We start from the raw sequence: 72,089 nt of genomic DNA, 5'->3' as shown, positions 1-72,089 counted from the left end.
AAACTCAGCTGAGTAAACAGTCTGTACTATTTGTCCAGTAAGACGGGGGCAGTGGAACACCACTCTCTGTTCTCTCCCCAAGCTCTCTAGCTGTTAATACTGTGTGGAGTCAAATATTGGTAATGCCATGGTCCCAGTAGCCAAGCCCATTCCACTGACTATGCCAGTGGTTCCCAAACCTATCCTGGGAGCTTCCCAGGCAGTTGTTTTCAGGATATACACAATGAATATTCATGAAAGAGCTCTACTTGCCCCCAAAGAAAGGTTTGGGAGCCACTGGCCTATGCAGTTAAGATAGTGTCTCTGGAGTAGGTTGCAGCTTCATAATAATGACAACTTAAGGCTATGCTTTTTAAAATTTTGCATTTATACATTTCAGATTATAAGTATATACCGCTTAACAGAAAATACAACACTCAGGACCGTTTACTAAGCCGCGTTATAGACACACAAACCTTTTAGCGTGCGACACCCATAGGTTGGTAAACAGGGCCCTGAGTGTTGAAGTCTCACCAGCCATTTTCAAGGAGTGGCAGCGGGCAGGAAAGAATGGAGTTCTTTCCTGATCCTAAGAGGCCACTAGACCACCAGTATGCGCTACGGTAGGATTGTTACCTACATAATTCCCGCTTCCAATCTTCAGTTACAAAAAATGTCATGCTAGACAGCCAAGCCCCCTCCCTACCCATCTTCAAATCCTTGCTCAAAGCCCACCTCTTCGGCTCCTAACCTTAGACTGCCCCAATTTGACTGCCACTACTTGATTGTCTGTACATTTATCCATTAGATTGTAAGCTCTTCGAGCAGGGACTGTCCATGTTATATTGTACAGCGCTGCGTAACCCTAGTAGCGCTTTAGAAATGTCAAATAGTAGTAGTAGTGGGGGGGGGGGGGGGGGGAAGGCCAGCCCATCTGTCTGTCCTTCCGTCAACCACCAGCCCAGAAACCCGGACAAACAGGTTGACTGGAATAAAACATCCGGACCCCCGACAGTCCCCTGAAAAGGAGGACATGTCTAGGAAAATCCAGACATATGGTAACCCTACAGGAGGATCATAACAAAGTATGAGCAGTAACTTTGAGAGACTGAGTATTCAATTGTTCTGTGCTTAAATGCATTATTCTTTGAGTATAATTATGTTTACATTTTTGACCTTTTTGAATTGATTTCATGCATAAGAAGACATTTTAGTAGTTTTTGGAACATCGCTTTAGCATTTGATGATTGCTATGAGATCAATGGATCTCTTTATTTGACACTGAGCATGCATCGCGTTCTTTAATAGTAATCGTCGATGAGAAAGGATTCTACCAATCTGGCTGTAAGTTAGATAAGTTCTCTATCCAAATGAATAAACTATTGCTTAATATAATGTAGTATGGTTTATAGTTTTAATTAAGGTTTCTTGCAGTGCTCCTTTATCAGAGCTAAGTGCTTGCTAAAGGTTTATTTTGAAAACGCGGCAAATGTGGCACTTCAGTTTAATATTAATCTGATAGCTGTCTCTCCGAATTAGTTATATGAATGATGCACTGAATGGCACATTGTACTTTTAAGGAGTATAGGCATGGCTTTTTTGGTACTTTTTTTTTTAAGATAATGGATTTTATGGATGAAAATCCAGGCTTTTGGATCTCATGAACACTCAGTGATCTGGCTATAAGCAAGACACGTGTTTTATCCAAATGAATGAACTGGGTTTTTTTCCCCAAATGTGTAGTATTTTTAATAGTCTTAATTATCTTGCAGCATTTGGTTGCCAGTTTATTTGGAAACAGCAGCAAATGTGGTGTTTTCATTTTATTACATGGGTATTTTACTTGATAAAGTTTTATTCTGATATATTTTAAAAGAGTGCAGGTATGATTATTGTTTTTGAGTGCTTATCTTTTGACATTAAGCTGAAATCATCTCTGTTAGAAACACTTTTGAACCCTACCAGTGTTTGATGAGTTTTATTTCCTTATTGCTTTTTTGTTTTTATAGTTAGCAAGTCAATTCAATTTTCTATACCTTTTTTTAAAGTTTTATTTATTGTATGAAGAGTTCCTTGCTTATTCATAATTTGAACATGTTAGTTTGCTTTTTAATGCTTAGTTATCAATATATATATATATATTTGTTGCTCCTTATGTTGAACACTCAGGACCCTGTTTACTATGGTGCACTAGCATTTTTAGCGCACACTAAACACCACCCATATATTTCTATAGGTGTGTCCAGCGTTAGCACATGCTAAAAATGCTAGCACATATATAGCACAGCTTAGTAAACAAGGAGGGGCATAATTGAAAGGGATGCCCAAGTTTTGTTCAGGACATTGTCGCAAAACATCCCGATGGGGGTGGGGGGGGGGGGGGGGGGGGCGGGGAAACCCATATTATTGAAACAAGAGGGACGTTCATCTTTCGCTTCAATAATACAGTCGGGGATGCCCAACTCTTGAAATTTAGGTTGTCCTTAGAGATGGTCGTCCCTAGACTTGGTAGTTTCTGATTTTCGGCGATAATGGAAACCAAGGACACTCATCTCAGAAATGACCAAATGCAAGCCCTTTGATCGTGAGAGGAGCCAGCATCTGTAGCGCACTGGGCCCCCTCACATGCCAGAACACCAACCGTGTACCCTAGGGGGGCACTGCAGTGGACTTCATAAAATGCTCCCAGGAACATAGCTCCCTTACCTTGTCTGCTGAGCCCCCCCAACCCCCCCCCTAAAACCCACTACCCACAACTGTACACCACTACCATAGACCTTATGGGTGAAGGGGGGGGGGGCACCTAGATGTGGATACAGTGGGTTTGTGGTGGGTTTTGGAGTGCTCCCTGTTTCCTCTACAAACGTAACAGGTAGGGAGGGGGATGGGCCTGGGTCCACCTGCCTGAAGTGCACTGCACCCATTAAAACTGCTCCAGGGACCTGCATACTGCTGTGACGGAGCAGAGTATATCTGAGGCTGGCAAAAAATATTTTTAAATATTAGTTTTTGAGGGTGGGAGGGGGTTAGTGACCACTGGGGGAGTAAGGGAAGGTCATCCCCGATTCTTTCTGGTGGTCATCTGGTCATTTCAGCCACCTTTTTATGCCTTGGTCGTAAGAAAAACAGGACCAGGTAAAGTCGTCCAAGTGCTCGTCAGGGACGCCCTTTTTTTTCCATTATGGGTCGAGGACGTCCATGTATTAGGCATGCCCAAGTCCAGCCTTCGCTACGCCCCCTTGAACTTTGGCAGGACCTGCGGCGGAAAGCAGTTGGGGACGTCCAAAATTAGCTTTTGATTATACCGATTTGGACAACCCTGGGAGGACGCCCATCTTCCAACGTGTCGAAAGATGGGCGTCCTCTTTTGAAAATGAGCCTGAAGGTGCTCAATGTAATAATGGTTGGCACCAGCTCTAGGGTTTTATAAATGTTTATGATTTGAAACTGTGAATTTATTTGTGGCTCTAAATAAGATGGTATTAAGTCAAAGAAATATGAAATACATTTTTTTTGTTCTTGTGGCTAACCCAGGAGTTATATTTCATTTGCAATTGTTATGATTGATATTCATCTTTTGTGGCTAGTACTTTTTCATTGTGATTTATTTCTTAAAACTCTGCTTTATTAGTTTACCCCATTGTTTGTTATATTGATTCCTTGACAGTATTGTTTGATTTTGCTTGTTTACAGGATGATTTTTTTCTGCTGAAGTAATTTTAAAAAATGTTGTATTGAAGAATCTGATGGTAATTCTTTCTTTTGTCTTATCTATTCTTCCATAGTTATCATGTAACTTTTTATATTGGTAACTGTTTTGTATATTAACATCAGGGGCAGACTGACCATTCAGGCAAGCGGGGGGGGGGGGGGGGGGGGGGGGGGGGGTAGGGCAGGAAAGAAAACACTTTCATGCCTGCTGCTATTTTGCCCGGCGTCGCCATGATTTACAAATGTCTGCTGAGACTCCCTGTGGCAGTCTTGTGAGACCGTCAAGACCTGCATGACTACCCTGGGAAGTCATAGCTGCCATTTTGAAAACACAGCTGCACTGGGCAGAATAGCAGTAGTGGGCAAGAAAGAGTAGGGTTGTTTCTTGCCCTCAAAGGAGCCACTAGACCACCAGGGCCCTTCAAGGTAGGCCCAGGAAGGGCCCACTAAAGCTCAGGGAACTGTGGCGTATGGGAGGGGCAACAGCTGGGGGTCCTAGATGACTGTCACTCTACCTGATTGACATAGTTATAGACCTCTGCTACAAGCAATATTGCTGAAACTTGACCAAATCGAGTCCTTCTGCAGTAGTTTTGTTTGTACTCTCAGCTGTTTCTTGGACCAGCTTTGCTGTTTTGTATTGCTTCATTACAATCCCATAGGTGTGAGAGGCAGAACAGAAGACCATAACTGTTCAACAAAAAGGGATTGTCGGGAACAAAGCTCAGTGGGTCATATAGAGCCGTATTCTTTATTTCTCTAAGACAAAAGAGTTTAACCCATGATTTTAACACTCTGCTATGTGGCTAGTGCTCTGTTAGACCAAGCAACACTTATATAAAGAAATGTCCTATAACCAAGCAACACTTATATAAAGAAATGTCCTGTAACCATTTTGTCATTTTAAAAAGATAAAAATGTTGGTTTGCTTACCTGTAACTCTTTTTCCAGTCAATAAAAACAGTTGAGAGATGAGAGATGAAATGGTAACTGGTCTTTGGCAGGAAGGAGGTGGTCAGTGGGGCCTGCCTACATGTCTTGAATGGTTGTGATAGAGCAGAGGTTTTACAGACCCAGTCAGTCATGGGCAATGATCAAAAGCCCCACCCTGTTCCAAACAGCGCTCTAAAAGGAGCACTGGACCATCGTGGAGCTTTACTGCCCTTATGATCAGAGATAATTGCATGCAAATTTAAGCACGCAATTCTCTCCGATAATGGGGTAGAAGTACAGGAGCATTGTACCTGAGCGCATCCTCCCACACTTGTTTGACAGGTCTGGGCTGTCAAACACAGGCTGAAGGCCCATGGGACCACCAGACCCCAACTACCCCCACCCCGAGCCAAGCAAAACAGGGGCTAGAGGTCCGGTGGACATCCGGTCCCTCTGACCCCCCCCCCCCCCCCCCAACTCTCCTCTTCCATCGGCACTGCCTCAAAAATGGCATGAAGTTTCTCCATTATATGGATGCGCTGGGCAGGGTGCAACCATGTTTGAGGCAGCACCAATGGAAGAGGAGGGAGGCCACTTCCCTCCTCCAACTGAAGGTAGGTGGAGAAGAGGCGCTAGGCCACCAGGTTGGGGGGGGGGGGGGGAGATTGAACCACTAGGCCACCAGGGACATCTGAGGGATGCTGGGGGGGGGGGGGGGGGGGGGGGGGGTTGGACACGCACCAGACCTTCAGGTTCCCGTCGTTTGGGGGGGTGGGGGTGGGAGGGTCAGGGTTCCTACAGGGGGCGGCTGAATTAGGGGGAATGGGGGCCTGCTACCATGCAAATGCATGCTGGACAGGGCTCACTATTCCTCCCCAGTGCTCTGCAAACGCTACCGCCAGCTCTGGCGTAGGGTTTGCTGCAACCAGCGAGCCAATCTTTGGCACGCTGGTCGATGAGCATTGGAGATGAATAGGTTTAGCATACATTTGCATGCTACTTGAGCTAACAGCCCTGTCTTGCATGCATTTGCATGCTAGTTGCATTCAGAGCCCATGAGCGTGTTGATTCATGCACTCAAGGTCTCTGATCATGGAGCAGTAGAAAACGCAGGCGCTAACAGCCTCCAACACCTGCGTTTGCTTCTGATCATCGCCCCATCAGGGTTTTCAGGATATCCCCATTTTGATTTCAGTGGGGACATCCTGTAAACTCTAGGCTAGGTGTGACCCGAGGACTGAGTTGAAAGGCTAGGGGGAGGGGCTACAATTCAAAGTTTTCATCAGATATAATGCTAGTGTTTTCCACATTCTTTCAAAACTAAAAAAAAAAAAATTAAGAGAGATTAAAGTAGTATGAAATCTGTCTGTGCTGTAATGAACAAATTAGGGGCTTTGAGACAAAAGTAGAAAATGCATTTTTTTTTTGTTTCACATAAAAAGTGTGTGTGTGTGTGTGTGGGGGGGGGGGGGGGGGGGCAAAACTTACTTTTACATTATTTTGGTTTATGGTCTACCTACGTGTACAGTCACACATCAGACAGCCAAAGAGAAGAGAGGAGGAGGGATTCACACACTAATATGGGAGGGGGGGGGGGGGGAAGAGCTAGCTCGCTGTTTTTATTTTTCATCAAGAAATCTGCTATGACACTTTGAATGAAGGGCTGCAGGTAGCCTTTTTTGTTAACAGCAGCTTGCTATACTGCACAGCCCCACAGAGAAGGGGAGTATCTGTACCAGTTTCACATCAGGGAACCTGGTACATAGCCTTGAAAGAGCAGATATTAGTTCAGTATTTATTTAAACACAAGCTTGTTCAGTTCATTTTTATTTAACAGTTCAGTTCAATTTATGCAACTTCATACAGTGAGAAAAAAAAAATAATCTCTAAAATCAGCATGATAAAGCATATGCTTGCTGCTCTTGACTTTTTCTGAAAGGAAGGTGATACACGCACAGGTTTTGCAGTATATTGCCGGAAGGGCAGGACCAGAGGGAGAGCTGAGACAGAAGGGAAGGCGGGGGAAGCGCCGTGCCTGCTCTACTTTCACTGCTGCCGGCGTCCACCGAGGTAAGAACTTTTAAAATTACAGCCAGCACACAGGAGGGTGAGGGGCAGGTGCAGGACTGCGTGAAGAGGGCAGCCAACGCAGGTCAGGCTGCTACTGAGGGAGGGAGGCGCAGGGGTCTGGCACTCCGAAGATGGGGGGGGGCATGGAACGCGGGGGGGGGGGGGGGGGGGGGCAATTCTCCGTCAATTGAGTCCTCACCTCCAACGTTCTTTTGGTGGCTGGTGCTGATTTCGCTTTCCTCTCATTGATCCGCCCTCTGACATCACGTTCCAATGCGAAGGCAGACCAATGGAAATTGTGTTATGAACCCAGGCATGCAGATGTAGAACGTTGGAGGTGCAAATTATATAGGATTACTACTTTACCTATGAAAAATTATTCCGTTATTCTACATCTCTGTGTACATTCATATGCTGCACAAGCTGGCATGTTTGAAAATATAAGATTAAATAAAAATGCTACTAACAATAAACAACAACAAGGTGGATACAGCAGCTCATAGTTTTGCTTGCTTTGTTTTGAGTGTACGCAATATGACAGCTGCGCGGGGAAGGGGAAACAGTCTAACCTCAGTTGCTTCAACTTTGAGAACAGGAGACGGCATACAGTCAATCAATTAAACATCCTTGATCCACTACATGCCACCACCTTGGAAAAGGGGTGTGCCTGGGCCGTTATGTCGTCACCAAAATATGCAGGGTTTAGGGTGGAGTTATGTAAAAGTTGGTGGGTCTGTCATATCCAGTGACCCCCATCAAAAAAAGAGGTGGGAGGGGTGTGACTTGGGCAGAGACCGAGCAGAGCTAAGGTGTATCCTGGATTCTGACTGGCTCACTTGACCAGAAGTGTGCATAGTCACCTGTCAAAAATATGCAAGTTAGGTAAATATGTAACTTATATTACTCCTGTGTTTTGACTATAAGTAGAAATCTATAGACAATATATGGTAAAAAGAGTGCAAAACCTACCTTTTCCTATACAATATATGGAGTTTTATATTTTAAAAATTCTATAGTACACCCATGTGTTTACATTGTTTATTGCCTTAGAGAGTTGTTTACTAAAGCTTAGCTTGAGTTATCTGCACTTACATTTTAAACCAGCCAACATACTAATTTAGGAACAGAGAAAAATGTAGCCAGAAAAAACAAACAAACAAAAAAAACACACAGCCATGGCCTATCCAGTTTGCCCATCCATGCCAGCTACTTTCTCTATCACTCCTTCAGAGATCCTATGTTCTCCTTCCGAGCTCTCTTTGACTTCACCATTTTCATCTCCACCACTTCCACAAGAGGCAGTTGAATGAATTTACCACCCTTTCCAGGAAGGGGTATTTCCTCAGGTTAATTCCTTCCACGAAGGACTATTTCCTCAGGTAATTCCTAGTCTATCCCCTTTCACCTTCATACCATAGACCCTAGCTTCAGAGCTTCCTTTCAATTGAGAGACTCTCCTCTTGATGCATTTAAATACCTACTTGGCATAAACGCACATCTCCCCTCTTCCGCCTTTCTGCCAAAGTATACATATTGAGATTTTTAAGACTGTATCCAGATGCTGTATGATGACCAGTGACCGTTTTAGTAGCTGCTCTCTGTACTAATTCCATCCTGTTTGTATCATTTTGAAGGTATGATCTCCAGTACTGTACATAATATTCTAAATGAGGTTTCACCAGAGTCTTATACAGAGGGATCACCTCCTTTTCCTACTGGCCATTACTCTCATTATGCACCCAAGTATTCTTCTAGCTTGCAACATCACCTTTTCTATCTGTTTGGCCACCGTAAGATCATCTATGAATCACACCCCCAAGTCCTGCACAAAAAAGTTCATCCTCCTTTCCCTTGGGTTTTTGCAGCCCAAATGTGTGACCCAGCATTTTTGTGGGGGGGGGGGGGGGGGGGGTCATTAAGCTGCCAAATTTGAGACCATTGCTCTAGCTTCACCAAGTCCTTCCCTTCACTCAACCTGTAATTAAACTCTGGCATTCTTTGCCAGAGAATATAGTAAAAACAATTAGCCTAGCAGGCTTAAAAAAAAAAAAAAAAAAAAAAAAGTAAAAAGCTTTGGATAACTTTCTAAAAGAGAAGTCCATAAGCCATTAAGATGGACTTGAGGAAAATCCACTGCTTATAAGCAGCACAAAATCTATGTTACTGTTCCCATGTACTTGTAACCTAGATACTGGGCTTGATGGATCTTCGGTCTGTCCCACTATGGCAACACTTATCCCACTATGGCAACACTTATGCTCCTCATGATATCCACACTATTAGGGGTATCTACCCTATTGCAGATTTTGGTATCATCTGCAAAGAGGCAAACCTTACCAGACAGCCCTTAAGCAATATTGCTTACAAAAATATTAGAGAACTGGCCCAAGAACTGAACATTGCGGCACACCACTGGTAACATCCTTTACATCAGAATGAGCTTAAATTTACCACTACCCTATCGTCTTCCACTCAACCAGTTCCAAATCCAGACTCGTACCGAGAGCACTCTTATTAGTCATCTACACAGAACCATGTTAAAGGCTTTGCTAAAATCTAAATATACCACATCTAGCACTCTCCCTTGATCCAACTCTCAGTCAAAGAGATATTCCATTTGACGACACAACCTGCCTCTAATGCGATCATGTAGCCTCAGGTCCTGTAATCCATTGGATTCCAAAAATTTTACAATTCTCAGTTTTAAAACCTGTTTCCACTAGTTTACTTACCACAGAAGCAAGAGTTACCCACCCATAGTTCGCAACCTCTTTATTTCTATTTTCGTGAAGAGGGACCACCATCTGCTCTTCTTCAGTCCTCCAGGATCACTTCCAACTTTAGAAGCATTGCAAAGATCAGACAGCAGGAGCCGCTAAAACTTAAGTTCCTTCAGTACCCTCTGATGTATGCCATCTGGCCCCATTGCTTTGTCCACCTTTAGCTTAGCTGGCTCCTCAGGACCACAGTCCTCTGAAAAAATCAATCATTCAAGGACTACCACCTCTCCATTCCTACCTCTCCATTCCTATTTATGTGTCTTCTGCAGTCTTGCTCCCGGCCCTTCAGCTGTGAACACAGAACAGAAATATTTGTTAAGCAATTCCGCCTTATCTTTATCAGCTTCTACATATTCTTTCCCTTCAGAGGCTCAAAATGCCACTTTTGTACTTCCTCTTATCATTAACGTATCTAAAAAAAACATCTTGTCCTCCATTTTACTGTATTGGCTGTTTTTTTTCTTCCATTTGCATCTTTGCTTTCCTTGTTACTTTACCAGCTTCTCTTAGCTTTTCCAGATATTGTCACCCATCTTCTTCTTTCTGGATATCTTGTAATTTATAAAGGCTAACCTCTTTTTTTTTTTTCTCCTTACCTTTTCAACTACTACTTTTGAGAGCCAAAGCCTCCTCCTTTTCCTCTTACTTTTATTTACTTTCCTTACAAAAAAGGTTTGTTGCTTTTACAGTAGCTACTTTCAGCTTTGCGCACTGCTTTCCACCTTCCTCCAGATGTTCCTATCCAGACAATTCCTTGAGGTAATTCATCTTAAGAAAAAATTAGTTTTTGAAGTCTAGAACCTTCACTTTTGAATGAACCTTCTTCTCCACACCTTTATTAATATTAAAGCATGCCACATGATGACCTACTATAACATCAGAAACACTCTCCCCATTACTAAGTCCTGCTTGGGTTCCATTTCCCAACTGCTGGAATAGTTCCTCCTATAGAGGATCCAGGATCTCCCTGCTTCTAAAAAGACCCTGCAAAAGGGATACCCAAATCAACATCTGGCATATTAAAAATCACCTATTAGAAGTACATCTCCTTTCACAGCTATTTTTGAATGTCTTCAATTATTTTATACCTATGGGCTACAGTGTGCTGAATGCCAATGTTCATTAGCATGCGCTAAGAGTGCCCCTAAAGGTGGCACTAGCTCCTCTCCTCATGGGATTGGCACCCCCACAACAGGCCTAACACCCAATTTGAACTTGGGTGCCAACCCAAGGAGCCTGCACTCTTTGCTAAGTCCTACCCATACCTCCCCTCCAAATCCCCTTGAAACTTACCTCCTCAGGAATCAGCACAACATTGTCATCTGGGGACCCAGTGCTCCACCACTGCTTATTCCTGGATAAGCTTGGTGTGGGGGGGGGGGGGGGGGGGGGACTTTTGCAAGAAGGTGTGGGCTCCCAAGTGTTGGCAGCCCAATTCAGACCCTGCCAAGTAACAGAGCTGCACTTACCACCTCTTTTTCAGGAGGTGATAACTACCAGAAGCACAGCTGAAATTCTAACAGCTAGAGGGCAGTACCACCCATGTATTAGCCGTCAGCTAGCCACACCTCCTCCACCTGCCCCTGCCATACTTTGTAGTGCACACACTGAGGCAGTTATTGTTTCACACTAAAGCGATATTTGGTGCTTTTTTTCAGTAACTGCTGCAAAATACAGATACATTGATTCCTGAGGCTGGCATTTTATTGCTGAAACACTGTTCTGTGTCCAGTCTACATGTATTTTGATGTCTGTTGAATAAAATTGCTGAAATCAACCTTTGGACTATTGTTTTTTTGGTTGGCCCGGTCTACATCCCTTCCTTGCTAGTTTGGTTTCACCATTCCTGTGCTAGGCAGCTAACATGATTTTTTTTAACCACAGCAATTGTCTTTTTAATGCAGAAATGGTAGCATAGGTCTTCCAATACTGGTACCACCTACTGTGAAGCAAACCCCACATTGGCTGCTTAACAGCGCAATAAAAAAAAAAAAGGGTCCCTTTAAAAAGTCCACTTTTGTATAGTATGAGCAAATGGAAGAACATGACTGTACATGCTTTGCTGTCGACTCTTGTTGCAACCATGTGCACAAACTAAACTTTAGTTTTTCAGAAAATATGCCACTACAACCTGGTTTTAATAATTCAGTTTTATACTGGCAAATACATTACAGTCAGGCTGAAGCTGCTATTTAGGTGATACAATCTAGTGTAAATGTAAGAAGATTGTAACCGCTGCCAGATGTGTTTTACCACACCAGATTTTTAAAAAAGCTCTTAGTTAAAATTTGGAACAAGTGAATAGCAAACAGTTTGAGACCAAAAGGATGGTAACTCCTTACATAATATAGAACATGTATTTTAATATGAAATATTCCAATATCACAATCCATAACCATTACATTAACATTCAAACTATTGATAAATATGGTCATTAGATTCTGATTTCCAAACTGGAATAAATGGACACAGACTTGGTACGTTATGATTTGGCAAGGCATGGAAACAATACTTCAGTTCCTCTTTCCTCATATCCATCTTCTTCTATGGCCCTCAAGATACATGTGCAAGCAATTTAAAGAGAATAATGGGTTGAGACCATCTGCCAGCAGGTGGAGACAGAGAACCGAGTTGTGCCTCATAAGATCCTGTGCTTAGCAATCAAGCCAGTATTCAATAAGAAAGAAGTGAAAGAACGACTTACAGAGAAAAAAACTCCAGCCTCTAGAACTATAAAATAAAGAGCAAAAGAACAAACACCCAAAATTACATAGAACCCGGAAAAAACAAAACCATCACAGAAGGGCGGACTCTGGACTGATCCTTTGGGACTAAAGGAAAGAACATAATCAGATATTTAACTCATTTTTCCTTCCATTACATCCCAAGGATCAAGCCATACCAATGGATGTACAAAAGCAGTCCTTAAGAGGGGAAGGGCTGATATCCCTGCAGCGAGAACTATGGCTCCGAAGGAAGCATCTGCTCAAGCAGACACATCCAAACGACAATGCTTAATAATGGAATGAGAAGACCACACTGCTGACTTGACAGATCTACGCCAATGAAACTGCCCTAGACTCTGCCAAAGAAGTGTCCAAAGACCTGGTAGAACAAGCTTTGATGTGCATGGGAGCAGATCTACCTCTCAGAACATAAGCCAAAGAAATAGCCTCCTTAAGTCTGAGCCACTGTCGCTTTGGAGGCCATTCAATGGCCAAGGCTGTACCAGTGCATCCATTCCTAGGGAGTCTCTCCCTGAAGTGGCTGTAGAATCTATGTACTTGAACATCGTTTTTGGATGCCATGAGATCTAGAACCAGAAGGCTCCACTGCATGGAAATGAGGTAAAATGCAGTCTTGACAGTTGCCATTTCTCGGGGTCCGGAGACATTCTGCTGAGGAAATTTGCTTGCGAGTTCTGCGTCGGTGACCCCGCTATGTGAGATGCTGAAATCAGAACTTCTGGAGATGGGAGTACTGACAGCCAAAGTAGGAAAAAGCAGAATGTCCACAGAAGTAAAGCTAAAGCGTGCAGTAACTGGTAGCAGAAAGCTTACCCCCGCAGCATACACAAGACTTAATAGACTCAGGCAGAGAATATACTCACAGAAATAGCCAGCCAGTCTCATGACCTCCAAGGCACTGAATCTCCACAATCTTCCCATAGCACAAGTGCTTGAAAAGAACCGCAGTGGTTTTTTTGTTTTTTTTTTTAAATAGAGGCAGGAGAAAAAGAGAAGGGAAGACAGAGAAACAGGTGGAAAGTGGCAATGGGGGAGCAGGGAGGTGCCTAGACCACTAGATTTACACCCGAGGCACAAGATATTCTCAACCCCAAACTCAACTGAACCTGCAAGCAGGACAGGAGTTGCTATCCCACCTGCTGGAGATAATACTGGCTTGGTTAAGTGCAGGAGCTTATGAGGCACAACTCAAGAGTTCTCCATCTCCACTTGCTGGCAGATGGTCACAACCCATTTGTCTGGAATGATCCTTAGAACTTATGGAACTTAATTTTAAAACAAGATATACAATATAAAAACCATGAGCAGACGGCCAAAACCTCTACAAGTGGCCTGTCTTTTAGCCATTCACAAGGGCTCTCCTACATAATAAAGGCCATCTACTAAGATGTCACATTCAGCATAGGAAGATCTTTTGTGCTAGACATATGGCAGTGATTGGCTGCTGCTTTTTTTTTCTTCTCATCCCTAATGAACCAGGCTAATACCCCAAAACATGCAAATATATTCTTTATCCTCTCTGTGACCTACTGGTTACTTTTTTTTTTCCTTTCTTTCTTGAACAATTAAAGTTTTCTTCCTTCCCATGTAAGCTGTAGTTTCTTTTTAACTTTTGAAATCCTAAATTTGCATACCTAGTCTTTTGTTGTTGCTTTATAAGTCCACCTTGTTGACATCTGAGTCCCTGGCCCATACATATCACCTTCCTCAATACAGATCTCTCATTTGCTTCTGCATAGAAATATTAAACTAAGGCTAGTTGGAGAGGCCACCTACTGGATCCCCCTGATCTTGGTTAAATAGGAAATATTTACGAGGAGACTGATTGGGTGGCAAGAGACCCTACTTTCCAAAATAGCAGACTCAGGGCCTGTAGGCATGCAAACGTTTTAGCGCACGCCAACAGAGACACCCATTATATTCCTATGGGTGACACTAGCATTAGCACGGCCTAGTAAACAGGGCCCTCAATCAATGTCCAGGAAAACCATGGGAAGATGATCATTGGTACTTGACTCATGATCACTTCCTGTTGCTTCCATGACATAAATGGAGTAGGCACGGGAGTTGGAAACATGCTCTAGGTGGAATGGGACTTGATACTGCCTTTGAAGTAGTTTACATATTACATGCAAGTACTTATTTTGTACCTGGGGCAATGGCACACACTGAGTGACTTGCCTAGAGTCACAAGGAGATGCAGTGGGAATCGAAACCAGTTCCCCTGGTTTGCAGGCCACTGCACTAACCATTAGGCTACTCCTCCACTCCATAAAGCCAAATCTTATTGAATACTTTTCCAATTCCAGATTTACCTGCTTACAGACCTTCAAGTCCCCTGGGATCCATGTTATCAGTTTGCTGTATCAGTGTATTCCTGGTTGCTCCAGTACTAGGACTTCCTTTTATATCATTAAGCACAGGGAGGTAGGTATTGTTAGCAGCCTGTTGGGAGTCCTCTCGGTACATAAATGGTTACATAAACTGCAGTATATTTATGTGATAAGAGCACTTGACCAATGTTTCCTCTAAGGAGTGGCCTTGTGTGAGCAACATGTTTCATTAGTAATGCATTTCTGTATGTAACACAAAAAAAAAAAAAAAAAAAAAAGGATTGTGAGAAGCCATGTAAAATCTGTGAGCAATGCTGCTAAAACATATGAGCAATTGCTCATGTGCTCTGCCTAGAGGGAACATTGCACTTGACTGCTGTCCATCATAAGACTCTGGCCAAATTGGGAAGTTTTGGGTTTTCTAAAAAGGATAAAGATATGATGGCTACTTCTAAGAGTCCATGAGTCTCCCCCACCCCCAACCTTTTTTTTTTTTTTTTTTTGGTTATTTCTTGCTTTTGTGAGGAGATGGAATAAAACATCAAGAACCTCTCAACAAAGTCTGAACTCTAAAACAAGTTTGAGCTGTTAATGTATGTGTGGTATGAACTCTATAGTGGCAGTGGTTTGGTTTTGCTCTATGGTCATTATTGGTGATGTACCTCATATAAATGTTCTACCGTTTGCCTTGTTGCTGTTTTAATAAAGGCACCTCACTGCAAAAATAAGTTGTAAAGAACAAGCACGTTTGAAGTGCACCTAATTAGCATATAGAACAAAATGTTTTTTTCACCACTAGCCCCTGCAAAACAAGAGACAGCACTTAAAAAGCAGCAAGGACTAACTGGCGCAATGGCAGGAAGCTTAAGATATCTTCTGTTATTCTATTAATCATCCACATTTTAAGATTAACCAAGAGGTGAAATGAATGGCAGGTACCAGGAAGGATTTGGTAAGTGACAGTCTAGTTTTTTTTTAGTTTAAGCAACAGAGGCCAAACATCTCTGAAGAACATACTTCAAATCCACCATCTTTAGGAGTAACGAGAAACTGAGTCAATATGCAACACTAAGGTTTCTAGCCTCTTCAAATCCTGAGGAAAAATTTTTACTTTTCAAAATAACTTTTATGACATGACACTAAACAGGTTAATAAATCATAGTACAAAGTCACAGTACACATAGGAGCCCTTTTACTAATGCTTAATGCAAGCTAACACTGTTAGCATGCACTAAACGCTAAGAAGCCCATTTTATACCTATGCATCTCAGCCTTTAGCACACACTAAGCTCTAGTAAAAGGACTGGCAAATTTGCACTACGCAAGAGATATTTAAATTAAGGTACAATAAAAGTGATAGGCACAATGGACAAAAGTACAAATAAATTTTGTTACCATTTTTAATTAAACAACTTTGGAAATGTACATTTCCACAACAATTTTGGGGAACCACAGTAAAATACGCAGTGTTTTACATGTGTTTTAGAATAATGCCTAATAAGTTCTCAGCAGCACATTCACATGGCAAATAAGATCAAGAAAGCAACCATCAAACAGAACAGACCCATAGCTTCAGACAGGGCAAATCCCAGGATAGCATACGAGAACAGCTGCTGCTTCAGAGATGGGTTTCTAAAACAAGAAGAAAAAAAAATATTTGGAGAAAATAAGAAAATGTTGCCCAAGTATATCCATTTTGATGGTTCAGTTAAGTTACCATTTATCATTGCTAAAAGAAGGAAGCAAAGAAAGTTCTATAATATGAACTACGGCAGAGCTCGACAATTCTCAAGTGCTAGATTGCTACTGCAATTATTTATGCATTCTTGTATCTCACTGTTATCCAAAAACAAAGTTTTGGTTCAAAGCAACTTACAATTTATAGTAAAATTACAGTACTGTTTTACAGTTGTGACTTAGAGGTCATTTGTACTTTACATAGTTAGTTATAGAATTTTTTGAAATTAGAAATCTCCTCTTGGTGCCTGGGATGTTTGTGGCAGCCACTGCCACCAGCGTGAACTTTTCCTGCACTGGGTAGTCCTGCGAGTTTAAGCCATATGGTGCAAAAACTTGCATTGGTGTCATAAGACCCCCCCACCACCACCCCCCGCCAAAAGAACAAATGTGAGTTCCTAAACCATGCAGCTTGACCTCACAGAATTGTTATGATGGAAAGAGGAGAAAGTTGCTCTTCTGGCAGCAAGCACCTCAGCAAACCACAAATCTCTGCAAAGTAAACCTAGCTAGTCAGATTTTCCAGAATTATTACAAGAAACAAGCATGCAATCTACATATGTTGGAGATCCACCTTGCACAAATAAGCGATTCCATGCTTAGCTAGGTATGCCTCCAGGAGAGGGCTGAGAAGCCCTCTAGACAGTAGAATTAATGATCAACAGAAGGAATACAAAAAGGTACAGTAGTTAAAAAAAAAAAAAAAAAGAAAGATCTATGGAAAATTCACTAAGCTTTCTGAACTTCCACTAAAGCAACTCATTACAGCCCTACTATTGTGCAGGGTAAACACACACAGGACTTGCTTATTCACTCCTTCCTAGCTGAGATCATACTCTTGTACCTTTCCAACTCCATGTGCAACTTTCTTTAAAAATTAGTCCCTTTATTTTTTTTCACTCCTGTTTATCTGTCTTATCTGCTTGTTCCATCTTTACTTACACCTATGCCATCTATTAAAATATTTTATTGCATATTGTGTTGACATTGTAATGGGGGCATACTACGTACTGTTATATGAAAAAAAAAAACTTTTACTGCTATAATTGTCTATTGCCTATGTTCAACTTGTTCTTGCTGTACATTGCCTTAAGTAAATTCCTTCAAAAAGGTGATAAACCCTAATAAAACTAAGATAAATAAATAAATTGCTCTCGTTTTAATTCACTCCCTATCCCTTGGAGTGATGAATAGGTACTCAGCACAAATCAATTTGTTTATATATGACATATCCCACATTATCCCGAAAACAAGCTGGAGTTCAATGTGGCTTAAAATACAGAGTTTGAATTTCAACACTAGTGAAATAGTATGAAGTGGCTGAGATTAACAAGATTAGCAAATAAACTACAAATATAGTGTACATATTGATAAATTTTCTCTCTTCTGTATTGCGAATTGTATCAACTGGTTATTGTTATATTAATGTAATGAATTCTATAATGAGCTGGTGAAGAAATTAGTTTTTAGCAATTTTCAGAATTGTAAGTAGTTAGGGTGAAATATAAATCGATTTTGAGAGAGAGTTCCAACATAGGTGAAGGCACCAGAAAGTACTACTACTACTTATTTCTATAGTGCTACAAGGCATACGCAGCGCTGCACACCATACACAAAAAAGACAGTCCCTGCTCAAAGAGCCTACAATCTAGATAAGACAGGCAGACAGACAGACAGAACAATCAAGGGCAAGGGAATAAAAAGGTGAGGATAAAAGGACAGGGCAAGTGAGCAGTGGTTTGGAGTCAAAAGCAGTGGTAAAGACGTGGGCTTTAAGTCCAGTGGCGTACCAAGGGGGGGGGGGGGGGGGGGGCAGTCCGCCCCGGGTGCACGCCGCTGGGGGGTGCTGCAGCACGCGCCTGGCTCCGACTTCGCTACAGCTCCCTCTGCCCCGGAACAGGTTACTTCCTGTTCCTACTTCCTGTTCCGGGGCAGAGGGAGCTGCAGCGACCGAGCGAAGCTAGCGAACTTTTCGGAGCCGACAGGCGCGTGCCGTGGCACCCCCCCCCAGCGGCATGCACCCGGGGGGGGGGGGGGGGGGGGGCGCGCATCGGCAATCCGCCCCGGGTGCCATCCTGGCTAGGAACACCACTGTTTAAGTCCGGACTCGAAAACGGCCAAAGAGGGGGCCAGATGCACAGGCTCGGGAAGCCCACTCCAGGCGTGAGGTGCAGCAAGACAAAAGGAACGGAGTCCGGAATCAGCAGTAGAGGAGATGGGAACAGACAAGAGAGATCTAGCAACAGAACTGAGTACTCGGGGGGGGGGGGGGGGGGGGCGCCCAGGGAGAGAAGAATGGAGAGGCACTGGGGAGCGGCAGAGTGAATGCACCCATAGGTCAACAAGAGAAGTTCGAACTGAATGCGGAAACGAATAGGGAGCCAGTGAAGCGACTTAAGGAGAGACCACATGTTTAAAATTTGGTGGACGAAAGGGTCCCTGGTTCCAAGGAAGGCTCTATGTGAAGGTACTTCCATTAAATGGTTCATATAATCTGGAGCCTAGTCCATGCACTATCCGGAATATAAAAAAAGGTACATAGCTTGAACGAGATCCTAGCTTTAATGGGGAGCCAATGTAATTAATAAAAGTGGCTTACTCAAAATTGGGTACTAAAAAAAAAAAAAAAAAAAAAAGAGCAGCTGTTTGGAGTCTTTTTAGGACCTGCTCCTTACAACCCAAATATATAGCGTTACAGTAATCCAACTGTGGAGAACTACAGATTGAACCAACAGTCTAAGAATTCCAGATGTAAAGTAGGGAATGATGCGCTTAAGCTTCCAGAGGGAAGTGAATGATTTAGAAATGACCTAGGAGACATGTTGTTCAAACGTGAGCTGATTGGTCAGTAACACCAAGGATCTTCAGAGTGGATTGTAAAGGATAGAAAGTTCGATCAATGGTAAATGAATTGAAGGAAGTAGAATCGTAATGGTTAGTAATGACCAGAAATTGTTTTGTCCCTGTTTTAATCTGAATTCAAATGCCCAAGATTCCATGAGGTTAAGGCCTAGTTTTATTTGGTGAAAGATTTCAGAAATATGTTGTTTACTGAAAGGGAAGTAAATAACATCATTTGCATATTATGAATGTTTTGAAACCTGAAGATTCCAGTCTGCTACCTAGGGGAGACATTACATTAAATAAAAAAAAGATACATCTATATCTCTTCTTTTATTTAATGTATACATCTTTTTTATACACACACAAGGAGAGTGGAGAACCCTTAAGCACTCTGCAATCAGGGGACCAAGGAGACAAAATGGAGCCTGCCATCTTCACTTGATATAATCTGAACTTAAGAAAGCCTTGAAACCACTTGAGGATGTTACCCGCAGGCCAAAGTGATCTAAGATGCTTAATATGTTGTGGTCCACCATATCAAAAACACACTCGACATATCAAATTGCATCAGGATTATATTTACACCATAACTGATTTAAGTTGGAAGTTAGGGTGGTAAGGACCGTTTCAGTACTATAGGAGGGTCTGAAACCAATTGATTTGTGCAGGAGTGAAAAAGATATTCTATAAGCCGGGCAGCAACGATGCCTTCCATGACTTTAGTTAGTCGAGGAATGGATGCTACTGGTCTGTAGTTGGTGACACAGATCTATAAGTATTATTGAGCATATTCTTTGGGAAGAAACCATGATGGAAATGTTTGTTTTGAGGAGATCAATAAAACTGCTTGGGGCATCTTTTATAAGGTAGCTCAGAAAGCATCCAAGGAACAATGAGAGGGGGAATATTTCAGTAGAAGTGATTTTTAATGTAATTAAGTTAAACATAAGCAACCCAACCTTTCTATAGCAAGATGTTTCATATCTCTCAAAAATTACCTTAGAATCATTTATGGATAACTTTGCTTTAACCGCTGCCTCATTTAATATTATTTTATTGCACTTGTATCGCACATTTTCCCACCTATTTGCAGGCTCAATGTGGCTTACAAAGACCTGTTATGGCATTGCCATTTCAGGGTACAAAAGACACAATTGGTGTTACAAAGATATCAAGGATAGCAAGGTGATGTAGTCAAGCAGTTATAACAGAAGACAGAATAAGGGAGGAGTGGTGGAGTGTTGTAGCTAATTATGGATTGTCGTGGTAAGCTTTGTTGAAGAGATAGGTTTTCAAAGATTTGCGAAAGTTAATTATTTCGTTGATTGTTTTCAAATGCCTTGGTAATGCATTCCATAGATGCGTGCTCATGTAGGAGAAGCTGGACGCATGTGTTAATTTGTATTTTAATCCTTTGCAGCTGGGGAAGTGCAGATTAAGAAAAGTGCGGGAAGATCTTTTAGCATTTCTGGGTGGAAGGTCCACGAGATCTAGCATGTATGACAGGGCGTCTCCGTAAATGATTTTATGAACAATCGTGCAAATCTTGAACGCGATAAGTTCTTTAAGTGGGAGCCAGTGTAAGGTTTTGCACTTTCGTATTTTGTTTTTCCAAATACAAGTCTGGCTGCAGTATTTTGGGCAGTCTGAAGTTTGATGATTTGTTCTTTACAGCCAGCGTAAAGTGCATTGCAGTAGTCCAGGAGGCATATTTTCAAAACGCTTTGGGAGGCTAAATTCCATATGTTTCTATGGAACTTTGGGAGGCTAAGTGCTTTGAAAATGAGCCTCCAGGTGTCTCAGTACCATTGATTGTACCAGGTTTCGAAAAATGGCTTTACTCTCTTGAGTTTCCACATGGAGTGGAACATTTTCTTAGTTGTATTCTTTGCGTGGTCTTCAAGTGTAAGATTTCGATCAATGGTTAACTCCAAGAATTTTCAAAGTGTTTGAGATGGGAAGGGAAAAATTTGGGGTGGTTATGTTGGAGAATTTACTTGTGTTATGTTGTGAGGTGAGTATAAGACATTGTGTTTTTTCTGCGTTGACTTTTAGCTGAAATGCGTCCGCCCAGGAGTGCAGGATTTGGAAGCTTTGGTTGATCTCGTTGGTGATTTCTTTTAGGTCGCGTTTGAATGGGATGTAGATTGTGACATCATCTGCATATATGTATGGATTGAGGTTTTGATTGTCAAGTAGCTTGGCTAGGGGTATCATCATTAGTTTAAAGAGGGTTGGTGAGAGGGGGGATCCTTGGGGAACTCCACACTCAGGTATCCATGGGGCTGATGTTGCCGCTTTAGTTGTTACTTGGTATGATCTTGTTGTCAGGAATCCTCTAAACCAGTTGAGAACATTACCTCCAACTCCAAAGTATTCCATGATGTGTAGTAATATTCCATGGTTGACCATGTCGAAGGCACTGGACATGTCAAATTGTAAAAGAAGTGTGTTGTTGCCAGTTGCAATTGTTTGTTTAAATTTGTTCATTAGAGTTACTAACACTGTTTCTGTGCTGTAGTTCGATCAAAATCCTGATTGAGATTCATGCAGAATTGAGTGTTTGTTTAGGTGGTTAGTGAGCTGTTTCGTCACTGCGCCTTCCATGAGTTTGGTTATCAGTGGGATTGATGCTACTGGTTGGTAGTTGGTAAGGTCATTTGTAGCTTTCTTTGTGTCTTTAGGTAAAGGAGTGAGTAGGATATCTCCTTTATCTTTTAGGAAGAGACCATTTTGTAGCATGTAGATCAGGTGCCTCGTGAGGTCTGTTTTGAATTGTTGAGGGGCAGACCTTATAAGATTACTGGGGCAGATGTCTAATTTGCATTGCGATTTTGCGTATTTTTTTAAGCAATTGGGAGATGCTATCGGTAGTGTGTCAAAGTTGGTCCAGGATCGGTCTGCTGGATATTCCCCAGGTATTGGGTCTAAACATTCGCGGAGGTTTACATAAATCAGTTGTGTTGATGGGTATCATGAGCTGTAGCTTTATGATTTTCTCTTTAAAGTAGCTGCAAGGCTGTTTGCTGATGGAGTGTCTGTATTGCTAGAGGTAACCGGAGTGGTATTTAGTAGTTTGTTTACAAGTTGGAAGAGTGTGTGTCCTTGTAGCCTGGTCCGATTTTGGTTTTATAGTAAGATCTTTTAGTTTGTCTGATGGTGTATTTGTATTTTCTTTGTAATTGCTGCCATTCGTTGAATGCAGAGTCGTCTTTTTTCTTAGTCCAGGCTCGTTCTAATCTTCTGACTTGCGTTTTTAATTCTTTAAGTTCTTCATTAAACCATGGTATTGAGTTTTTTCTATGTGAGGTTCTGGTTTGAAGTGGTGCTATGTGGTCTAGTATGATTCTGCATATTTTGTCCCATTCATGAAGAAATTGGGTTGAGTCTGTTGGTGTTGTACATTCATTGTTATAGAATTGTTGCCAAAATGTTGGTGGGTCTATTTTGCCTCTCGTGGTATAGGTTAATTGTTCTTGTTTAAGTTGTGAAGTTTTTGTTCGCCAGTGAAGGTAGAGGTTAGCTTTGTAGTGGTCGGACCATGGTATGGCTGTCCATTTTGTATCTTCTAGTGCAATATTTAGTTCTGGTGCGAATTTGTATGTAATGATGTCTAGTGTGTGACCTTTACTATGGGTGGGTTGTATGTTTGGCTGTTGAAGCTCCCATAATTGGAGGACGTCCTTGCATTCAGTCACTACTATGCTAATTACATCAACACATCACAAGGAACCTTGGTTGATTCTAATCTTCTGCTATTAAAAACACTGTACTGCTTCCTTCCATTTCAAATATACATCTCTGGCTTATTCTCATAAGTCTACGATTCAGCAAGCAAAAAGAGGTTTTTCTAGACCAATGATTACTTGTTGACCGATCACATTAAAAAGTGGCTGTATGTAACGAGAGCCTAAATATTGTTGATCTTGGTCATGAAAAATTATTTGAGATGCCTGTATTTTCACATAAGATAAACCATTATTCATTATAAACTATTTTTTGTATGGTATAATTGATCCTTTTTTTCTTTGTTCTAATCATACATGCACCTAACTCAGCAAAACTATTTCAGCTGGAAAAAAATCACCGACTACAAATGCCTATACTACCACAACTGTTTTGACTGCACAAAATCTGGCTACATATTTTGCCAAGTACTCTCTACAAGAATCTACCTTACAACCATCTATTGCAAAATGACCACCAAATGACATGGACATTACAGCTCATTGAAGAAAATTGAAACAAGACAGATTACTGCTTTCTGTAAAATATGTCTCACAATGAGCGCTAGCCCATTCCAAAAACACTATATTAAACAAATTCACAATCTTTTCTTACCATTTCTTTACAGTTTGATTTCCACAGTCTAGAGAGATGCTTGTTCCAGCATCTACTAACCAAAACTGAAAAATCTAAAAGGAGACCTTTCTACCCTCAAACTAAACCCATTGCTCAACTCGCATTCATCTCTAAAACTGACTCTACACATTGTATTAGCGCAATTAGTAGATAAATTTACATCAAGAACACCAACATTTTACATACTCACTAATGTTTTAGAAAAACAGACAGTGGAGGGCTGTTCAAAATATTGATCAAGAAAAAAAAAAAAAATTAACCTTTCTACTTTCTCTCGACCTCTCTTCGGCCTTTGACATTGTCGATCATTCCATATTACTTTACAGAGTATATGAAACTGGCCTCAATGGAAATGTTTTGGCACATTTAGTTATTTGAGTTTGTTGGAATATAACTCATTGGCAAAATACAACATCCACAGCATAACAAATTGCAGTGTTCCCCAAGGCTCCACCTTGGCCCCTAAGTACAAAAGTGTTGCCATACTGGGACAGACCAAAGGTCTATTAAGCCCAGTATTTGTTTCCAACAGTGGCCAATCCAGGTCACAAGTATCTGGCAAGATCCCAAAACAGGACACCACATTTCATTCTGCTGCTTATCCTAGAAATATACACAACGTCAATTTAGACAAAAACTGTTATATTGCAAATAACATCGAGAATAACTTATATAGGCTGTAGAGGTAATCTCATATCATTTTAGGACATTGCATATCAACCTATACAGTGGCTCCCAGGTCAATGCAAATTTCTAATCATCGAATACCTCCAGCCAACCGGTAGTGTTTTATACTGATACTCTAATTGCGTTTCAGCTGTAAATAGCTTCAAACATCCTACCGTTCAAAAAATCAACATTATTGCAATGTAAAAGCAAATAATGCACAGATATAACTTAGCTTAAATGCTCCCGCCTTGGTATATTGTCTTCCGTGGCTGGGACTTAGCTGGTTCCATCAAAATTCTAGTGAAACCTCATTGGCAACACCGATACTGTGATTAGCCCGACAGGACCCTGTTTCGCGGTCTCATGCTTTGTCAAGGGCATCAATCTCTGTAAAAACGGAGAAAACTCAATTTACCAACAACGAATTGACAGACTTACTTATTGTATATCAGGTAATGCTGGCGACTGGACCTACAGCAACAGTACTTCATCCCTAAGGTACGCCGGTTTAAAATGGCGGCGGCGTTCAAGTTATAACAATAGTAAACTCCTCCCATTCTAACGACGTCACAATCAGCTGATTAGTACACAGAGGTTGGTATCAAATGTCCTTGTGATAAAATTTATATTGGCAAATCCAATAGATCTTTGAACGCAAGAATGGTCGAACATAGATCAAGAATATCTGCCAAAACAATTGGAGCCCCTTTGGTTCAACATTGCCTCATGAAACAACATTCCAGTGGGTCGCTGAAGTGCATGGTGATTGATTGCATTATACCAAATGCACGTGGGGGCAATATCAGTAGACTGTTGCTTCAAAGGGAAACAAGATGGATTTTTCGGCTGAATACGGTGGAGCCTTTAGGTTTAAATGCCCAACTCCACTGGAACTGTTTTTTTTGAACCAACCTCTGTGTACTAATCAGCTGATTGTGACGTCGTTAGAATGGGAGGAGTTTACTATTGTTATAACTTGAACGCCGCCGCCATTTTAAACCGGCGTACCTTAGGGATGAAGTACTGTTGCTGTAGGTCCAGTCGCCAGCATTACCTGATATACAATAAGTAAGTCTGTCAATTCGTTGTTGGTAAATTGAGTTTTCTCCGTTTTTACAGAGATTGATGCCCTTGACAAAGCATGAGACCGCGAAACAGGGTCCTGTCGGGCTAATCACAGTATCGGTGTTGCCAATGAGGTTTCACTAGAATTTTGATGGAACCAGCTAAGTCCCAGCCACGGAAGACAATATACCAAGGCGGGAGCATTTAAGCTAAGTTATATCTGTGCATTATTTGCTTTTACATTGCAATAATGTTGATTTTTTGAACGGTAGGATGTTTGAAGCTATTTACAGCTGAAACGCAATTAGAGTATCAGTATAAAACACTACCGGTTGGCTGGAGGTATTCGATGATTAGAAATTTGCATTGACCTGGGAGCCACTGTATAGGTTGATATGCAATGTCCTAAAATGATATGAGATTACCTCTACAGCCTATATAAGTTATTCTCGATGTTATTTGCAATATAACAGTTTTTGTCTAAATTGACGTTGTGTATATTTACAAAGTGCTGAGACAAAACTGAGCCATTTAATTGAATAGTTGTATCCTAGAAATAAGCACTGGATTTGCCAGTCTATTTTAATTATGGCTTATGGACTTTTTTTTTTTTAGGAAAACTATCCAAATCTTTTTTAAACCCCGCTAACTGCTTTTACCACATTCTCTGGCAACTAATTAGAGTTTAATTACATGTTGAATAAAGAAATATTTTCTCCAATTTGTTATTTTGCAGCTTCATTGTGTACCCCTAGTATTTTTGGAAAAAAAGAGTAAACAAGCGATTCACGTCTACCCATTCCACTCCACTCATTTTATATACCTCCCCTCAGCCGTCTCTCTCCAAGCTGAAGAGCCCTAGCTGCTTTAGCCTTTCCTCATAGGGAAGTCATCCCATCCCCTTTATCATTTTTGTCACCCTTCTCTGTACCTTTTCTAATTCCACTATATCTTGTGTTAGATGCAGTGACCAGAATTGCACACAGTATTCGAGGTGCAGTCGCACCATGGAGCGATACATAACATTACAAGTGACGGCAGACCTGTAGGGTCCACCCAGTCTGCCCAACAAGATAAACTCATACCTGATACTGTAGTGAGGAAGGGCAACTTAGGCACGCTGCAGATCTAGGGGGTAAAGAACTATCCTACCCACAATGCCAGGAGGGAGAGGGAAGGAAAGGCAACCTAGAAAGCCCGACATGGAATCCTTCCCTAGGAGGGAAGGGAAGGACGCGGGGGGGGGGGGGGGGGGGGGGGGGGGGGGGAACAGTTATACCACAGGGTGGCCAGTAGGGGGAGCAGCCATGCTAAAACTCCGTTCCCATGGTTAAGAAATCAATATAAGATTACACCCACCTGGGGAGAAGGAGAGAGAAGGTGCAGGCCAGCTGATGAGAGGGAGGAATTGAGTGAGAAGGGTGGAGACGCCCTGATTGGATGGAAGGCATTGAAGAGGGACCTGATTTACCTGTAGTGGAGAACAGTTGAGGAGGAGCAAGTACCCATGGACTATGAGACCTGTCGCTTCTTCCTCTTTAATATTAGCAAAATTCGCCCATTCCTCTCTGAACAGACCACCTGAACCCTCGTCCACTCGCTCGTTACCTCTCATCTTGACTATTGCAACCTTCTCCTCGCTGGCCTCCCGCTTAGCCACCTAGCCCCCCTTCAATCTGTCCAAAATTCCGCCGCACGTCTTATCTACCGCGTGAACCGATACTCTATCACCCCTCTCCTCAAGTCGCTTCACTGGCTCCCGATCCGCTACCGTATACAGTTCAAGCTTCTCCTATTGACCTTCAAGTGCACTCAATCTGCAGCCCCCCATTACCTCTCTACCCTCCTCTCCCCGTATGTTCCCACCCGTAACCTCTGCTCTCAGAACAAATCACTCCTATCTGTACCCTTCTCCACCACCGCTAACTCCAGACTCCGCCCCTTCTGCCTCGCATCACCTTATGCCTGGACCAGACTTCCCGAGCCCATACGCCATGCGCCCTCCCTGCCCATTTTCAAGTCCTTACTCAAAGCCCATCTCTTCTCCCTTGCTTTTGGCGCCTAACCACCTTCCCCATTCACGATACCTACACTGACTACATAGTTTGTTACCTTTAGATTGTAAGCTCTCTTGAGCAGGGACCGTCCTTCCCCATGTTTAAACTTGTACAGCACTGCGTAACCCTGGCAGCGCTATAGAAATGCTAAGTAGTAGTAGTAGCAGGAGGAATTGAGTGAGAAGGGTGGAGACGCCATGATTGGATGGAAGGCATTGAAGAGGGACCTGATTTACCTGTAGTGGAGAACAGTTTGGAGGAGCAAGTACCCATGGACTATGAGGATACAAATGACCAAAGTTTGCAAGTATAAAGAAGCGGCAGCGGCCGGACACAGAGTGAAGTAGCTGTGAAGAGGGAGGTGAGCTGCCCAGCCTCTTGAGAGAGAAAGTATTCAGAGAGCAGGTGATTTTTTTCTTTTTCTTGCCTGATTTCTTTTGCTATGGACTATGCTTAAAGAGACTTGAACTGTGTTGATAAAGAAAAGGGACTGAAAGCCTTTTTCTTCTCCAGGAGAACTCTAAAGTGAACTGTAAGCTATATTATGGACTGCTGAGAGGATTATGTAAGCGGTCTCTAAATTAAAAACTGTGAATCTTGAAGGGAGTTTGGTGTTTGACTTTTGGATTGTGTGAAAGAGAAGCTCAAGCCAAGGAGGAGAGAGCCGTGAAGTTATCTGCCCCACACTGAAGACTAATAGCATTACAAAATATATATATTATATATATACATACTTACAATCTAGGATTGTAGATATGTAATCTAGGATTGTAATCCTAGATGGAGCGTTGAAACCCCTGATGCAGCGGAAGCGAAACAGGGATTCCCTGTTGGGTTAAAAAGTCGGTGATATTTTGGACAGCAAAACACTGCAGCGATTGGATTGAAGCTAAGTGATTTGTGGCTGTATCACCAGGACTGAAAAGTAACAGTACTGATTTGATATCGAACTGATGTAAACTGCATGAATAGAACTGAAAGTAATCGATTCTATCTACATTCTGTGCTCTATGAAGTATATATACACGTCTGTCACCTTATGAGTAGTATTGAGGAAAGGTTTGCAATATACACCTTGAGGCACTAAGGAATTGTGGAGTTTTTTTTTTTTTTTAGCCAAATGATGGTGCGCCGGACCCATGCCTTATAGTCTGTAACTTCGAGCTGGCTGGGTGGTGTTTGAGGCTTTTTTTCTCCACTATTGAGTGCATGGTTATGTTAAGCCTGGGGTGACAGCTGTAATATTTATTGTTTTTGTACACAGCAGGTGTGAGGCTGTGTTGCGAGTTTCGGGATGTTTTCAAAGCTTGAGTGAATCAGTAGTCATAAGACGATTAAATTTTAAATCGACAGACCCTCGACCATTCTTCTAACGTTCGGAGATCCCTTCTCATTGTTTCTACTCCCTCCAAGGTATCCACTCTATTGGCTGTTTTTGGGTCATCCACAAAAAGGCAAACCTTTCCTTCTAACCCTGCAATATTACCCACAAATATGTTAAACAGAATAGGCCCCAGCACCGACCCCTGAGGAACGCCACTGCTCACCTTTCCTTTCCTCCAAGCAGATTCCATTTACTACCACTTGTCGGTCAACCAGTTTCCTATCCAGTTCATCACTTTTAGTACTAAGTTCAGCCCTTTCAGTTTATTCACGAGTCTTCTGTGGGGGACCGTATCAAAGGCTTTGCTGAAATCCAAGTAGATTACATCTAGCGCACGTCCTTCATCTAGTTCTTTGGTCACTCAAAGAACTCAATAAGACTTGTTTGGCAGGATTTTCCTTTGGTAAAGCCATGTTGCCTGGGGTCCTGTAACCCATTGGTTTCTAGAACATTAACTATCCTATCTTTCAGCAGTGACTCCATTATTTTTTCTACCACTGAAGTGAGACTTACCGGTCTGTAGTTTCCCACTTCTTCCGTCTCCACATCCGCTCGTCTCCAATCCCGCGGAACCTCTCCCATCTCTAAAGATCTATTAAATAAAGCTTTAAGAGGTCCCGCCAATACCTCTCTGAGCTCCTTCAGTATCCCGGGATGTATCCCATCCGGCCTCCTAGCCTTGTCCACTTTCAGATTCTCTAGCTGTTTATAAACTAAGACATTACAAAAACATTAAAACATCCTTGTTCAACAATGACTCCTAGATCCTTTTCCTGGTCGGTGACTCCTAACGCACAACCTTGCATCACGTAGCTATAGTTCAGGTTCCTCTTTCCCACATGCATCACTTTGCACTTCCTCACATTAAACATCTGCCATATGGATGCCCGGTCTCCCAAGGTCATCTTTGAATGACTTTGTCACTGGCAACATTTAATTACCTCACTAATTATTCCCATATCATTTATAAATATGTTAAAAAGCAGTAGTCCCTTGGAAATGACCTGTTACACGGATGACAGAAATCCTAGTTGTCCTCTACTCAGAGGATGTATCCCAAATTCACAGTATAAAAAAGTGTTAATTTTAATCAGATTGTACTTTGGCTTCAAAAAAGAAGATTAATACTTAAATTCCAAGAAATCAAAAGGCATTTTGTTTTCATGCATGGGCTTCATTGTTAGCCCTATCTTTTGACAGATTCTCAAACTGAACTTGAATCACATATTAAAATTCTTGAAGCATTGACCAAACCTGACTTTCCAAAATCAAACGGTCCTTTTTCAAACAGGCTGATCTACTCTGTAAAAAACCTTTTTGATAAGAATGTTCTCTCATCTTGATACTACTGTGACTTTCTACCACATGGACTCGGAGTAAAAGATGATTTTGAAGACTCCAGGAAAAGTCTCAATTACTATGGCAATAAATCTTGTTTGTTTGATTGCACGTAGAAAAAGTCATCACAGACTAAAAAACCCTCAAAACCAATATATATTTAAAAAAAAAAATTTTCAATGTGAATACTATTCCTTGAATCCACTTTTATAAAGCTTTTTTTGCTTTTACTTCAAAACAATCCATATTATTAAAAAAAAAAAAAAACGCGAATCACTCGACTACACTTATCTTGCCATGTTGTCCTCCAATAATACGCTGATTCTTACGGTCCCGTTTCGATTGTCTTCATCAGGGAACCCAGCGACATAGAGGTCTCAACAACATTGCTCCTTAATCTTGGTTGCAAAGGAGCAATGTTGTTGAGACCTCTATGTCGCTGGGTTCCCTGATGAAGACAATCGAAACGGGACCGTAGGAATCAGCGTATTATTGGAGGACAACATGGCAAGATAAGTGTAGTCGAGTGATTCACATTTTTTTGAAAATATGGATTGTTTTGAAGTAAAAGCAAAAAAAGCTTTATAAAAGTGGATTCAAGGAATAGTATTCACATTGAAAATTTTTTTTAAAAAATATATATTGGTTTTGAGGGTTTTTTAGTCTGTGATGACTTTCTCTACGTGCAAACGAACAAGATTTACTGCCGTAGTAATTGAGACAATCTATTGTTATTAGCAGTGGAAATCTGGTGTTGGAAATTGTGTTACTATCACAGCCATATCATTCCTCTCCTTCGACAAGAACTCAGTCTTCCAGTAAGGTAAATTATGTATAATCATACCTGATAATTTTCTTTCCATTAATCATAGCTGATCAATCCATAGACTGGTGGGTTGTGTCCATCTACCAGCAGGTGGAGATAGAGAGCAAACTTTTGCCTCCCTATATGTGGTCATGTGCTGCCGGAAACTCCTCAGTATGTCGATATCAAAGCTCCATCCGCAGGACTCAGCACTTAGAGAATTACACCCACGAAGGGACACTCTGCCCAGCTCACCACCGCCGAAACGGGGGAGGGGAATTAACCCAGCTCATCCCCACACAAGTGGGGGAGGGGAATCCGTCCAGCTCATCCCCGCGGAGCGGGGGAGGGACACCACACCCGCCGATGCGGGGGGATCTGGCTTATCCTGCAACCGCAACCGCGGGAGGAGCTGACTGACCCTAACACCGCCGAAGCGGGAGGGGTACAAAGCTGCCCTACAGCCGCACGAAGCGGGAGGGAGTGCCGGCAGAATTTATGTCTCAATCCAGCCCCGTAAAACGGGGGGGGAGAGGAATGCAGCAGCTCACTGTAACACAAACTCGTCTCAACTCTTGAAGAATCCAAGTGAAAAAACTTGAACATGAAGTCTTTCTGAAGTAACTGAAGACTAAACTTGAACCTGAAATGCAACCAGAATAAAAACAGTACAGATATCTGGGAGGGGCTATGGATTGATCAGCTATGATTAATGGAAAGAAAATTATCAGGTATGATTATACATAATTTTACCTTCCATATCATCAAGCTGATCAATCCATAGACTGGTGGGATGTACCGAAGCAGTACTCACCCAGGGCGGGACATTGAAATCCCTGACCTCAACACTGAAGCTCCAAACCGGGCCTCCGCCCGTGCAGCCACCGTCAAACGGTAATGCTTGGAGAATGTATGAGCCGAAGCCCAAGTTGCCGCCTTGCATATCTCTTCCAAGGAGACGGATCCGGCCTCTGCCATCGAGGCCGCCTGAGCTCTCGTGGAGTGAGCCTTCAGCTGGATAGGCGGCACCTTCCTTGCGGCCACATAAGCCGCTGCAATGGCTTCCTTGACCCATCTTGCCACTGTAGGCTTAACAGCCTGCAGACCCTTACGAGGACCTGCAAACAGGACAAACAGATGATCCGATTTCCGGAAATCATTGGTCACTTCCAAGTATCTGATGATGACTCGCCTCACATCCAGATATTTAAGAGCAGAGTACTCCTCTGGGTAGTCCTCCCTACGAAAGGAAGGGAGACAGAGCTGCTGATTCACATGGAAGCAAGAAACAATCTTGGGCAGAAAGGAAGGCACTGTGCGAATAGTCACTCCTGCCTCAGTGAACTGCAGAAAAGGCTCTCGACATGAGAGCGCCTGGAGCTCGGAAACTCTTCTGGCTGAAGTGATAGCCACCAAAAGACTGCTTTCCACGTCAGGTCTTTCAGAGATGCCCTTGACAAGGGTTCAAAAGGCGGCTTCTGCAACGCTCTTAGCACCAGGTTGAGATTCCACGCAGGCACCACTGAGTGCAGAGGAGGGCACAGGTGATTAACTCCCTTAAGAAAGCGCACCACATCTGGCTGCGAAGCCAGGGAAGCACCCTTCAGGTGGCCCCTGAAGCAAGCCAGAGCCGCTACCTGGACTTTAAGGGAACTGAGCGACAGGCCTTTCTCCAGACCTTCTTGCAGGAACGCCAACACTGAAGAAATTGGAGCAGTGAAGGGAGAAAGTGAGCCTGCTTCACACCACGCTGCAAAGATACGCCAAACCCTGGCGTAAGCAGTAGAAGTAGAGCGCTTCCTCGCTCTTAGCATAGTGGCGATGACCTTGTCTGAGAAGCCCTTCTTCCTCAGACGCTGCCGCTCAATAGCCAGGCCGCAAGACCAAAGGGGGAGGGATCCTCCATCACCACGGGACCCTGATGTAACAGGCCCTGCTCCACTGACAGCCGCAGAGGATCGTCGACTGAGAGCCTGATCAAGTCCGCATACCAGGGACGTCTGGGCCAATCCGGACCCACCCGGATTACCCTGCCGGGATGCTTTGCCACCCGGTCTAGCACCCTGCCCAACATGGGCCAGGGCGGGAACACATAGAGGAGCTCTTGTGTCGGCCACTGTTGGAGAAGAGCATCTACTCCCAGGGATCGAGGGTCCCGTCCTCTGCTGAAAAAGCGCGGCACTTGGCAATTGGCCGATGACACCATCAGAACTAGGCTCGGCTGGCCCCAGCGCTTCGTGATGTCCAAGAACGCCTGAGCAGATAGTTGCCAGTCTCCGGGCTCCAAGGTATGGCGACTGAGAAAGACCGCCTTGACATTCATGACTCCGGCAATGTGGGCCGCTGAAAGCTGCTCCAGGTTCGCTTCCGCCCACTGGCAAAGATTCATAGCCTCCTTGGCTAGAGGGGCGCTCTTGGTACCTCCCTGGCGGTTGACATAGACCACAGCCGTGGCATTGTCTGACAGGACCCGTACAGGCTTCAACACCAGTACCGGGATGAACTCCAAAAGCGCCAACCGAATGGCTCTGAGTTCCAGGAGGTTGATAGACCACTTTGCCTCTGCAGGAGACCAGAGCCCCTGCGCTGTCCTTCCCAAGCAGTGGGCTCCCCAGCCCGACAAAGAGGCGTCCGTCGTGACGACAATCCACTCTGGGGTCACCAGAGGCATTCCCGCAGACAACTTGTCTGTCTGCATCCACCAGCTCAGCGCCTTGCGCACTGCTGGGTCCAAGGGAAGGCGCACAGCATAATCCTCCGACATCGGAGTCCAGCGCCGCAGCAAAGATTGTTGAAGTGGTCTCATATGAGCCCTGGCCCAGGGCACTACTTCCATCATGGCCGTCATAGAGCCCAACAGCTGCACATAGTCCCAAGCCCGAGGAGGAGAGGCTACTAGGAACTGGTCCACTTGAGCCTGAAGTTTGACAATCCGATTGTCTGGCAGGAACACTCTGCCCACTTGGGTGTCGAATCGAACTCCCAGGTACTCCAGGGACTGAGTCGGGCGCAGCTGGCTCTTCTCCCAGTTGATGATCCATCCCAGGGAGCTCAAAAGAGCAACTACCCGGTTCACAGCTTGCCGCACTCTGCATAAGAGGGGGCTCGGATCAACCAGTCGTCCAGATAAGGATGGACTTGTACCCCTTCCTTTCGTAGGAAGGCCGCGATGACCACCATTACTTTGGAAAAAGGTCCGCGGAGCAGTAGCCAACCCGAAAGGGAGGGCTCTGAACTGGAAGTGTCGTCCCAGGACTGCAAAACGCAGAAAGCGTTGATGATGAGGCCAGATGGGAATATGCAGGTACGCTTCCTTGATGCCCAAGGATGCCAGGAACTCTCCTGCCTTCACTGCCGCTATAACAGAGCGGAGAGTCTCCATGCGAAAGTGCCGCACTTTCAAGGCCCGATTGACCCCTTTGAGGTCAAGGATAGGCCGGACAGAACCTCCTTTCTTTGGTACCACAAAGTAAATGGAGTAACATCCCTTGCCAAGCTGACTTTCTGGCACCGGAACGACCGCGCCCAGGCGGATCAGATTGTCCAAGGTCTGCTGCACTGCCACAGCTTGACCGGAGACTTGCAGGGAGAGAGTACGAACCCGTCTTTTAAGGGTCGGCAGAACTCTAGCTTGTAGCCGTCTCTGATGACTTCCAGCACCCACGCGTCTGAAGTTATTGTGGTCCACTCGCCCAGAAACGAGGACAGCCGTCCTCCAATCTGCACTGGGGCGTGGACCAAGGCCCCGTCATTGGGTACGAGACCCTGGGGGAGGACCGGAGGGAGCACCTCCGGGACGGCGGTCTCTGCGAAAGGAATGCTGCTTGGGGGAGAAATTCCTCTTGAAGGAAGAAGGGGCAGAGGAGCCCGACTTGCCCGGGCGGTACCGACGGGCTTCCTGCAACCGTCCTCTGAAGGTACCGGGACGAGTACTAGCCCGAGCCCTGACCTCTGGCAATTTCTTGCCCTTAGACGTGCCGAGATCGGTCACGATTTTGTCCAGCTCGACCCCAAAGAGCAGCTTGCCTTTAAAAGGCAATCTAGCCAGGCGGGATTTAGAGGCGTGGTCAGCAGACCAATGTTTCAGCCAAAGCCACCGCCGCGCAGAGACTGTCTGAGCCATGCCTTTAGCTGAGGCTCAAGACATCATACAGCAAGTCTGCCAAATAGGCTAAGCCCGATTCCAGGGCCGGCCAATCAGCCCTCAAGGAATGATCCGAGGGGGAAGCCCGCTGCACCATAGTCAGGCACGCCCTGGCCACATAGGAACCGCAAACCGAGGCCTGCAAACTTAAAGCAGTCGCCTCAAAGGACGACCTTAAGGCCGCCTCCAATCTTCTGTCTTGGGCGTCCTTTAGGGCCGTGCCACCTTCCACCGGCAAAGCCGTTTTCTTAGTCACCGCAGTGATTAAAGAATCCACGGTAGACCACAGATAGGCCTCACGTTCACTTTCAGGCAAAGGATAGAGGCAGGACATAGCCCTAGCCACTTTGAGGCTCGCTTCCGGGACATCCCATTGAGCCGAAATTAAGGAGTGCATGGCATCATGCACGTGGAAGGTTCTAGGCGGGCGCTTCGTCCCCAGCATAATGGCAGAGCCAACAGGGGCTGAGGGAGAGACGTCCTCCGGAGAGGAAATCTTCAAAGTGTCCATGGCCTGTAACAACAGGTTGGGCAAATCCTCTGGGCTAAAAAGCCGCGCTGCAGAGGGGTCATCCGCTCCATCCGAGCGGGGATCTATCTCCTCCAAGGAATCCGCAAAGGACCGTTGGGAGACCTCAGACACGCTGCCCTCATCTACATCGGAGGAGACAAAGTCCTCCAAGGCCTGGGAATCAACCCGAGGGCGTTACCTCTGGGAACCTCAACCTCTTTACCAGACGAGGGAGCAGGGGCAGCGTTTTGCATGAGGAAAGCCTGATGCAGCAGCAAAACAAACTCGGGGGAGAAACCCCCCAGACTGTGCACTTCCGCAGCCTGGGCAACAGCCCTAGACGCACCCTCAACCGGCGCTCGCAAGAGCGGGGGAGAGACATGCTGCGCATCCAAAATGGCGTCCGGCGCGACACTCCGCGAAGGAGCCGCGCGGGAAGAACGGCGCTTAACTTAGCCGCTTTTGCGCCGTCGCCCAAATTAAGGGCGTTCATGGCATTAATGTCTCCAACCTCAAGGGCGGCCCACGAAGAAGCCGTCCGAGCCGCGTGGCCGGCCAAGATGGCGGAGGCGAGGAGCGGGGGATGGGCGTTTATGGCGGGAAAAACCGCCACGCCGGAGGAAGGACCGGGACATTCATCGGTCACTAAACTGTCACCCATCAAGGGCGAATCAGGCTGTAAAACCCCCGCATCCCCTCTAGAAGCGCTCCAGCGATCCGGGGAGCGACCCTTTGCGCCCTCGCCCTCCGACGCCATATGCCACGAGGAGAAGAATCGGGGAACCCCCTGCCCGCTATAAAAAGGTAAAATTACCTGCTTGCCGCTCCGAGCTGTAACGAACTGGTGTCCCAGTGAGTAGCTGCAATGAACGTTTAAATAAACGTTGAAATAAACGCCTTTAAGGACGTTTAAAAATTTTTTTTTTTTTTTTTTAACGGAGCCAGCGGGAGGGGGGAGAAAAGGAGGGACCTGGCACCACCAGGTTTGCACTTGCTCAAAAGAGCCCTCAACCCCAGGCCTCAACAAAACCTAAGGATTAGGCTTGGAGGCCTAGCCAGAGCTGCTGCTGTGTGTGACCACCACCTGCTGAGATAGAGAACATACTGGGGAGTTTCCGGCAGCACATGACCACATATAGGGAGGCAAAAGTTTGCTCTCTATCTCCACCTGCTGGTAGATGGACACAACCCACCAGTCTATGGATTGATCAGCTTGATGATATGGAACACACACTGCATTACATATAAAATCCAAACCTGTTTCCAAGTTATTCATATCCTATTCTCTTACACAAGTTGTGTGTTCCTCTTACTAAATCATAATCTGGCAATTCCTTTTCGCAGTGTTTGCTTTGAGCACATCCATTCTAAAATATTCAGTTTAGTCGGTCCATTGTTGGAATGCCATTCCCTCTGCCCTGTTTCAAACCCTCGTTAGAAAGTTGAGGGTTTCTTAAACAAAAAAAGAAAAAAAACAAAAAACAAAAAACAAACAAACCTGTTTCAGGACGCATTTAATTCTTGACCCTTTGACTTATTTTATGTCTCGCAGCATAGTGTGCTCCAACTATTACCTGATTACTTTACTTTCTCTATCCTAGTTTAATAATTCCTATTTCTTTTATGTTTTATAATCTATTTTTCATTTAAACCTTTTTATATTTTATATGTAAACCACTCTGAAAGGTCCCTTGAGGGCAGTCAATAAAGCATTTAATATGTTTGGAAAATTGGACCCTAAAAAAAAGAGGCTCCAGAGTTTAAAAGAAAGAATCAGTTAAGTATGCCTAAAAAAGGTTTACTGTTTAGGATTCAATTCTATGAAGGGCACCCAAATTGGGCGCCAATAGAATAGTGCTTGGAGTGCTGTTTACAAAAAACTTTTGTGCTGAGTTGGGTGCCATTGACAGAATAGCATCTGGCACAAGGATCTGTGCCCAAACATGAATGCTAACTTGTATTTACAAATTTGTTTTCTTCTGCAAAATTTAAAAACATACTTGTGTAAAATTCTTGCACCTAAATTAGGAATGGATCTCCCTTATTCTATAAAGCCGAACATAAGAATAGCCATACTGGGTCAGACCATTGGTCCATCTAGCCCAGCATCTTGTTTCCAACAGTGGCCAAGCCAGGTCACAAGTACCTGGCAGAAACCCAAATCGTGGCAACATTCCATGCTACAAATCTCAGGGCAAGCAATTGCTTCCACGTGTCTGTCTCTACCCCTATCTGGCCATGCCCCCTTTCAGATCCATGTGTAAAATTTTACACAGATCCTGCTGTCCAAAGATGTGTGCATAAAGTAACAAACTAGTGCTGATAATCAGCACCCAATCAGCATTAATTGGCCCAATTAAAAATTGCACATGCAAATTGAGCACCAGATATAGAATTAGGACGATATTAAAGAGAACCATTTGACAACTTTGCCTTCTAGGGAGTCATGTACTGATGCTTAATGCATGCTAACCATTAGTAAAGATACATAATGAAGCACATAAGTGGGTCAAACATCTGAAACCAATTAATATATATTACAGTAATAACCTGGACATGTTGAATTTGGGGCAACCGTTCTAAACAAACGAGGTATTTAACATGTAAATTAAATAACATTGATCTGTGAATCAAGGTACAACATTAAATTTGTACCCTAAACAAGAAAATGCAAGCATAGCACCAAACTAATCTTGTATATGGTAAGTATGAGAAAACCATACCTGGCATAACCGATGATAAGACTGCCAAACACTGTTCCAATACCAGCACCAGAACCAGCCACACCAACTGTGGCAGCACCTGCACCAATGAATTTGGCAGCAGTATCAATGTCTCTGCTGACAGCACTGGTTTGGAATGGCCTTAGTGCTACTTGAAAAGTAGTCTGAGATCCGCTGAGTAGTACTGGGTTGCCCTATAGAATAAAAGTTGAAGTAAATTAAAACAAAAATTATAGCCATTATAAGGATTTACATCTTCAGTGACTGTTGTAAAATAAATATATAAACAAAATCAGGATAAAGTCATATCTAGTTACTCACAATATTAATATAGTCAAGATATCTGAACACCTACTTAGAAACCAAGTTTTTACAAGAGAATGTTTGGCTCACCAGAATTTAAAAGAAATTAAACTTTTGTCTATCAAGAGAGGATTAGCCAAATCTACAGGTCATTAAAAGGACTTTAAAAAGCAATTAAAATTAAAGGCACTGACTAAATCGGGATTACTACTAGTACAAATTTGTGTAGGTCATACCAGAGACAATACATAGTCAAGGACAAAAGTCCATGGACAGACAGGCCCAAATGTTCGTATAGTTTAGTGCCCTTGAGTGAACTAGGCAGGCTGCTGCAAGTATATATTTAAGTTTTCAATCTGATCTTTTCCAGTATGCTTGTTTTACTAGACCTGGTCACGAATCCATATTGCACAGACATCTACATCCTGATTTTACAAAGCAGAGATGTGTCCATCTAAAACTGAAGAACATCCATATGGTAAAACGTCATGGTCTGGGTGTGTTGAGAGGGACTAAACATAAGACAAAATATAGATATCCATTCTCCTTCTAAAATTGGAATTAAGACATCCATGTCGGAAAAGATGTTTTTAAGCATTTCTAAATGCCAACATTCAACAAAAACGGAAGATGTGCAGAAAGACCAAACTAAAATCACAAATATAAAAAAGCCAAATTCATTTATTAAGACCCTACTCAGCCCGTGTTTCGGCCAAGGAGGCCTTCTTCAGGGGTTTGAGGCAATGGAGGGTTAAGTGACTTGCCCAAGATCACAAGAAGCAACAGCGGGATTTGAACTGGCCACCTTTGGAGTGCAAGACCGATGCTCTAACCACTAGGCCACTCCTCCACTTCTTGGTTTTTAGACAGATCCTTCTCTCTCAGCTTCCAAGGGATTTCCTCCAGCAGGTCTATCCTTTCAGGCTAGACTTCACTTCATGCTTACCAGGATGTCTAGGTATCAGGTAAGTGCTCTTATTGAGCAGCGCTCCACTGGAAGCCTTAAGAAGGTCACCTCTTTAGTAATCAATATACCCTGCCCCCTCCCCTCACCACTTACACACAAAAGCAAAACTGGAAAGGAGCACCAGGCTCTTGGACAGCTTCAGGAAAAGTGAATGAACATTCATGTTTCTAAAATGGCTCAAAGACCTTCATGTGCAGAACATGGACGTTTTATATGCTCCCACAGAGATCCATGTACTTGTTCTGTCTCACTGATATTTTACTAAAATGGATGTCCATGCCACATTTACCCAGTGCATGAAGGCCCATTCTTCCATGTACTTTGAAGGCTATGTCGACAGATCATGTCCTAAAATACTAGTGAAACTTCAGACATCCTGACTTGATGTCTAATTTCCAATTTTAAATGCCCTTTCTAAAAGGCTGCTCAGTATGTTTGGGCACCAGTAGTTTAAATAACTATTACTTAAATTTCTGCTAAAAAATAGAAACAAACAAACCCCACCACCAAAGTTCACTACTGACTGATGATGGAATGTATTAAAGTTTTAATATAAAAAGCAGACTTACCTCGCCAGTCCTGACTTCTGGCCTGGACAGCACAGATGCTGAAATTGGTCTGTATAAAACTCTGGACCCAGCACGGATCTTGTTGAAAAAAGGTTTGGGGGGAGGGGGAGAAAAGAAAGATTAGTCCCATTAATGCAGGGAGTACAATGCTACAGAACACCACAAATTTTGTACACTAAGATCTGATCATATTTAGGGCTCAATTCTATATTTGGCTCTGAAAAAAAAACCCCCAACAAAAAAAACACAGGTGCAGATGAAAAACACAATTATGCTTATTCTATAAACTGAGCCTAAAGTTAAGGCATGGATTACAGAATACGTGTAGCGCCAGCCACATGACAAATTTAGACACAGACATTTATTTACACCAATGAAAAACTGACAAATGCCTATACCTAACTTTAGGCACAAAACGGGTTATCCTATAACACAGTGTGTAAATTTTAGGAATGACCCACCCATGACCACGTCCACATGATATCCGCACAGAATTTACATGGACTACCTCATATAGAATATGCTTAGCGAGTAGTGCACGTAAATTGCTTGTTAAGTCAATTAACACCAATTAGATAAGATGCACACGCAAATTAAAATATGCCCAGATTTGTGCACACAACTCAGTCACACTATATACAATTTGCAAGTTAATTGTTCTAAAGGCCAGTTTAACAAGTGTTCTCTAATATCTTCATTTATAAATTTGTTCTCCTATAGGATGTCAGAGCTAGAAATCATTCCATATGGATTAAGAGCACATCTACCTCAACTTTTTTCTGCCTTTTCTTTTTTAATATTAAGAACTAAGGCCATAGAAATTTGTAACAAATATTTTTAAGTGTCATTAAATAGCAAATTACCATTTCACTATAAGAAAAAAAATCCCCATACAAAAGGCAGGTAAGTCTTATGATAAGAGAGAAGGTAAAGGTCACAGTAACTGACTGACTGCCTAAGTGACATTTGTACTTGCGTACTACAAGAGCAAACAAAAATCATAAAGGTCATCAAAAACAAAATGTTTCTCCGAATGCGTTTCTCATTTAAAAGGAAAACTATGAATGGCAGACACTACAGAATACAGCATCATTCTAGTACAATTGCTTAAACAGGAAACACATACAAAAGATTTTAAATACAAAAGAAAAAAAAGGATGAAACAAAAGTTAAATAATAATAACAAACATTCAATTGGTGTGATCCGAGATTTAACATAAGCATATTAAATAAGGCCTATATATGCCCTTGGGATACACAGCTATTAAGGTCACACCAAAGAAAAACCTTAGAAGGTCACAACCTTAAATGCAAAACATGATTTTTTTTTAATCATATACTTGCACTTACAGCGCTGTGCCTCAAGCTCGCAGCATAAGCGGTTCCATGCTGGGAGGAGGATGTTTCTCGTTGAATGACCTACAAGAAGGATCCTCTCAGACAGTAGGCCCGCACTAATCTAACTAAGGGAAAGCACCGGATTTTCCATTTCATACTACCGCCTCTTGCATCCGCTTACCAGAGAGGGCGAGGAGACGAACTTCGCGCAGGCATACATTTTACGGAAAGTGAGTATGTGTCCCCTCGCTTAGGAGTCGGCTCGGAAACCCAGTCTTACCTTCTCTGCAAAAAAAGAGGGAGGAGTTTTTAAGGTCAAAAGCAGAACAACTCAAAAGCACAAACCCTATCCCCGGATCAAAGAAACCACGGAGAAGACAGCAGAAACGGAACGCAACGAATCAGAGTTGCCCCGCTGCGGATGATGCACCCTTCGGTCAGGATGAGCCGAGATTAAGAACCTGGGCCCAGACCATCCCGTGCACCTACCGGTAGCAGAGGTCGAGCTGACTCAGGCAAAACACGCAGGCGCACTGCCGCAGTTATAGCCAGCTCCCGGATGCAGGGAGGGGGAACCGCTCAAGGTCACTTTGGAACAGCTTTATTGCTACGATTTCTCCACAACATCTGTACAAGAGCAGGAGCAGGTTCTACCACCAGTATCATGTTCAATGCATTTTAAAAAATCGAAACGACTGTTTCTGGATACTTTTATAGCGATACAAGGCGTGTGCTTTATTGAATTTTGCAGTGCTTTTAGGCCCGGGAATGCCAGAACAGGTACCTGCATGCAGTATGATAAACACAGGACTGGAACACACTGACAGCCCTGGGGAAAATTGGCATCGTAGTCCAGTGGTTTTTAGAGCAGTGGGCTCAGAACCAGGGAAACGAGCGTTCCAATCTCAGGTCTTCTGTTAATACTGATGGTCAAGTCACTTAAGCCTCCATTATTTCAGTAACAAACGAAGGGTGTGATTTAGTAAGGTGCATTAATGCAAGTTATGTGTTTAGTTGGTAAACAAGCTTTATTGACAATTATAGAGTTTGTATTACATTGCATTATTGTTGATTTAACTCACACCTTTTCATTTAGGTACAGTAGATTGGCCCCTGAGGGCTTATAATTGGGCCATGTTTGTTAAAGCTTATTGTGCCATAAGTGCTGCATGGCCCATAGGACTAAAATGGTCTACACAGAACTTAGCATGCGCTAAGCTTTAGTAAATATGGTCCTAAGGGGGCCTTTTACAGTGGCGTGCTCACGTTTTTAGTGCGCACTAAAATTGGGTGTACGCTAAACGTTAGAGACGCCCATAGGAATGCATTGGCATCTCTAATGTTTAGCTCGTGCCTATTTTTAGTGAGCGCTAAAAATGTGAGCGCACCTTAGTAAAAGACCCCCTAAGTTTGTACCAGAGGCAGTAGTGTACATTAAGAGCAATAACATTACTGTAACACATTAATTTCAGTTACCATGGGATACATGGGATGAAAAGCTGCAAATACATGCAAAATTTCTCATTATTATGTAAATCAAATAATACAGTTTGTGGTGTTATTCTAGGTAAAATTACACGAGCTCAAAACTGACATTATTTTCCTGGCCAGGAGCATCAGACCGCTAACCCAGTTCATCTTGGAGAGTGAGAATTTACATTTGGTCAATTGCTGCCTATGAATTGGTGTACCTACTGGGGGGTGGAAAAAAGCAAGTTGTGATCTGGATTAAAAAGTACTCGCTGTGAATTTCTCATGGTTCTGAGGAGTTATGACCTGAGATGTCCACTTCCTTCAAAGTGTGCAACACCCTCATCTCCAGGGCTATCAAGGCCTGCTGTTGAGAGGAGAGAGATGGCTGCCTGTTTTCTCTTGACCTTCTTCATTAGCATTCACCACTTCTTAATGTTCTCCACATGATGCACAGCATAAACTTACCTGGCAATTTATTTATTTAAAAAATGTATACCCCACAGTAAATACAATTCTAGATGGGTAACAATAAAAACATACATAATGAAAATGATTAAAAAAACAACCAGCAAAATTTACGAAACATTGGTGACTAAAATCAACCGCATACCTGTGAAGTTAAATACCAATGTCTGCTTTTCCAAAAGCAGGAACTAGGATTGTGAGCCCTTGGGCCACTGCCGAGGAGCAGCAGTGGCAGGCAAAACCACCCCACACAGGGATAAGGCAGAACTCTGACAGGGCCAGCTAGACTTCACCTCCACTTGACCACCGTTCCTCAGGAGTTGAGCCCCTGGGTGCAGGTGGCCAGCAGGACTTACCGGACAGGGCAGGAACTGGAAACCAGCAGGATACACACAGGATCTAGAATACACAGGGAGGCTAGGCAGAATACTAGACTAGGACTCTCAGACAGACAAGAGACAGATCTGAAAGCTGCAAGCAGCCACTGAAACAGGGAACAAACGCTGATAGACAAGAGACAGAACTGAAAGCTGCAAGCAGCCACTGAAACAGGGAACAAACACTGATAGACAAGAGACGGAACTGAAAGCTGCCAGGCAGCCACTGAACAAGAAACACAGACAAGCTAAGAACTACACACCAAAATACAAACAAGAAACAAGACTGGGAAACAAGCAATACAGTACAAGAAGCTACACAAAGACTAAACTAGAATCAGGCAAGAATTACAGACTATAAACTGGACTAGGCAGAAGTGCACAGCGCACACCAGCATACCAGGGACCTTAGGCGATGCAAAGGCAGAAGTTTCCAAATGGCTAATAAGCCCAGCAGCTGAGACTCAGCTGCAGCAATCACAAGGCAGCTACGGGTGCTGTGCAGGCACAAGCTAGAAAGACAAGTCTGGCAGCCTGGAAGATCCGGACCGGACTGAGCTGAAGCCTGGAACGGGTAGGGACAGCAAGACAGTCTATGGCAGCCACCGGTTCTGGCTACCAGAGGGTGAGGGGAGCACAAACCAAGACATAGGCAGAAAGCATACTGAAGCACAGAGAGGATTAACACACAGGTGCAGTGTAGTGGAGAAATCAGAGCCATGTTGGAAGCAGCCAGCCCACAGAGACAGAGCTAACTTAGAAAGACCAAACAGAAGCCAGCTTAGAAGCTGACCGCCAGAAATAAGGTAAGCCTGAGAGAGGTCACGACCACAGACGTGACAACCAAATGCTTTCTCAAATAAAAGACTTGCCAGGTATGCTGTTTAATAGGTACATCACCATCCCCAACGACAGTGGCATGGTATCTCAGGAAAAGGCCAATAGCCATCTCTGGCTCGCAGATAGAAGGTTGCCTTCCTTGCTCCTAACATTTTATGTTTGTGTGGTTATCTTTTTAAATATCACAGCATAACCATTTGCTGATGAAGCAGCAGGTGGACAAATTGCTGCTTGTTAACTGCTCAGTAATTAACCAGTGTTCCTTTGAATATGGCAATACAGGAAAATGGCTGCTATCCACCGATATATGATATATATATGAATGTTTTATAACTGGTTTCTAATGAATATTGCATTCCTTCAACTAGATTATTCTCACTAAACTGCTATATGGTCCTGTATGTAGTGCTGTCAACCATTTATCGTCTGGCTTTTCTCTCCTCTGGTCAGAAATCAGTTCATGGTTCTCCTCTATTCAGCGTCCACAATCCACTATAATATTCCAACAAAAGATCAGTCTACTCAGCTGCTGGCACCAGTCTGCAGTAGACAAACCTTCCCCTCAAAAAGGGAGAGAGCAATCTCCAATTCTTTAGGTTCACTGGTTGTAGGATCTTTATTTGGGTCCCCCTTCTCAGTTATGGGGAGTCTGGGATCTCCGGTAATCAATCATCTTTTGGTTCTTTATAGTCCTGGGATAAACAGATACCCCCCCCCCCCCCGTCATTTTCAGGGTCTTACCAGTGTCCTTTTCTCCCTTCCAGGTTTTTTTCATGCCAGCAATGTCCACATCTATCTTCCTATGCAAATCAAGTATGCACGTGTAGTATTGAATCATACCTTATGCTATGAGTTTATCTTGTTGGGCAGACTGGATGGAACATACAGGTCTTTATCTAACGTCATCTACTATGTTATTACAACACAGCATAACTGGTTAATGAGCGCTTGTGATGGAGTATATGTCCCATCACAGGGAGATGGGTTCAGTACTACACGTGCATACTTGATCTTGATTTCTTCTTGCAATTTTCAGGGCACAGACTGTAGAAGTCTACCCGGCACTGGCCTTGTTCCCCCAGCTACTGAAGTTGTCGTCGAAGCCCCACTCCAGCCCATCCAAATCCATGTGGCCACAATCAGGGCACAGACTGTAGAAGTCTACCTGGCAATGGCTTGCTTTCCAATTGCTGGAGTTGCCATCTAATTACTGCTAAGTTTGTGTGGTTCCATTCGTTCCATACAGGATTCCTGTATGTTTATCCCATGCATTTTTAAATTCAGTTACCGTTTTTGTCTCCATCACCTCCTGTGGGAGGGCATTCCAGGTATCTACCACCCTCTCCATGAAAAAGTACTTCCTGATGTTATTCTCAAGTTGGTCCCCCTGCAATCTAATTCATGTCCTCTAGTTCTGCCACCTTCCTGTCTCTGGAAATGGTTTGTTTGCATATTAATATTAATACCTTTCAAATATTTGAATGTCAGTATCATATCACCCCTGTCTCTCCTTTCCTCCAGGGTGTACATCTTCAGGTCATCAAGTGTCTCCTCATAATTTTTCATTGCTTTTCTCTGAACAGCTTCAAGTCTTTTTATATCAAGATACGGCCTCAAAAACTGAACATAACATTCCAAATGGGGCCTCACCAATGACTTACACAGGGGCATCAACACCTCCTTTCTTCTGCTGGTTATACTCCTCTCTATGCAGCCTACCATCCTTCTGGCCGTGGCTACCGCCTTGTCACATTTTTTCATCACATTGAGATTCTCACATTATCACCCCAAGATCCCTCTCTTGAGCTCTGCTCATCAATTTCTTGCTTTCTATTTCATACATCTCCTTTGAATTTCTGCACCCCAAATGCGTCACCCTGCACTTCATATAAAATTTAAATGGCCAGATCTTTGACCATTAACAGACATTAAACAGAATCAGCCCCAGTACCGACCCCTGAGACACTCTACTACTCACCTTTCTTTCCTCAGATCAAATTCCATTTACCAACCAGTTTCCAATCCAGTTCACCACTTTTGGACCTAAGCTTATTCAGGAGATTTCTGCGAGGAACCATATCAAAGGCTTTGCTGAAACCCAAGTAGATTACACCTAGAGCATGGTTTTTTTTTCAGTTCTTTGATCAAGAAATCAATTAGATTTGTTTGGCAGGATTTTCCTTTGGTAAAATTTTGTTCTCTTGGATCCAGCAACCCATTAGATTCAAGACAGCTAAATATCTTTTCCTTCAGCAGTGTTTTTTTTTTGCATTAAAAATTTTTTTAAAACAGTTTTTCCTTGTCATCAAGAAGATGAAGCCATTACGTATGGGTTGTGTCCATCAACCAGCAGGGGGAGATAGAGAGCACTCAACTTTTCACAGTGCCTCATGGCCAGGCAGCTCCACTGCCTCTTCAGTATTCTCTGTCTCCCCAAGCACTTGGAACCTGGGGCTAGTTTTGAAGGCCCTGCAGGCTTCTCCTTTTGAGCCGCTTCGGCGAGCAGCGGAGAAAGATTTGACACTAAAGGCCGTTTTTCTTGTGGCCATTACTTCGGCGAGACGGGTGTCAGAGCTCCAGGCGCTGTCCTGTAGAGACCCATTTCTGCAATTCTCAGAGTCTGGGGTCACGGTTCGGATCGTGCCTTCCTTCATGCCTAAGGTGGTTTCAGCGTTTCACCTAAACCAGCCTATTTTCTTGCCCTCCTTTGATAAGGAGGAGTTTCCAGAATCTTTTGGGCAGTTGCACCTGTTGGATGTGCGCAGGACTCTGCTGCAGTATCTGCGAGTTACTATCTCTTTTAGGATCTATGATCATCTGTTTGTTTTGCTATCAGGTCCTCACAGAGGGTCTCCAGCGTCTAAAGCCACTATTGCCCACTGGCTCAAAGAAACTATCTTTTCAGCTTATCTGCTTGCCGGCCGGTCTCCGCCTGTAGCCTTTAAGGCGCATTCTACCAGAGCGATTTCTTCCTCTTGGGCTGAAACTGGAGCACTCTCTCGTCAAGAGATATGCAGTGCAGCAGCATGGGCTTCTAAGCTCTCTTTTGCCCGACATTACAGGCTGGATTTGGCTGCTAGGAGGGATGCGCGTTTTGGAGCACAAGTGCTAGCGCGTGGTGTGACCTGTTCCCACCCTATATAGGGATTGCTTTGTTACATCCCATACGTAATGGCTTCATCTGCTTGATGACAAGGAAGGGAAAATTAGGTTCTTCTTGGTAATTTTCTTTCCTTTAGTCATAGCAGATGAAGCCATGAGCCCTCCCTGTATGATTGTCTGTATGCTGTGAATCTGTTTCAGGTTCTGTTCTTGTTTCCTGAAGTTCCTTCCTTGGGAGAAAGTTGGAAAACAGTCTTCAGGATTCATGTTCACTTATAGGAGGATGAGTCCATTCCCTCCAGTTTATGTTTTGGAGGATGAGTTTCTTCCCTCCAGGAGGTTGCGTGTATACCCTCCAGTTATACAATAAGGAGGACGAGTTTATTCCCTCCAGGAGGATGTGTTCATTCCCTCCTTTTGAGTTCATGCCCTTGTTAAGGGGCCATCGTTCGCTGTGAGGAAAGTTCATGTTATTCCCATTGTGGTTTGCCATACTGCTTTGGAAGCTTCAAATACTGAAGAGGCAGTGGAGCTGGCTGGCCATGAGGCACTGTGAAAAGTTGAGTGCTCTCTATCTCCCCCTGCTGGTTGATGGACACAACCCATACGTAATGGCTTCATCTGCTATGACTAAAGGAAAGAAAATTACCAAGGTAAGAACCTAATTTTCCCATTACAGCATGCACCCCCACTGTTTTCGAATGTGCCACAATTTCAATGACATCATCTCTGTGTCATTGGAATGCATAAAATGGCCACTGGAACATTTAAGATTTTATAGCATTTTTCAGCCATTTTAAGCAGCTATTTTTAGGCCTGTCCTCAAATTAGGCGTCTTTTATCTAGCTTAATTATTATTTTAAGAAGAAATACCTTTGACCTCTGAGATGCGTTTAAGCTTGCAGCACATCAGGTTTGGTTAGTACTCTGAATAATCTTCTGGGAAGGAATGCCATGGCTATAAGTCTTGACTTTTAACTTTTTATCTTGTTTCCTTTAAGAAATTATAAGCACCTGCTTGTTCCCGAATCATTAACAGACCCTTTACTGTTGTGAATCTGTAGGTTGCCAGCATCCTTGCTTTTACTAGGGGGAATTGTGTTTTTCAGGCCCCCCTTTAGGTATGTGCCTCTGCTGTTCACTGAGATTCTATGCATCACTCACTACATTGATTATATTAGAAGTCTCAAACTACTTGATAGACTTGATTCACACATAAAATAATGCATAGTGCCTGCTTTCACTGAGAGTCTGTTGTGTTGGTGTTGTTTTATCAATATGCTCGTATTATATTATACATTGTTGTTATTTTATTAACGCACTTTGCATGTTTACATATTTATGTTTTCAATTAATAATTTTTACTGATTTATATTTGTTTTATTCATGGATAATTTATGTTTTGTTAATGTTTTTATCAGTTTTGTTCTTATTGTGTGTTTTTAATTTATGCTTTATATATAATCAACAGTTGCTGCCCCTGAAGCAGCCTTACATAGCCTATACGTGGCCACATTGAGCTATTTTTAATAAAGATACTTACCTGTAGCAGGTATTCTCCAAGGACAGCAGGCCCTATATTCTCACAAGTGGGTAATGTGGTGCTGCATTGCTCGGTCCGGGTCCCACAGCAAGCCCCAAGAGCCCCATGAATAAGGTTATGTGGATGGAACTGTTTAAGGTGTGAGGATGATATGACCTGGCTCTCTCAGTTGTAGCTGCTTTGTTAGGAAACAGTGATAGGTGAGAAGTTGGCCATCCATTTCAACTTGGGTTTTTGGGATAAGTGTTAGTATGGGTGGCCCAGGTTAACATGGTTTGCTGGTATCAGATCTTAGGTGTGCAAGTGTACCTGTAAGAAGGTGAGCCTCCTTTGAGCAGATGTTTGGATGTGTATATCCGAGAAGTCTCAAAGGAATGTGATTGTGGGGAAGAACTGGCCAGCAGATATATTATTGCCAGGATGGGGAGGGATCTTGAAAAGCTATAATGTTATAGAGAGGGCACCCATTTCTGTTGGTTTGTTGGACTTCTGTGTGTTTTCAGTTGCCACAATATGTGGCTGCTGCTTTAAAGTGTTGAATTGGAATGTAGAGATAAGCATTGTACATAGTAGAGCACATTCACGCAGCACCCATGCTGAGGTCTCAGCCCTCCTATCCTGCCTCATAGCTAAGGAGTACAAGGGTGATGGGATATAACCGTATCCAGGGTATCACACTGATGCTGTGTCTCAGTCCGGAAAAGCTAAGTAAGTCCCATTTGTGTATGTATTACCCTTGATGTTGCATTCCAGGGACACATTGAAATGGTCTGTTTAATTGAATTGCAATCCATTTCTAGTATCAGCGAGTATGATAGCAAGAGTAATGCTAATCTAGACAGGCATATTCTTTTGTCCATCATATACCTCATGTGGGAAATCATGATACATCTACGACTGGCCAGGTGCCCTCGTGCAATGAAAGGCACCTCTGAGAAGTGCCATTATATCTCGTCCATGTTATGGTTCCACATCCAAAATACTCCTAAAATGCCCCAACATTCACACTTTGATTGAGGTGTCCCTGACAGGGTGCAGCCCTATATGTTTACCAGTGTCATGTGCACCATGTAACAATTGTGGTCAAAGGCTGAAAACTCCATTGACAAGCTGCTAACTGAGCAATAATGTTAACCAAGCAAGCCTACTACCCCATATGTACAGGAATCCACTAGAGGAAGTTACTGCACTACATTACAGCTACAAAAAAAATTAAAAATCTGCACTTGCTACCACCTTCTCCTGTCATTGGATTGACATCACTTGTCACAATATCTTAGCACACACAGAGGGGCATAATGGAACAGAAACGCCTATCTCCATGGGCGTTTATCTCCGAGAACGGGTCCGTGAAGGGGCGGGGCGGATCGTATTTTTTAAAAGAAAAAGACGCCCATGTTTTATTCGTCAAGGTGTGAGCTGGGCGTTTTTGCTTTTCAGCGATAATGGAATATGAAATCGCCCAGCTCAAAAACGAATAAATCCAAGGCATTTGTTCGTGGGAGGGGCCAGGATTCATAGTGCACTGGTCCCCCTCACATGCCAGGACACCAACCGGGCACCCTAGGGGGCACTTTTACAAAAACCAAATAAAAGGTAAAAGAGCTCCCAGGTGCATAGCACCCTTCCCTTGGGTGTTGAGCCCCCCAAATCCCCCTCAAAACCCACTGCCCACAAGTCTACATCATTACTATAGCCCTAAGAGGTGAAGGGGGGCACCTACATGTGGGTACAGTGGGTTTGGGGGGGTTGGACGACTAGTAGCATTAAGCAGCACAATTGTAACAGGTAGGGGGGGGGATGGGCCTGGGTCCACCTGCCTGACGTCCACTGCACCCCCTAACAACTGCTCCAGGGACCTGCATACTGCTGCTTGGGAGGAGGGTATGACATTTGAGGGTGAAAGTAAAAAGTTGTGAAACATCATTTGTTGTGGTGGGAGGGGGTTAGTGACCACTGGGGGAGTCAGGGGAGGTCATCCCCGACTCCCTCTGGGGGTCATCTGGTCATTTAGGGCACTTTTGGGGGCCTTATTCGTCAAAAAACAGGGTCCAGGAAAAGTGTCCTAAATTCTAGCTCAAAACTGTTCCATTATCGGCGAAGGGCGCCCATCTCTGTTCGCCCGATAACCACGCCCCAGTTCCGCCTTCGACACGCCTTCGATACGCCCCCGTCAACTTTGTCCGCATCCGCGACGGAGTGCAGTTGAAAGCGTCCAAAGTTCGGCTTTCGATTATACCGCTTTATTTGTTTTTGTGAGAAGAACGCCCATCTCCCGATTTAGGTCGGAACTTGGGCGTTATTCTCGTTCGATTATAAGCTGGACAGGGTACCTAGTGGTTTTGGGTCATGGAGCACATACCATCCTTGGCCTTATAAATGTGCACAGAGCTCATGACTGTGTCCCTTTTTGGAAACACCCATCTTGATTATTGCAGGGGCGTGCCTCTAGTACACTGGTTCTGTAGGGTGAACGGTGCCAGAAGTATTCACCCACAAAATGCTGACTGTTTATGGATATGATGGGATTACATGTCTTACAGTATGTTTTTGCCAGAGCATTAGATACTGTCAATCTCACCCTCTGAACTGAACATGCTGATCTCCAAAAACATCTAATAGTGTAGAGGTTAGAACAGTTGGCTTGTCATGCTTGAAAAACAACAGTGATGCACCCGGGCTGCTGCCCTATGTAGCCTGTATCACGTGATTACTGTAATGGTACTCCTGAGAGGCTCTGGGCCCATAGCTATACACCCTGTCCCCAGATCTGCCAAGGTAACTCATTCCTGGTGGGAGACTTTGGCCAGTCCTGGATTTCTCCAAACCTCATCCTGGTGTATTATGGGACCTGCAGCACTGATTGCAATGGATAGAATCCTGGACTACAAATACAACACTGCTTTGGGATGCAAGTGTAACACCAGAACCCGGACATGTCCTCTTTTTGAGGACATGGCCGGGCAACCGGGCAGGTTTTGCCAGCCTGCCTGTTTGTCTGGATTTCTGGTCAAATGGGCAGGCTGGCAGGCGGGTGGGCCTAGTAATGTCCTATCCTCCACTCCCCTTACCTTACTATACTGCCCTGGTGGTCTAGTGACCTCTTCGGGGCAGGAAAGAGCCCCTGCATACTGTTCCTTGCTGATGGTCCTGGCGCCGATTCAAAATGACCACCGAGAGTTGAAGTGGAGTGGAAGAGTGGCCTAGTGGTTAGGGTGGTGGACTTTGGTCCTGGGGAACTGAGGAACTGAGTTCGATTCCCACTTCAGGCACAGGCAGCTCCTTGTGACTCTGGGCAAGTCACTTAACCCTCCATTGCCCCATGTAAGCTGCATTGAGCCTGCCATGAGTGGGAAAGCGTGGGGTACAAATGTAACAAAAAAAAAAAGTCTTGTGAGGCCGCCTCAACTCTCAGCGGCCATTTTGAATCAGCGCCGGGACCGGAGTCAGCAAGGAACAGTATGCAGGCGCTCCGGGCAGGAAAGAGGGGGCTCTTTCCTGCCCCGAAGAGGTCACTAGACCACCAGGGCAATATGGTAAGGAGAGGGGAGGATAGGACACCCTTAGGGATGTGTGACGGTGGGGGCAGTATGTGATGGGGGTTGTGATGGGGCAGAGTGGGGGGGTGGTGTGGGCGGACCAGGGGTGTGGCGGGGCAGGGCATGTGTCCTCTTTTTGGGGGGAGAAAATATGGTAGCCCTAACCAGAGCTGAAGCAAAACATCTCCCTCCTGGAATGGGTAACTTCCTAGCTTTGTCTCCCCCGCCCCCCCCCCCCCCCCCAATTATAAGCCTGTTTCTAAACTAGGAATCTCTGTGTCCCAAACGATGAGGACATGTGGTTGCGAAAGCAAAGTCCAGTATTAACTCCTTCCCCCGCTGCAGCTGAGACCGAGTCGGCAGAAACTCAAAGAAAAGGGACAACAATAGGAAGAGGGACAGGCTCTATTGAGGGCCCCTCATGTAAGTGTGTGATGCTCCACCCTATAATTTTGAGGAATCTCCCCCAATTCTAGAAACTTCCACCTGCTGGTCTGACAAGCTATGGCTTCTCAATGTGGAACAAACTTATAGCATAGGTAGGCGACCTGTTCAACAGGAACAGATATCAAGAGAAAATAGCACCAAGATCATTACTTTGCACACAAAAATTAGATTCAGTTCTGAAAAAAACAAGTAACACATGCACCACCCTAGTAGCTGAGGTAGTGTAGAGGTTAGAATAGTTGGCTTATTATTCATGGGTTGCAGGTTCAAATCCCACCAAAGATACTTTTTCCTGGTTCAACATTAGCAACAGGTTTTTTTTTTAACTCGGCGCTGATGTTCAACTCTGATCGCTGGTACTGAGTGGTGAACGTAATGATGCAATGACGCTTAATTACTGCGCCGATCTCCACAGGTGCTACAATTAGTGCTGAGCTAGAGGCCATTTTGTCTTTAGGACTCCAGAGAGTGTTTCGCGTGCTCTTCTGTGATTTTGTTACTTGGTGATATCTGGCGATTTTGCTGTGTGGTGTGACCCAAATCTATACCAGTTTTATCTCCAGTTTCCTCCCTTCTGATATATACCTACTCCACTTCTGTCCATTCCTCCCTTCCCACTACCTGCTTTCCCTATCTCCCTACTCTCCCACTTCCATCCTGTATACCGTCCCTGTATGCAACTTGGTGTGTTTGTCTCTGTGTGGGTGTTTCAGTATTGGTGTGTGCATTCGTATGTGACTTTGTGTGTGTGCTGCAGCTACTTGTCTTTGTTGTGTCCCTGTCATTGTTGCTGGCCCATTGTTTATATGTTTGCATTTTGGTGTGTATTTGTGACAGCAGCACACAGTGATGGTAGAGGCATTCGTGAGGTGGACAGGCCCAGCAGGGGAGGGGGAGAAGGCGAAGGCAGGTGCAGTGGGTATACAGGCCCAGGACCAGGTTTCAGGACCTAACAGATGAGCAGTGTGTGACTCTGTTTAGATTTAATAAGGAGACCATAGCACACTTGTGTGAGGAGCTGTGGGAAGACCTGGAGTCTCTCTCACTCTCCAGTTTCTGTGCCTCAACTCTTCCCCTCTCTGACCATCATCTGATAACTTTCACACTTAAACACCCTCCTCCCCAGTCCCGTCCAATCTTAACCAATACATTTAGGAATTTTCAGGCTATTAACCCTTCTACTCTGTCCTCCAATGTTTCTAATCTCTTCTCTTCCACTATGTTATCCAAGCCTGTCAATGAGGCTGTCTCTTCCTATAATACTATTCTCTCCTCTGCTCTGGATACTCTTGCTCCTCCCATTCCCCGTTCTGTAAAACGTACCAAACCCCAGCTTTGGCTGACCTCTAGAATCCGCTACCTACATTCCTGTTCCCGCTCTGCCGAACGCCTTTGGCTGAAATCCCATGCCCATGCTGACTTCATACATTTCAAATTCTTGCTGACCTCCTTCCAGTCTGCTCTTTTACTTGCCAAACAGGACTATTACATCCAGTTGACAAATTCTCTTGGTTCAAACCCTCGACGTCTCTTTGCCACACTGAACTCTCTCCTCAAAGTGCCTTCACCTCCAACCCCCCTTCACTTTCCCCCCAGACTCTGGCTGAGTTCATTCATGATAAGGTTCACAAGATTAAACTTGAATTCTCAACCAGGTCACCTCCACCTGTCCTTCCCTTAGTCCATTCTCTCAACCCTCCAACCCCTGCCTCCTTTTCTTCCTTTTCCGAAATCACTGAAGAGGAAACTACACATCTTCTTTCCTTCTTGAAACCAACTACCTGTTCCTCTGATCCTATTCCCACCCATCTACTTAACACTATCTCTCCTACTGTCATCCCTTTTATCTGTCATATCCTCAATCTTTCACTGTCCACTGCGACTGTTCCTGATGCCTTCAAACATGCTGTAGTCACACCACTCCTTAAAAAACCTTCATTGGACCCTACCTGTCCTTCCAACTATCGCCCCATCTCCCTCCTCCCTTTCCTATCCAAGATACTTGAACGTGCTGTTCACCGCCGTTGCCTTGACTTTCTTTCATCTCAAGCTATTCTTGATCCACTTCAATCTGGCTTTTGCCCCCTTCATTCAACTGAAACAGCGCTTGCTGAAGTCTCCAATGATCTGTTCCTGGCCAGATCCAAAGGTCTCTATTCTATCCTCATCCTTCTCGATCTATTTGCTGCTTTTGACACTGTTGGTCACAGCCTACTCCTTGATACGCTGTCCTCACTTGGATTTCAGGGCTCTGTTCTTTCCTGGTTTTCTTCTTATCTCTCCCAGCGTACCTTTAACGTATACTCTAGTGGATCCTCCTCTACTTCTTTCCCACTGTCAGTTGGTGTACCTCAGGGATCTGTCCTGGGACCTCTTCTTTTCTCCATCTATACTTCTTCCCTTAGTACTCTGATCTCATCCCATGGTTTTCAGTATCATCTTTACGCTGATGACTCCCAGATCTACCTCTCCACACCAGAAATCTCAGCAGGAATCCAGGCCAAAGTATCAGCCTGCCTGTCTGACATTGCTGCCTGGATGTCTCAGCGCCATCTGAAACTAAACATGACCAAGACTGAGCGTCTCATCTTTCCCCCTAAACCAACCTCTCCTCCTCCCCCATTCTCTATTTCTGTGGATAACACTCTCATCCTTCCTGTCTCATCAGCTCGTAACCTTGGGGTCATCTTCGACTCCTCCCTCTCCTTCTCTGCACATATTCAGCAGACTGCTAAAACCTGTCGTTTCTTTCTCTATAATATCAGCAAAATTCGCCCTTTCCTTTCTGAGCACAGTACCAGAACCCTCATCCACATTCTTATCACCTCTCGCTTAGAATATTGCAACTTGCTTCTTTCAGGTCTCCGACTTAGCCATCTCTCTCCTCTTCAATCTGTTCAAAATTCTGCTGCATGACTAATATTCCGCCAGTGTCGTTATTCTCATATTAGCCCTCTCCTCAAGTCACTTCACTGGCTTCCTATCCGTTTCCGCAAACAGTTCAAACTCCTCTTATTGACGTATAAGTACATTCACTCTGCAGCTCCTCAGTACCTCTCCACTCTCATCTCTCCCTACATTCCTCCCCGGGAACTCCGTTCACTGGGTAAATCTCTCTTATCTGCACCCTTCTCCTCCACTGCTAACTCCAGACTCCGTTCCTTTTATCTTGCTGCACCATATGCCTGGAATAGACTTCCTGAGCCGGTAAGTCAAGCTCCATCTCTGGCCATCTTCAAATCTAAGCTAAAAGCCCACCTTTTTGATGCTGCTTTTAACTCCTAACCCTTATTCACTTTTTTCAGAACCCTTATTTTATTATCTTCACTTTAATATTCCCTTATCTCTTGTTTGTTCTGTCTGTCTGTCCTAATTAGATTGTAAGCTCTGTCGAGCAGGGACTGTCTCTTCATGTTCAAGTGTACAGCACTGCGTACGTCTAGTAGCGCTTTAGAAATGATAAGTAGTAGTAGTAGTAGTAGTGGTGCCTGGAGCGGGCATGCCCTGCCGGTGCATGTGCAAGTGACCAGAGCCCTGGCCTTTCTGGCTCCTGGAACTTTCCAGACTCTACTAGGAGTGGCAGAAGGATCAGCCGTCCAACTGCATCACATATCATTAGCCAGTTTCTGGAAACTTTCTTGAACAGGGACACCATATATATCCATTTCCCCATGCGTGAAGCTGAACAGCAGGAAACAATGACAGCTTTCTGTGACATTGCTCATTTCCTCTTTGTGCTTGGGGCCTTTGATGGGACTCACGTGGCCCTCTGGCCACCTGGTGACAGTGAGGCTGAATATTGCAATAGAAAGGCATCCTGCTCCATCAATGTGTAGGTTATCTGCAACGCAGCACTTGAGGTTACAGATGTCTATGCCAACTATCCAGGATCGTGCTACAATTCCTATGTGCTTTCAGTCTCAGGCATCCATGAGGCCTTCCAGAGTGGGGAAATCAGAGGTGGATGTCTAGTAGGTGAGGAGCATCCTACAACCCCTACACTCTTTTAATAATTGATCACATCTCTCTGTTTGCTCCACAGGTGTGTGGCCAGTATGGGCCCAGTGGTCTGGAGGATGATACTTGTAAGAACTTCCACCACACAACAGAAGATTTGTGTACCTTACCTAACATCTCCTTTCTCCTCAATACAGGTGCCTGTGGCTGTCCCCTGAGGACATGGCTCATGACCTCGATCATCAACCCCCAGAGGAGGTTCGGTACAATAGGGCACAAAGTGCTACCAAAGCAGTCATAGAGTGATCATTTGGGCTTCTGTAAACAAGATTCCGTTGTCTTGACCACTCTGGTGGTGATCTATTATACAGTCTCACCAAGGTTATGTGTGGCATTGTTACAGCCTGCTGCTTGCTGCAAAATCTGGCAATTATAAGGCAGATGCCAGAGCCAGAGTCACAACTGGGCTGACAGCCCATGCAGGAGAAGAGTGAAAGCGAAGAGGAGGAACCCCACCTGGGGAATATGCCTCCTCACCAGGCCGCCAGAGAGCCCAGCAAGTGTGAGAGAACCTCCGCCAGACACAATTTTTATGAAAAAGGTGAGAATATTTATTATATACAGATGACCCCAGCCTCCCCGCTTTCCCTCTTCCCTCACAGTGCTGTACATGGTGTAAAATACTTTCTGTGACCCCAGCCTTCCCCCCTCCCCCTCCTCAGTGCTGTACTTGGTGGAAATGCAAAATGTGACCCCAGCCTGGTCCTTCTTGTGTCTTCCTGGTCAAGGTGAGCAGGATGAGGAGGAATTCCACCTGGGGGATCTGCTGCCTTGCCGAGGCTGCCAGAGAGGCCAGCAAGTTTAAAGAGAACCTCATCCAGCACATTTTTGGTGAAAAATGTGAGAATATTTATGATAGACAGGTGACAAATGTTGACTAAATGTGACCCCAGCCTTCCCCTTCCCTCTCCCCCCAAGCTATACATGGTGTAAATGATTCTGTGCCCCTAGCCTTCCCCCATCCCCCCTCCAGTGCTGTACATAGTTGGAAATACCAAATGTGACCCCAGCCTGGATCTTCTTGTGTTTCCTCCAGCTCAGGTTGTCTAGGATCTTTCTACTGACGTGCAGCAGCATGGTATGTCTCATGTTGTACCTCCCCCTCTTCCTCCTCCTCCTCCTCTTCTGCTTCAGTGCTGAACATCTATGCGGTAAGCTTTCAGCACTGGAAAGCTATGTCTGTTAGAGCAGACAATTGTCTGGGGGAATCTTAATTGCAGGTGGAAGTTTCTAGAATTACTCAGCCCCCCCCTTCCTACTGTTGTCTCCTTTCAGTGGTTTTCTGCTGTGTCTCAGTGCAGCAGGGGGTGAGTACTAGACTTAGCTATCTCGACCACATGTCCTCATCTTTTGTGGCACAGAGGTTCCTATATGGAAACAGGTTTTCATTGTAGGAGAGAGGTTGTGTTGGTATGGGACCAGAGGCTCCATTACAGTAACCAAGTGAGTGCACAGGTAAGTGGCCTGAGTGTATCATGGTTATGGCTTCAAGAAGGATTACATGTACCTTTCCAGTTGGCCTCTATTGTTATCTGCCTCACACCATTTGCTGAGCTGCACTGACTCTGTTGTCTTGTATCAATTCATGTTCTTTTTAATGTGATTGTGAAAGGCCAATAAGGGCCTCATAATCTCTTCCTCATTCTTTCATTCTGTGGTATGCTAGAGGAGGGTGTGGGCCCGTACTGTTCACAGTGGTCAGGAAATCTGTGTCTTAGCCTCCAAACCTTGATATCAGATGGGGCAGCCATATAAACAGGGAAACCCAGGGCAGCCATAGAAACTGCATCCACCATTCCCCCCTCTCCTGTCCCACCCCCATTGTGTAGTACAGTCAAGCCAGCGATACAAGTTGACATACTGGCCCTATGTTTTCCCCTTCCCCTCCACCCTCATGTCTTCTCTTACTGCTGCTATCGCCTGCTGCACCCCAGCCTGCTCTTGACAGATTCGCCCAAGCTCCTCCCGCATGCCAGTGACCTCTTCCCTGAGCAAGAGATGCTGTTCAGTGCTCTGTGTTCCCAATGCTTTAACATTCTTGCTCTCTTCTGGGGCCCTTGGGGTAAGAATATGTGTGGCGCATCATTGTTCTGTTCCCAAGCTGTATTCAGGGTTTGTGTACCAGTTGCCTCATACCATGCGCTGACATTTACGGACTCTGGTATCTTGTATCAATGCCTATTCTATTTCACTTGATTGTGGTTGTGGAAGGCCAATAAAGGGCTCACTCTCTCTTACTCATTCTATCACTTTGTGGTTATATGCTTTTGGAGGGCCTGGGCCCATTGAGATCAAGTATTGCAGCTCAGAGATTAAATGTGTTCACACCATCTCTGGGAGTAGCAGGTATTGCACATAACAACTCAATTGATAGTCTTGCAGGTGACACATGCATCTGACAGGACATTGTGCTAGCACCTTATCTCTCTCTCTCTTTTGCTCTTCACAGAGCTCAGTAGAACTGTGTAGTTGCCTCATGTCCTTGATATCAGATAGAGCAGCCAGAGGCATTGAGATGAAAAGTCAGGGCAGCCATATAAGCTTCAACTTTTATGTAACATCTAAAAAAAATTTTGTAAAAGAAATATTTTTTAAAAACATGGTTTCTAATATAAGCAAGTAAAATCTTTCATGTTTGAATAAAATAACTATTTACAAAAACGTGGGTATAGAAACATACAAGAGGGAGAGAAAAATGAATGATAACTTAAAAAGGGGCAAATATATATGACAAAAAGAGAGAGGGAAGGGGAAAGGGTCACTTAGGAGAGAGGGGAGGGAGGTGAGCCCAAAAGCAGCAGAAACTGCCTCAGGAGGTGGGACCGACTAAGGGCTCGGGGGGGAGGGGGCAGAGATGGAGCATGCCCTATAGCAGAGAGAATTTGGGCTTGGCTGGCCGCTGCATGCTCCAACCTAGCCTGACCAACTTTGCGCTCAGAGCATTTATCTTTTTGGACCATTTTCAGACCCCCCCCCTGCAGAGCAGTGGGGCACCCTAGGGGGGCACTGCAGTGAACTTCACATAAAAGGTCCCAGGTACACATCTCACCATTACACCTTTATATTGTTTGAGCCCTCCAAAACCCACCAAAATCCTACTGTACCCAACTATACACCACTACAATTGCCCTTATGGCTGCAGATGTCACCCATATGTGGGTACAGTAGGTTTTTGGTGGGTTTTGGATGGCTCACACTTTCCACCATAAGTGTAACAGAGTGGGATTATGGGCCTGGGTCCCCTTCTCTACAGTCCACTGTACCAACCACTAGGCTACTCCAGGGATCTGCTTGCAGCTCTAATAGAACTGGCCACAACATCTAAAGCTGTCATAGAGGCTGCTATGTACTGTTTCTTTCACATATTTGCAGTGTGGGACAGGGTCAGTGACCACAGGGGGAGTAAGGGGGGGGGGTCATGGCTTAATCCCTGCAGTTGTCATCTCGTCATTTAGGGCACCTTTTTGTGACTTAGTTGTGATTGAAACAAGTTTAGACAAAAATGTCTAACTTTTAGCCCTGGATGTTTTTGCTTTGTTCCATTATGGCAGAAAAATGGCCAAGTTTTGGGAAAGCCCAAATCCTGCCCCCGACATCCCCCCCCCCTCTTGTGATTTGGACACACTGCATATGAGCTGCATAGAAAAAGTCTTAAAATTGAGTTTTGAAAATAGAAATTTGGATGTTTTGGCAAAAAAACACATCCATCTGTCGCTTTATGCCGCTTTTTTTAGTTTTGAAAATGAACCCTATAATGTATCAAACTCTGTAAGTTACATATGTCACTGCTGCTCTTAGGTGTGTGCATTTACATCAGCAATATGGCTAACATAAATGTTCTTGCCTAAAGTTTAGGTGCATCAATAGCTGATTACATTAGAAGTCTATAATGCAGTTGTTCTCAACTCAGGGCACATCTAGCCAGTCAGGATTTCAGGATAAATTTGCATAAAATGGAGGAAGTGCATGCAAATTTATCTCATGCATATTTATTATGGATATCCTGAAAGCCAGAACTCCTACTATAACAAAACCTAGGTGCCTAAGCTCCTTTATAAAATAGGCTCAATTACTGCACACCCTTCTGGGCACCTGCTTTGAAGCGCCCAGTTACAGAATTGTCCCCATTAGGCAACAAAGTGGAACGTTTGGCGTCAGGAGTTTGAGGCAGAGAAGAAGAGGTATGGGAAGAGGAGAGCAACAAGGAGCTGCAGAATAAAGGCATTTTTATTGTCCCTAAAGCAGTGGTTCCCAAACCTGAACCTGGAGGCACCCCAGCCAGTCAGGTTTTCAGGATATCCACAATGAATATTCATGAGAGAGATTTGCATGCAGTAGTTTATGAACCCTTTTTTTCTTAATGCTGCAATAAAACAGGAACTGTCATACCTGGGAGAAACAGCTTCTGAATTTCACAGGTTTCTAGTCTGGATTCCCTGGAAACTACAATGTATCTTAGTAACATACATAACATAGTAGATGAAGGCAGATGAAGACCTGTGTGGTCCATCCAGTCTGCCCAACAATTGGAGAAACATCATCTTTTGACACATCTTATGCTGTACATGAACTTTTGAGATCTTCAGATTTTTGTAGAGTTCCAGTCTGTGTTGCACTCAGTTGCAGTCCACAAGATGGAGCTGCTGAGGTGGCTTCAGCCCTTTTCCATTAACGTGATCGAATAGTTGCAGAACTAGATCAAACAATATATTCAAAGTTTAATTGTATCAACATCCCTATGCATGCAAATTAGTGTCATCAGTCTGATGTATCGTTTTACAAGAAAAGATTTATAAAATGTGTCTATTGGCCATAATACAGCAGTTGTTGATGTAGGTCTCTGTGGAAAATGATTTTTTGTATTAGATTGTCTCTACTAGTTTCTTTCTATCACATCGGTTTTTACTCTTATTTTTAAGCCTGGACTATAGGTATAGGATTGTGTAGGACAGGAACAACTACGGCAATGAGTTTCCTATCACAGTAAAGCCATATTAATGAACCCACATTCGTCATCACATACTTGCATATACTTCAACAAAACGCAGTTTTACCTGATAAATCTGTCATATTTTGTAATTGGATCCATCACTTCATTTTTGCTGTAGCAAAAATTGCTCTTTTTGCAGACAATGAGGCATATTTTCAAAGCACTTAGCCTCCCAAAGTTCCATAGAAACCTATGGAACTTAGCCTCCCAAAGTGCTTTGAAAATAAGCCTGAATATACTCATGCACAGGTGAGAATATTTCAATCTGAAATACACCAAACTACTGTTGAGGGGACAGAATGACAACATACATGTACAAAGGAAAGACTTATCAAATGAACGTTAATTTCTTCCCAGAATTTGAGTTTGAGGTTTACTCCTTTAGTGCTGCTGATGCTATAATTTTTCAATGAAAATTCTCGGAGTTACAATTGACCGAAATCTCACACTTGAAAGCCATGCGAAAAATACAGCAAAGAAAATGTTCCACTCAATGTGGAAACTCAAAGGAATAAAACCCTTCTTCCCAAGGGAAATATTCCGCAGCCTGGTACAATCAGTGGTGCTAAGCCACCTAGACTACTGCAATGCCATCTATGCCAGATGCAAAGAACAAATCATTAAGAAACTCCAAACTGCCCAAAACATAGCAGCTAGACTCATATTTGGAAAACGAAATACGAAAGCACCAAACCCCTAAGAGAAAAACTACACTGGCTCCCACTAAAAGAACGAATTGCGTTCAAAGTTTGCACCCTAGTCCACAAAATTGTTTACTGTGAAGCCCCGGTCTATATGTCAGACCTCATAGACTTGCCAACTAGGAACACAAAAAAAATCAGCATGCACATTCTTAAATCTCCACTACCCCAGCTGCAAAGGACTTAAATATAAATCCACATATGCATCCAGCTTCTCCTACATAAGCGCGCAACTGTGGAACACACTGCCAAAGGCCATAAAAACAATGCACGACCTTGCAATCTTCTGAAAACTACTGAAAACCAACCTGTTCAAAAGGGCATACCATAATGAGCCATCCTAAATACTAGACAACTCTATATGAACTAGACAAAACTGAAATCTCCACACTAGACTGATAACCTATGTGCTACTAATGAAAGTTACGCAATACGCACTACCACTTTATTTAACATACCGGAAATGAACTTTCTATAGTTGATTGTCTAACATTCTATAATTCACTTTATCTTTTAGGAGCTTCAATGCAATACCACTGTGTATTCCACTTTACCATTTATGCACCTTAATGCAATACCACTTGTATTTCTCTATCCAGAAATGGCGATCGCCATTATGGCATAATGTAAGCCACATTGAGCCTGCAAATTGGTGGGAAAATGTGGGATACAAATGCAACAAATAAATAACCAGGAATAAATACAATAACCAGGAATAGACACATCCTGACTTAGACATCTTTGTTAGGACGCGCCAAGCTTTAGTAAAGGGGCGTCTAAATAAATAAACCATAGTCATGTGCAGAAACCATTTGATTCATGTTCTAAAAGCAGCCTCAAAGAAGTGAGTTTCCAGGCTGGATTTGAATCTGGTAAGAAAGGGAGGCTATTCCAGAAATATGGTACAGCAATCTGGGAGTTCAGATTTATGGGCCCTTTTACTACATTACAGTAAACCTTTACACTTAGGTGTGATTCTATAAAAGTTCGCCTATGGACCTAAAAGCTGGATGCAAAGTGCAAATTCTGCATTGGCAATTACACATGTATTTGTCGTTGTAGAATATTAGCCTGCATTTTAGAGCCGTACTTTAGTCACAGACCATGTTAAAGGCTGGTGGAAATGCTCACACCTAACCAACAGTAGTCTATAACTTTAGTGCGTAAGTGCTAGGCACACCCCTGATCCACCCATGCTCCTCCCATGTCCACACCCCCTTAGCAGTTGGACAGTAAGGGGTCCTTTTACAAAGGCACGCTAACATTTTTAGTGTGCACTAATGATTAGTGCGTGCTAAACACTAAAGACATCCATAGAAATATGTGGTGTGATAGATATGACAGGTCTAGAAGGCAGGACATGGGGGTTAGCCTCCGCAGGAACAAAGCTACATCAGAATAAATAGACTACAACTCCCAGCTTCCCTGGGATAGACCTAGGGGAAGAGACTTGGAGAGGCAGAGTATGGGAGAAAGAGACTCTGGGAGGAGGAGTAGGAGGGGCAGGCAGCTCCAGGAACATTTGAAGGACTACAACTCCCAGCTTCCAAGGGGTAGATCACCTGACTCCTCTAGAGGGTAGCCTGCACTATGAGTCCCAACATCCTGAGGGTGGGTCACAGGACTCTTTTAGTCGGGAGGAGATGGACTACAAAGCCCAGGTTCCCAAGGGTGGAAGGGCTGATCTTTCTAGGCCAGCTGAGGGTAATGATTACCAGCTTCAGGAGAATAGAGGAGAGGAAGTTCCAATAGAGTGGCTATGACCAGAAGGGATTTTAGAGACTGGAAGGGTGGAAGGTGAGACTGAGTGGGAGCCTATGTATACCTCTGCCCTTGCCAAGGTAAAGAGGGGGAATTCTAGGGGATTGCTAGCTACCATGATGGCTAATTTGATTCACTACATGGAGAGGAGGTTTAATGGGAATACCTGAACTGGAGGGGGTATTATAGAAGCAGGACACTGGACTCAAGTTTGACCCTGAGGTGACTACCAGAGAATCAAAGGCTGGTATAATAAGGGAAGGGGGGAGGTCTTGTCTACTACTACTACTATTTAGCATTTTTATAGCGCTACAAGGCATACACAGCACTGCACAAACATAGAAGAAAGACAGTCCCTGCTCAAAGAGCTTACAATCTAATAGACAAAAATAAAGTAAGCAAATCAAATCAATTAATGTGTACAGGAAGGAGGAGAGGAGGGTAGGTGGAGGCGAATGGTTACAAGTGGTTACGAGTCAAAAACAATGTTAAAGAGGTGGGCTTTCAGTCTAGATTTAAAGGTGGCCAAGGATGGGGCAAGACGTAGGGGTTCAGGAAGTTTATTCCAGGCGTAGGATGCAGTGGTTCACTGAGGAGACAGCACAGAAGACTTGAGTCTGGAGAAGAGCTATTCTATTGAATGAACTTTCTTTAAAAGACTGCTTGGGTTTGGGGAAGAAGGGAATTATTGAGTGAACTTTCCCTGAAAGACTCCTTTGCATCTGGAAAGAGCTGGGGGGGGGGGGGGGGGGGGGAGGCTATGGGGCTGCTCCATAGTAAAAAAGGGAAAGAAAACTCCACATTTATCAGTGGTTATACATTTTGAGTTGGTGGAAGTTACCTAGAAAACCTGGAGGGGCGACGTGTGACTGGATCAGACAACGGAAAACACGAACCAGCCAGCACTAGACAGTGGGTGTCTAACGTTTAGCGCTTGCTTATTTTTCATGCATGCTAAAAATGCTAGCACACCTTTGTAAAAGGACCCCAAAAAGAATTACACACTGAGGTAATAGAATAACTACTGAGGGCATTTATGCACATAAAGCAAATTAGTGCCAATTAACTCCAGTTAGCACCTAATTTAACAAGTTATGCATTTAACTACCCTTATTCTTTAACCTGCGTTCACAGTTTTGCACACTACACACGAAAATGTACGTGCAAGATTATAATTAGGGGGTTGTGCATTAGGTGCAAAGCCCATTCAGAAAGTGGAGGGGGCATGCCTAGTATCTGCCCTGCAATTACTACACAGAACAGACACTTACTGCACTGGCACCGCGTTACATGCAGCGGTAGATAGCTCAGGAGAACTAGTGCTATCTGCCACTGAATTTAATGTGGTGCGGACCCACACAGAAATGAAGCAGAACATCCCACTTTCCAATAGTTTTCTCTCTTGACCATCTCCCCCTCCCAAAAGTCTTCATCCCTCTCCTGAGACTTCTCCAATCTCTGATCCTCTACTCCCCATCTCGACATCTTCTGACATCTGATCCTCCTGCACACAGTCCCAAGTAGCTGTTTTCCCCTCCGCCAACACTCCCTGATATAAGAGGTACTCCAAGACTTGAAACTCTGTCCCTGAATAAAATTCCACCCCCTGAGCACAAGGCCCTGTCCTCCAAAGCCTGTGGTAATCTTGCAGCCATTTTGAATCTTGGTGCAGTTGTGGGTAGGCGTGGAGGGGAGGACCACCCAACTGGCACCACTGAAACATCGGCAAACACATCCGGTAGTGTTTTTTTTTTGGGGGGGAGGGTTGGAAGGTAGGGGTGAAGGACAACCCTTGGAGGGGGACTCTGTGCTGTTAGGTGGGTTTTCAACCCAGGGGTTATTGGCAGCAGGACCAGATGTCAGGAGAAGGAATTGGAGGCTGGGGTGTTTGAGAATGGGTGGGGTGGTGGGAGCCACACCTGCAGTCTTCTCATGGCCGCTAGTGCATGATGATGGCCTGCACACAAGTTATCAAAGCAAACTACTCCACACCGCCTACTTATGCCCAAGCACTGCCCATTTCCATGTTAAACAGCTAGTACTGGATTTTTTTTACCGCGCTGGATGGCTTAATGCACATCAGATTTTGACATGGGTCTTTGGTAATGTTTAGTGCATGGTAAAGCCCACATTAATGCCTTAAACACAGCTTAGTAAAGAGCCCCTTACTGATGGAAATGTGCACAAAAAAAGAGCAGCTTGCCTGTTGAATGAAGCTTGAGAATAAGGTGTCTTGAGAAAATAAGGTGCTGCCGCGCAAACGCATTTACAAGGTTTTAAATGAACCTACAGAATCTGTCTGGCAGTCCACCATCTCTGCTTCATGCCCACCTACCCCGGTCTGTTTTAAATATAGTTACCTTGGATGCCAAATTGAATGAAACAGTAATACTTAAATGAACCCCACTTTGAACATAGTAAATGACGGCAGATAAAGACCTGTATGGTCCATCGAGTCTGCCCAACAAGATAATTGCCCCAGTGCATAAAGCTTAACGTTCTGTTAATGTTTGCTTTAGGCTGATTGTAGCCAGTTGGCAGCTGAGGAATTGAAAACAGAGGAACCGCCAATATTTGGGGTGGATAGGGATATGGGTGTAGGTATCTTTGAGGTCTAGGGTGGCTAGCCAATTGCCGTGATAATGTGTTATGCTTTTTGTAAAATCTTGAAGAAATTACTGTTCCAGCAAAATTATAAATAATGAATTATAAGAGAACTGGACATATCTTATTATCTCTGCTAGGCTAGATATTGTTATATTGTTTCTGAACACTCTACCAAAACCCTCACCCACTCCCTTCTCACCTCTCGTTTAGACTACTGCAATCTGCTTCTTGCTGGCCTCCCACTTAGTCACCTCTCCCCTCTCCAGTCGGTTCAAAACTCTGCTGCCAGTCTCGTCTTCCGCCAGGGTCGCTTTACTCATACTACTCCTCTCCTCAAGTCGCTTCACTGGCTCCCTATCCGTTTTCGCATCCTGTTTAAACTTCTTCTACTAACCTATAAATGTATTCACTCTGCTGCTCCCCAGTATCTCTCCACACTTGTCCTTCTGTACTCCCCTTCCCGTGCACTCCGCTCCATGGATAAATTCTTCTTATATGTTCCCTTCTCCACTACTGCCAACTCCAGACTTCGCTCCTTCTGTCTCACTGCACCCTACACCTGGAATAAACTTCCTGAGCCCCTCTTCTGTCTCGCTGCACCCTACGCCTGGAATAAACTTCCTGAGCCCCTACGTCTTGCCCCATCCTTGACCACTTTTAAATCTAGATTGAAAGCCCACCTCTTTAACATTGCTTTTGACTCGTAACCACCTGTAACCTCTCACTTCTACCTACCCTCCTCTCCTCTTTCTTCTACACATTAATTGATTTGTTTGCTTTATTTTTGTCTATTAGATTGTAAGCTCTTTGAGCAGGGACTGTCTTTCTTCTATGTTTGTGCAGCGCTGTGTATGCCTTGTAGCGCTATAAAAATGCTAAATAGTAGTAGTAGTAGTAGGAGGAGAAGAAAAGAAAAGCCAAAACAATTCTAATACCAAATATAGCAGTGTGCATTAATGCTTCATATTCCTGTGCTTGACATGCAGAAGAAATATCAGAATTTGAGCATCAAAACTTAGTATAATATTGGGTTGAAGGTATACATAGCAACATTATAAATGATGGCAGACCTACATGGTCCATTTAGACCGCGCAACATATGCCGATACCCTCCCAGGGATCATATACCTCTGCACCCCCACATCCTGACACCTCAGGAAGGCACACCCCCAATTATCCGCGCCCCCAAATCATAGAGCTGTATCTTCTATTCCATGCAGATTACACTCCTTCATGATTAAACATTGGCATCAGAAATAAGCAGTTGGCAATTTGCCACTGTGCCTACTCCATCTAGGCAGTTATGATGTAATTTGTTAATCAGTGCCACATCATCATGCCAATAGTCCAAAAGAGTTTATTATGGCCTCAGCATAGTTACATACATTTTGTGTCTCTTAGTGTATGGTATGGGTGTGATATAAAATACACATACATGATCCTAATCTGTTTTTGCCATTTTTGAGACACTGAACATGTATGGGGCTCTTGCGTCAGTGGCTAGAAGCACACTGCTAACTTCCCTGCTGCTCAGACATCTCAGGGGACTTGGGCAGAGAACATCTTCAATTGGTGGAGCTTGGGCATCCCCTCCAGCAACACCAACTCTGCATACCACACAAAACCTCTTAGGGGGCTTGGGCAGGGAACATCTTCAATTGGTGGAGCTTGGGCATCCCCTCCAGCAACACCAACTCTGCATACCACACAAAACCTCTTAACATGTCATCTTGTAGGTTACCTAATCCTGCTCTAGAATGTACATATTCAGGTCTTCAAACCGCTTTTGGCACAAATCTCAAACCGTTTGTGTCGCCTTCCTCTGAAGCGTTTCAAGTTTTCTTATGTTGTTAGTGATAAATGAACTCCAAAAATGAATCAAAAATTGGAAGACATCCTTTGGCAGCGAGTTCCAGAGCTTAACTATTCTTTGAGTGAAAAAATATTTCCTCCGATTTGTTTTAAAAGTATTTCCATGTAGTTTTATTGAGTGTCCTCTGGTCTTTGGGCTTGCACCATTTATAGAATAGCACGTAGCTCCAATTCCTGCACCTAACTTTGGGTGCCAGACTTACGCCTGCTGAAGTCTGGTGCAAATGCTGGCACCCATGTTAGGCACATTTACTTAGTATTCTATAATTACGTGTGTTAAATTTTGGGATGCCCCTGACATGCCCCTTGCCCTTACCATGGTCTTGCCCCCTTTTGGGATACGCACTATGGGAGTTAGGAGCCTTGCCTTAGAGAATAGTGTGCAGCCAGATGCATGTGCAAATTTTAATGTGTCAATTAACATCTATGATTGGTCGTTGGTACCCAACTATTGATGGTTAAGAGCTAGTTAACCAATTTTTGTGCATATCTTGGCAGCATGCCCAAATATGGGTGCCATATATAGAATCTGAGAGTGTTCACATGGGCAGAGCATGAGCGGGGGTTCCCACTTACATGTGTAACTTATAGTATTCTGTAAGTTACACACATCCTTGCCATATTTAGGCAACTAGCCACCCAGGTTCCATATAGACTAGGTTCGTATCGTGTGATCTAGGTCTGAAGCAAGTCAAGAAATGTATTATGTTAGTCCAATAACATTTATAACTTTATAATGTTTTTATTTGTTTGTTTGTTAACATTCAGCTGGACTAATACAGCAACAATAATTTATTTAAAATGCCAAAGAATGTGTTTACATTTTGTTTCAAGACCAGTAGAGGGAGCCATAATGACTAGTTTGTGCAAACCTTTACAATACATTTTTAGATTGTTTAGCATTAATAATCAATGGGTCTATATTTTTGCACATCAACATACAAAACATAGTTTTCACTGTGTTCATGAATAAGTTACCATAATCATTTGAATTGTGAGAGGCAGTAGCTGTTTGACCATGCAATTAAATTATACAGAGTTTCCATAGTTTTAATTGGAAATTTTATATTATAATACATATAAGCAAAACAACAAAGCAAAGAGCAGGACTTTAGTAAAAATTTGAAAAAAAAAAAAAGTCCCTATCAAGGGGGAGACTATTGCAAAATAAAGGAAATCTTATTAAACAATCCAAATGTTAACATGTGTAGGATCAACTACCTGAGAATATCTATTTATGGACCCATGTACCTGTTAGCCCATCATAATGGATACTAAGCTTTAAAGAGATTTTAAAGGATCCTTTTATTAAGCCAAGTTAAAATTTGCAGTTACCATGACTTAATGTGGGATTCGACTTTACTGCATGGTAGCTGAAAATTTTATGCAGCGCTGGGGGTAGGGGGGGGAGGGGGTCATCACCGGCATTTTAAAATTTAGGTCCTGAATTAATGTTCCCTTTAGCATTTGGTATTTGCTGGCAGTTAATGGAGAAAAACTTAGCACCTCCTATTTAGACGGCAGAAAAATGGGCCTGTGTTCACCGTGTCTTAGTGCATGGTAAGTACAGCGCAGTACCTGGATAACACTTCCACACCCATTCTCTACCTGTGCCCTGCCCCTTACCACAAAATCACTTAGGGTAGATTCAAGAAAGTGCGCCAAAAATTAGGCATGTAAAATATGGATGCTCTATAACAACAATTGCGTATGAAATTTCTGTTCTAGAATAGAGCGTCGGCATGTGTATGCCCAACTTTAGGCATGAGCATTTACACCATGTCAAAGTGCTGCTGCAAGTGGTCATGCCTAAAGTTGGCATTTGCGTGTGTAAGTGATAGTGTGCTATAATTTACATGCACAACTGCAGGACATGCGCCTGATCAATCTGTGTGCACGCCCCCTTTGTTAGTACATGCTATGGCACTTAGGCGCTAGGTTTATAAAATAGCACCTAAGGTAAGTTACACGTCTGACCAGGGGCATAGCCAGACTTCGGCGGGAGGGGGGTCCAGAGCCCGAGGTGAGGGGGCCCATTTTAGCCCCTCCCCAGAGCTGCCAACCCCCCCCCCCGCCATTTTTGAGCCCCCACCACAGCCACCACCAACTTTGACCCCCCCGCTGACAACCCTCCCCCACCACCGCCGTCGGCTACCTTTGCTGGCGGGGGACCCCAACCCCCGCCAGCCGAGGTCCTCTTCTTTCGGCGCAGGATGTCAGACTCACAGAAACAGAACGAAGCCTTGCGCCGGAAGAAGAGGACCTCAGCTGGCGGGGGTTGGGGTCCTCCGCCAGCAAAGGTAGGCGGCGGGGGAGGGTTGGCGGTGGGAGGTGGGGTCGAGAGGGTCGTCGGCAGGGGAGTCCAGGGCAAAATCTACGGGGGCTGAGGCCCCCATGGCCCCATGCAGCTACGCCACTGCGTCTAACTACAAATTAGAGCCAATTAATGGCACTTAAGGGCTATTATTGGTATGTAAGACCAGTTGGTGCCTAATTTAACAATTAAGTAAGGCATGAAACAGGCACTATTCTATAACTTGCATGCCCAAATTTGAGCACTAGTAGGAAATTTGGGTGCACATCTTTATAGAATCTAGCTCTTAATGTGTGGTTTACCACACAATAACTGATGGAAACCCCTTACTGCAGTTATGCGCTAGCAGTTACTGCACGTTAAATGCTTAACACACTTTGGGCTCCTTTTACATAGCTGCAGTAGTGATTCCCGTGCTACAAATGCAACAAAGCCCATAGGAATTGAATGGGCTTCGTTGCATTTGTCACACTGGGAATCACTACTGTGGTTTTGTAAAAGGTGTCCTTTATTAAAAAGACCCCTTTATCTCTCAGAAAATTTTCTAACCATAAGATATACAAAAAGGCATATCTGCCTGCACAGTGGTTAACTAGCAGTAGGCCTAGCTAGTTTTTCCAAAAGGGGGGGCACAAAATCAGCCAATGTAAGTGACTGTTTTCTGCAGGCCAA

The 72,089-nt window shown here is 43.9% G+C and overlaps 1 protein-coding gene across 1 annotated transcript; it reads right to left on the bottom strand.

The window, feature by feature from the left end:
• Positions 1-15,929: 15,929 nt before the first annotated feature.
• ATP5MC3 (ATP synthase membrane subunit c locus 3) lies at positions 15,930-41,952 on the bottom strand. The gene is made up of 5 exons (XM_030209883.1): positions 41,859-41,952; positions 41,551-41,654; positions 40,032-40,109; positions 38,193-38,386; positions 15,930-16,185 (listed from the first exon to the last, which is right to left on the bottom strand). Exons 2-5 carry the CDS (start codon positions 41,587-41,589, stop codon positions 16,071-16,073), a joined length of 426 nt encoding a protein of 141 aa, XP_030065743.1. The 5' UTR covers positions 41,590-41,654; positions 41,859-41,952; the 3' UTR covers positions 15,930-16,070.
• Positions 41,953-72,089: the final 30,137 nt, after the last annotated feature.

This window comes from Microcaecilia unicolor, chromosome 7 (assembly GCF_901765095.1).
Source record: "Microcaecilia unicolor chromosome 7, aMicUni1.1, whole genome shotgun sequence".
Taxonomy (NCBI): Eukaryota; Metazoa; Chordata; class Amphibia; order Gymnophiona; family Siphonopidae; genus Microcaecilia; species Microcaecilia unicolor.
The sequence above is the reverse complement of the archived record's forward strand: the minus strand, read 5'-3'. Positions and strand labels throughout refer to the sequence as shown.

Bases quoted from the DNA above. Each gene is read 5' to 3' on its own strand.
- ATP5MC3 (XM_030209883.1), bottom strand. From the start codon at position 41,589: ATGTATGCCTGCGCGAAGTTCGTCTCCTCGCCCTCTCTG. The intron at 40,110-41,550 runs GTAAGCGGATGC...TTTTTCAACAAG, and splicing joins TCGTCTCCTCGCCCTCTCTG to ATCCGTGCTGGGTCCAGAGT. The intron at 16,186-38,192 runs GTATGGTTTTCT...TTCTTGTTTTAG, and splicing joins CTTATCATCGGTTATGCCAG to AAACCCATCTCTGAAGCAGC.